This window comes from Spea bombifrons, chromosome 2 (assembly GCF_027358695.1).
Source record: "Spea bombifrons isolate aSpeBom1 chromosome 2, aSpeBom1.2.pri, whole genome shotgun sequence".
Classification (NCBI taxonomy): domain Eukaryota; kingdom Metazoa; phylum Chordata; class Amphibia; order Anura; family Pelobatidae; genus Spea; species Spea bombifrons.
The window spans coordinates 9,782,716-9,854,804 of NC_071088.1; the positions used below are offsets into that span (position 1 = coordinate 9,782,716).

Genomic DNA, 72,089 nt, shown 5'->3' on the forward strand with positions numbered 1-72,089 from the left:
ATTACTGCTGGATACAGAACAGGATCGTGTGTGGAGCCCTTCTGTGGGATTATGTAATACGACCTATTATTAACCTCATTGAAATATTAATATCTAAAATTTTAACAGGTGATGGGCCACAATTCACGTTAGTATCGCTACGTCATATATGTCATATTTACAAAGGTTTCATTATTACATAAGTCCTTAATAGCTCTGCAGAACTTGTTAACCCTTAATATAGGAACCTAAAATATTATGGCCAGTTAGAACAATCTGTCTTATATTCATTATAGCCTTCTACCACTTCTGCTGGTAGGCGGTCCCACTTATCCACCATCTCCTTGGGGGAATAAAAATGTCTCATGTGACATCTAATCCATTGATTCTTTAATCTTAACCCTCGACATCCTCCACTTTCAAATAAAATTACTTCCTGTAGCCTTTAAAGATCTTTATGTATTTCATTGTTTGATATTATTTAACCTCCGCTACATGCTATCCACATTAGATATTTTAGTTTTCCCTGATAAAAAAGATTAGCTAGCTGGGCATCATGGGCTTTGTGTTAAATGATGCACCTCTAGACATTAAGGACGGGATTCTCTATCCACCAACTATCCTTTCCATGGTAAATAATACAATACCTAATCCTTAGTGTCCTTAGAGGACTACTTTTCAAATGACGATCCAGTGGGAGAGAATGCTTGAATATTCATCAACTAGTGAAGCTGGATAGATGCCTCCAGCAGGTATTCTACAATCCAACCGGCTAACAATGAAATAGTAGTGGCATTAATTATATATACTACTACTAATATGTTAATCCAAATTATAACATTAAAATCTGCCAATAATCTGCCAATACATGGCTGATACCTTGTATCAGTGTTAACGTATGTTAAATCTCATGAAATGTCAACCCATGCTTGTTACAGCACGCGCCAAAAAAACCAAAACAATCCCTGATGCCCTGGACGTTCATGGTTTGGACTCCATGTCATACGGTTATGCTCTTCTGGTATTTGTGAAATATTTTGACATTTAAATTGTCTTGAATATTCAATATATTCTTTTGCTTAGCCTTTGGAGCGGCCAGCAGCCTCCTATGTTTGCTTACCACCATGGTGACATATTGAGTTTGAGACACAAGTTAGTGACACTTCATCCTGACAGCTACTCTGCTGTGAAGCCAACTGGATTACATGCTGGAAAAAATGCTGATCCCTGGTAAGATCCCTAAACAGGGAGCAGTGATTGTGATGACACTGGTGTATTCCAGTTCCAAAACCTCCTTCTCCAGTAAAAATAAAAATAAAGAAAATACATCTATTTGATGAGGTTTTGTGGACTACAACTCCCATCGCTCTCAGTGAGAATGATGATATAGGTAATGGGAGTTGTAGTCCTCAAAAGATGGGAAAAAATGATTATTTAGCTGATTTGTGGAAATGTGTATTTTCTACATACATTTTGTTCCTGGCATGATTATGGAACTTAACCACTTTTTAAGTGCCTACATTGCAATATATTGTGTACAAAAGATCCCTGGAGCTGCTTCATGAAATGGGTTAGCATGATAGAGCAGAAAAACCCAGAAACGCTCCAAAATCTTGTGGAAAGCCTTCCCTGAAGAAGAATATTAATGTCTATGTATTTAGAATGAGATGTCATTAAAGTCCATGTTGGTGTAATGGTCAGGTGTCCCAATACTTTTGTCCATATAGTGCATGTAGTGTGTGTATGTGTACATACGAGTGTGTGGCAGGGTGATAGGATTGTAGGCCAGTTGCCAAAGGCCAGCCATGCGTAAAGTGCTGCTATAGTTAAGCGTATAAAGAATGATCTGTGCTACTCTATCCTTCACCATCGTGGTCTGTAAGTCTGGCGGTCTGTGCTCAATCCAAACATTAAATCTAGAGACGTTTTATAGAGCTTTCACATTTACTAAGGTAGAGCATTACTTTGTGGACATCATCCAGCCCCTGATGACGCCGGAATAATCCACACATAAATAATTATAATTAATTATTGTGGCAAATATCATCAGAAAAGATAAGCACTCACAAAATTGGCCATTACTTTAGGAAGAAAGCGAAATTATATTAATCATCTTTTTACAAGACCAATTTATTTCCCCACAAACTTTCCAAAGCCATCCTCTCTGCCAGGTTTGGCACGACTAGCTTATTTACCGAGATTTCAACACATTCTTCAAATATTTCAGAGCTGCTGGCGCACAAACAGCTTGTCTGAAAGCGCATTGCCAACCCAAATAAATAACGCTATCACTAATTATTTCAATTCAGTTTTTTTTTTTAATAGATTCAACTACACAAAAAAAAGCCTCTTCACTTAACCTTGGAACACGAATGGGCGAGTACAGCTTGCACTCAACGTCTCATATTTATCCAATTCAGTTGGTTGTCATAGAGAACTGGAGAGTCCTATGTCTCCGATGGGCTCTCGCCCTACAGTAGCACGTTCTTGCCGTCGCTACGGGGGTCAATTTCGGTGGAAAGAAATGCTTGCGGAAATCCACCTGCCAAGTATAATTGGCTGTTCGCAAAACAGGAGAACATCTTATCACTAAGAATGCTTTTGTTATTGCAATTTACACTTAGTTTGGAACGGCAGACGCATAAAAGCAAGCGCTCCGAGTTCCAGTTGACATAATGGGAAATCAGTTTTGTCTGATGAAAGTAGGCGATGCATTTTCTGAACGCTGTTAATGTTTATATTGGCAGACTTTGTATAAAAAGTGGATTCGAAGTTCCTGGCAGTAACTTATTATCCCCATATTATCGGGTAAGTGCTTCACAGTCTTTGTTGAGAAAATAGATGATGGTGATGCACGACCGATCCATTTACAAATTTACAAGGAACCATAAAGCACAACTTTAATGGCGAGGAGGAGTACCTTGTAAAAAGTAAAATATAACACATGGACTGTAGATTTTAATGGAACGATAGTTAAATTGTATCACGTTCACACGTCATTTAAGCAAAAGTAGGGAAAAATCCAATTGCGAAGGTTTCGAAATGGTAGACAAATTAAGACTTTGTAAGAATAAAAGTAAGGAATCAGAGATTTTACAGCATAAGTTTGCTTAATGTGTCAAAACTGATCAAACATAAACCTGAAGGCTCATAAATATGCACAACTCAGGTTTTTTTATAGTGCTTAAGGCTGCTGAAATAACAAAATGTAGCCAAACATATGTTGAATAACTCCACCCCCCCCACTTAAAACTGTCCGATTTTCGAAACTTTGACTGTCATAGCCCCGAGCATCAAAGGATTTTTACAAACCCATGGTCATAAAAAAGCCCTAATTAACTGATATGGACAACCAGATTGAGGTGAAGTGGCTAAGTTCAAAACGACAACTCACCAGCACAAACATAACCAAACATGCACACAAGGTGCCGGCCGACGGCTTGTGACGTAGGCTCTGATGTGTATCCAGCTTCACTAAAGCCTCAGGTAGCCCATCAGGCGTATCCTGGCTCTCCGTGAGCTGATGGGACCATGGAGCAAGTAAGTCATGTGCCCACTGGTGCTAATGTTGCATCGCTGGACCTTCCAGTAAAAGATTCTTAGTGCTGCTGAGATCTCCAGCAAGGGAACTTATGAGGGCCCACTTTAAAACACATCCTCCACTGCCTTGGGGTACCCACAGAGAGAAAGTCTGGGTGCTTCTTCTCATTTCCCAATATTTGATGTTTTTCTTCTGCGTTTGTTGTTCCAGTTGGTACTTCCTCATATACACAGAGATCTGCCAAAATTCTACTGCCAGTGCAAACATTTGCAATCTCTCCAAAGTGCTTCCACATTTCTAAGCTTAAACGCTGAGGATGGTACGCAAAGCTTGGATTGGCCTTTATTCCAGCAGAAAACAAGAAAGGAATAAGGTATTGATGCTGTTCTATACACACTGTATCTTCATCTTCCTGGCTGCCCACAGTTTTGTCCCAGTAACATTATTACTTTTGTCATAATAGGAAGGTAAATGCTGAATAATTGTTTATTCATTTTAGTGCAAAGATCTTGAGGCCATATTTCTAAAGACAAAGCCCGGATGCAATTTGGGGTAAAGTGCTAAATAAGGAGCAATCCGGGGGATCACTCTATTGGTTTATTTGCTGATTGCTCTAACTGTATCTCTTTGCTCCAGATTTGCCTCCAGAAATCCATCATGTTACTCTTTGTTATTTTCATAATGTAGAAATATAATTTGGTGATTGGTTGGTAAATACATTCAGTATATGACCAAGAGTATGTGGACAACTGACTTTCACACCAAGCTTGTTGGACATCCCATTCCAAAACCATGGCCATTAATATGGAGTTGTCACCCCCTCCTTGTGGCTATAAAACTTCCACTCTTCTGGAACAGCTTTCCACAAGATTTGGAGAGTTTCTAATCAGGCACTGATGTTGGATGAGAAGGCCTGGCTCGCAACCTCTGTTCCAAGTCATCCCAAAGGTGTTCGATGAAGTTGAGGTCAGTGCTCTGTGCGGCCGGTAAAGTTCTTCCACCCTAAACTCATCCAACCATGTCTTGCTTTGTGCGTTGGGGCACAGTCATGCTGGAATAGAAAAATGTCTTCCCCAAACTGTTCCCACATTCTGCACCCTGTTCTATATTACCCTTCTCTGGAACTAAGTGGCACAAACCCTGAAAAAGAGCCCCAGACCATTATCCCTTCCCCACCAAGCTTGAATAAATTAGCATCCAGATTCCCCTCCCCCTGCTAAATAACACAAGAGACAATCTTTATTTTAAAACTTTATTAAATGTCAGCTATGGATTTTATTTGTCCGCGGTGCAGACCACATATTACCATAGCACCGCGACACTCAACCTTTATTAATGTTTTAACAACATTTATAAGCTTAACCATTTATTAGCCAAACACATTTTGACACAGTATATAAACAGTTTACCGTCAAAACGGTACAGTACTGTCAAAAAATTATAACCAATTAAGTAACCTGCTGGTATGGGCGTATCCACCTGTATCCCTGCTGGAACTGCCGGCGTCCCCTAGCACGGCAGCCACACGACTATGCGATTCACAGGGGCAGATGCCCCTGGGGCATCCTGCACTTACAAGTAACCATACCTATAAATAGTTAACTCCTGCATCGTACCAGCCTCAAACTTGAGCACCTGGCTGATGCTGAAACATAGGGAAGGGATGGGCGTGAAAATATTCTTTTAAAATTAATTGCCCCTATACCATATGCCCCCTTTATATATATATATATATACCGTATTTGCTCGATTATAAGACGAGGTTTTTTTCAGAGCAAATGCTCTGAAAAATACCCCCCGTCTTATAATCGGGGTCGTCTTCTAATCAGACCTCAAACAGAGGTCTGATTAGGAGACTAAGATCCAGATCCCCCGCACCGCTGCAGGGGACCTGGATCCTCCTGTCGTCGCCCCCCCCCCAATTTAACGCCCCCCCCACACACACACACTTACCGGTGCTTCCGGAGGTGAAGTTGGCAGCGGGGGTTTGTATGCGTCCGTCGCAAATACCTTCCCCGACTGTCAGAGATAAGAGTTCCCCGCACCGGTGCGGGGAACTCTGATCTCTGACAGCCGGGGAAGGTATTTGCGACGGACGCATACAAACCCCCGCTGCCAACTCCACCTCCTTCCGGCTGCCGCGGAATGAGACGTCAACCCGCTGCCCCGGCAATACAGCAGGAAATTGGAAGCACCGGTAAGTAAGTAAGTGTGTGTGTGTGTGTGTGTGTGTGTGTGTAGGGCATTTCTGGAATGCCTTATACCCCTATATGCCACTCTGGCACTTAGGGGGTTAAAAGGCATATTATGGGGCAGAGTGGCATATAGGGAGGTATAAGGCATTTCAGGAGGCAGAGTGGCGTTAAGGGGGCATTTAATAGTGCACTCTGCCTCCTGAAATGCCTTATACCTCCCTATATGCCACTCTGCCCCATAATATGCCTTTTAACCCCCTAAATGCCAGAGTGGCATATAGGGGTATAAGGCATTTCTGGAGGCAGAGTGCTCTATATAATGCCTTTTAACTCCCTTAATGCCACTCTGCCTCCTGGAATGCCTTATACCTCCCTATATGCCACTCTGCCCCATAATATGCATTTTAACCCCCTAAATGCCAGAATGGGATATAGGGGTATAAGGCATTTCTGGAGGCAGAGTGGCACATAGGGGGTCAAAAGGCATACCATGGGGCACAGTGGCATATAGAGGGTTAAAAGGCATATCATGGGCCACAGTGCCATATTGGAGTGGCAAGCCTGGGGGCAGATGTGCGTAACTGGGGGACAGGTTGGAAAATACAAGAAATAAAAACAAAAAAAAATATTTTTCTCAATCATAGCTTTTATTAAAAAAAATAGTTTACATGAATTAACATTTACTGGTAAAACTTTTTTCCTTTAGGGTCGTCTTATATTCAGGCTTTTTCTTTTTTTCCTAAGTTAATATTCAGATTTTGGGGGGTCGTCTTATAATCAGGGTCGTCTTATAATCGAGCAAATACGGTATATATACCCCTCAGTGAGGCACAATTACCCCCTCCCATCTGGCCTTGCACGTGCCACAAAATGTATTAACCCTTTAACTGCCCAAAATTTAGCTTACTCATCCCTTAACCCTTTAACCTGGCATTCAAGGGGGGTAACCTTGTCCTGCACTTCATTCATAGGGCCCCTCTGTCCCATTCTTACCCCCCGGGGCTGTATTGTGCACACATAATATATATATAGATATTGTGATGAAAATCCCCTGCATTTAAAATTAATCAACAATAAATAAGAAAACACTAACTGACATCAGCCAGGCAAGCCTGAAGGCTTGTTTTTCCCACAGAAACCCTTTAGTGCCAATGATTCTGGGTAGGTATATGCAAATCAGGTAAACAATGATCATCTCTTTATACATGGATCCCTTAGCTTTTCAACAAAACCCAGGTCAAAGGTGCAGAAGCCAGATCACCACTTATGTTTTATTTAATGATAAATATATACATACACTGACTGACCCACATCATATACACTGATCATCATACACATACGTACTGCCATCGCTGTCACAGGAACCACTGCCCTAAGGCACCACAGGTCACACATTCCTACAGTAATATGTAAGGTATATATATATATATGTGTCCTGAAAAAAAATCATACCTAGGAACTTTCCAGTGTAGGCTACCAGGAGTTATCCCACTTCCAGGGAATGGTCTCATGATGGGGTGGGGCTAGTTGTATGTAGGGGTGGGGCTGGCCAGAGACAGCATTCAGTGGCTATGAAGTAGGCGGGGTGAAGCTGAGGAATGGGCACGGTCAAGCACCACCCCCTCCAAAAACAAATGCACTGACCCAGGGAGGCAGGGCTTCACTCAGAGACACCATAGTGACCAAAGTGAGTCCACTGGTATGCACATGTGGCATCCCTAGTAAAAAGTAATTGTTAAATAAGTCTTAATTTGGTGTTCTGCACCTCTGCTGTCTCCTCACAAATAAAGTCATCATCAGAAAGAAGGCTGGAGAGGAGAACATTGTCATAACCATAACAACCATACCAGATTAATTAACGGATTTATAATCACAGTCTTAATATTAACAACATTTACGTACGTGTATAATTATACAGGATTACATTTTAAGAAGATTAAAAAACATCTAGTTCTGAGCGTTGCGGTGTGCTGTGACATTCCATCAATACAGCCATCTCATATCAGCTTTGTTCACTTTACAGCAAGTAGCAGCAATTAAGCCGTTAATAGTACTGTTTCAGAAATAGCTTTATATTATCAGAGAAAGCAGTTTAAAAATGTGACTTTTTGTTAGATGAATGGGCCATACAATTTCAGAAGTTTATGAAATGTTATACAAAAAGTACTACAGTCCTAATTAAGCTGAATTCAAAATAATTATGAGATCGGTGCTTTCTTTGCATGTAGGTCGTAAAGTGGAGCAAACAAGACACATATCAAATAGTACAGTAAATTATATTTAGCTGAAAATTGGACCATAATGTTTGGGGCAGGAAAAACGCCTTTGGCGAGGTTGGGCCAGTGGAGCGTAGGGCAGAGATTACAAAAAGAAGAGCCACCAACTTTCCTAGGGTTCAAAGCAAGCAGTGGTTTTAATGAAGCAAATAACACCAAGGTAGGGTAGTTAAAGAAGAAAGCAGAGTCCAGGTATTTAGCCAGGGTAACCGAGTAACACAAAGTCCAGGGACAAGCAAGGTCAGAAGGCAGGAGGTCAAAAAGGTAAAGATGGATCCAACAGGTACTATAGGTTTAAGGGAATGTTAGGACTACACAAGATAAACACACAGCATGTAACAAGCAAGCACTGAAGGTATGGGGTTTGGGGCTTTTATAGGGGAAGCAGTAACTCCTCCTACTTCCCTAGACTCCTCCCCTACTGTTGAATTGTATTGAAGTGGGGATGACTCCCCCCACTCTCCTCCATCTCCGTGGTGACCGATAGCACCATTTCAGCAAGACATGCCCACTTACTGGTAGCCAGACGCACACTTGTTATTCAGGAGGTGTACCTAACTCCAGGCCGGGGATGCGGCCTGCAACAAATCAATGTAGCCCCAGGCCATGACGGAGGGGATGGTGCAGTGCGAGCGGTACATGGAGGACTCCCCTGAAAGGTAGGAGTCAGGCCAGGAGCTTGACAGTCTTTTTTTGTATTTTGGATTGTTTTCTGTTGAGATGATGCTTTGCCATTTTGAATTTTAAAGTGTTGGATCTGCAAAAGCCTACACAATTAAACAAAAAAAACCAACACAAAGCCAGCTATCCACCATGACTCAGCATAAGCTTGGTAGGGTAAGGTTCCTCCCATACGGACTCTGTGTCCATAGTTACCGTATTGGCCCGATTATAGGCCGCACCCGATTATAGGCCGCACCCGATTATAGGCCACACCCTAATAGTTTGATGATATTTTAAAGAAAAATTCATTTTAAAAAAATTACACACGAGTGGAATGGTAAAACAGTATTTTATCTAATGACCAGGAATACATGTATTTTTACGATCTATTATGCAGTTAGTCATACAAACAGTCATACAAAATCCTCTGCCCCCTGGATATGCCACTCTGCCCCCCTGAAATGCCACTCTGCCCCCCCAGACTTACCAATGCATGCCCAGACTCCCTGGTGTCTAGCGGGTGCTGCGAGGGACCTGGATCCTAACCCTGCTGCTTGCCCACAGCAGGGCTAAATGAAAAAGAAAGGAAAAAAAACACCTGCCCGTCGCCCCCCGGAACTGCATGCCCTGGGCGCCAGGCTGTACGAATTGCGCATCCCTGTGCTAAACCCCCGATTATAGGCCTATAATCGGGCAAAAACGGTATGTACACATAGTAATCGTGTCATTTGGATAGAGCTAATATCTGAAGACTTGGCCAGTAAAATACTCCCCAAGCTCATGTGTGAGGTCATCAAAGCAACTGCACTCTGAAATCACCCAGTAGCGCACCCTTGAATAATCCCCACGAGTATTGGATTGTCAGTAAATGTGAAATGGGAAACTGAAACAACTATTACTCATACTCAGCATTCAGTCCATGTGATTTCATTTGGATTACTTATGTATAACAGCGGTAGTTCATCTCTTGTGTTGTGGTCCTGTTTTTTTTCTGTATAGACTTACAAGTATTTTTTACGTTACTAAGTGATTAATAAACGTCACTGTTGAAAGGTTTAGCTCTGAACGTAATTGGAAATAATCGTAGAATATTTGATGACATTTCTCTGACTTGTTTCTTGGAAGTTAAACTAGGGTCAGTCCAAAGAACTGTGTTCAGTGAAGTGTACACTGTGACATTTGTTAGCAGGATCTAAATGGTGTCATTATTGTGCTAAAAATAAATGTAATGGCATGGAACACTGCTATTTAGTTCAGCGATAAATCAAGGATAACTTAAGTGCAGTGAACTGGATAATTCCACAGCTCTTTCCATATTAAACTCCAACAGTGAGCTTGACAACTGAGTTGTTAAAGAACACAATTTTAATTAGAAATCCAAAATAAAATTGTCAAAGGCAGAGTCGGTCCCGAGCCCACCTTAGATTATTCTCTGGTTGTTATGTGAAAATAATAATGCCGAATAAAAGGCTGTCCTAAAACGCACAATGGTTACTCCACTTAGATATTGCCACTAAAAAAAGTTCAAACCTACTTGGATGTCACGGTTCGTAACAGAGCCGTAACTAGGGCATTCGAAAGCTAAAAGAAGTGGAGGGGGCGCAGGGTATTGCTTCTGGATGGTGTTAAGGTGAAGCTAAAAATCATTCACCGTCTCGAGTACTCTATAACACAAGGCGCATTTTCGTACGCAGACAAGTTGACTCTGGAATGGGCCTAAACCGACTTCTTATACAGGTTCATTTGTAGCATAATACAGATAATGTCACACACGTGATATATGATTTTCTGTGGCCTTTCGGGAAAAGCGGTAGAATTGCGAACATATAAAAATAGCTGACATGAGTTTCTGCTTAAGTTTTTTTTGGTTGACAAAAATCTGAAATATTTAGACTTATTTTCTTAAACATTCTTCCCCAATCCCCATTGTCTGAATTTCATGTCTACTTCCTTCTTTAAAATTGAATTTTTAAATCTGCTGATTTATCTAAACTTTTAACGTGCTATCTGATTTTCTGTGGCCAAATGGCTAAACTTGTTTTTTTTCTAGACACCTCGCCCTTTCTGGAAAGGGGTAGAATTGGGAACATGATATAAAAATAGCTGACATGAGTTTCTGCTTGTCTGAATTTTATGTCTACTTCCTTCTTTAAAACTGAATGTTTATATCTGCTGATTTATCTAAACTTAACTGTTTTCTTATCTAATGCTCATACCTGGGAACTTCTGGGCTCTGGCTACCCGGAGCCTTCCCTTGCGGGACATGGCCGGGACTGCCCACTGACGTCGGTCCGATGATCTAGATGGGAGTTCCCCCTAACGTTAGTGGGCAGTCCTGCTGACGTCAGTGGGAGGTCCAGCTGACATCGGGGGCATTCCCGCTGATGTCAGCGGGAAACACCCCCATTTAAATGGAAAATGGATGGGGAGCAGGGTGTGTAAAGACCCTGCTCCCACGACCTGAAGGATTCGGGTCTTGACCCGGAGAAGCGGTGCTTCAACCGGCAATCTCCCGGCAAACCCGGAGAGTGCCCAGGTATGCTAATGCTATTCCTAAAAAACAGGATGTAAGCATACATTATAAATCCAAAATGCTCTTACATATACTTCCTTTATATTCCTAGGATGGGAAGATCCCTAATATAACAGGATTCCTTACTCCTAAAAGTAATCCAAAATTATAAAGCTAAAAGTGAGATAATCTAATAAATCAAAGTTAAATTGATATTTTTAGCAACGCCCCATGAAAGTTATGGTTCTGGATTGTAAAGGAATAGTGAAAGGTAGCCTAACTGTGCCCATATTTCCCAAAGAGGATCAGCCCTTGCTTTGTCCATAATTGATATTTACTCAACATTGCCAGTAGGGTACCAGTAAAATTTCATTTGGGTACCAGATTTCGCACAGGTACTTAATGTTGTGTACAGGACCAGACAGGCAATGTGAGGAGGCCACGGCATTTTAAGTCCATGACTGCCTGATGACGTCAGTGTGGCTGACAGCTGGATATGCGCGTGAGTGCGTGTTGCTGTTGGCCAGCAGTTTACCAGGTTTTGTGTCAGATGGCCAGTCTGGGCCAGGTTGTGTACGTTTTATACACTAAGGTCTAATGCATGTAATAGATCTCATGTCTATCACTAGCTGGGCTGTGGGGACAGACATTAATATCCAGTGACTGCAACCTTTGCTAGGTTGTCCCTAAAAGAAACCAGACGGCAGAAGTGGTTTTTTCAGTATAATCCAACTGGAAGTGATTAAAAAAAAATTAGTATTCCTTTCAAGTCCACCAGGTTTTCCATAGAAACTAAATCTAAGGTTAAAATACATTTTGTATTTACAACTCACGCTGCGTACTGTTCTTACATTATCAAGGAGATATTTCATGAGAAAAATGACTAATAAAAGGCACTAGAAATGTCTGGCTTTATTTACAAAGGATTAAATATCTAATCACAGAAAACCTTTTAAAACTATGTATATTTAAGTGTGTACTTCATCATTGCAAATTTAATCTGCACCAATATTCAGAATTCACAGCTCGATGTGAGAACTTCATATCTAAACCCAATGATGGATATTTCCACCGTCATCACAGTATGTATCATATTCAGCTAAAACGCTTTCTGGAAACAAAGGTTGTAATGTTCTTCTTTATAACAAATAATCATTCTACCTTAGTTACAAAATAATTTGTAATTAAAATTTATAAGAACACTTCATACCCAATGAAGGCAATGAATTTAAGCTGCAGTATTGTCTATAGTATGAATAGCATTCACTTGAAACCGGCATTAATGGGATTAAAATCAAGACTCTCTGTGAGCGTAGAAGTCACTATAGGTCAAGTATACCATGACCATACCTGGGACCGTGCCAGGTTAGGCTACCCAAAGCTCTCCCTATTTGAAAGATCAATTCCCTGTCCGCCTAATCATTGATCCTGAAGCAAGGCTTGGTCAGCAGCTACGAGTCAGACATCTAGGTCATTTAGAAGAAGGCTTTTGACCAGGACCGTATATTTGGGTCTCTCACCTTGGAACAGACCCAGAGCAGGCCAATGTGCCCTCTTCTTTCTGTAGTCAGAACTGTGGAAAGTTACTCCCATGGGGTCCAGTGTGGCTTGATAACAGTGCTTCTATCTCCATGGCCATATGGGCTTTGGTTGGCTGATGGCACTCCAGGACAGCAGCTAATGTTGTGGGTTAACTTCTCTCCTGTTTAGCCGCTGACAGATTGTCAATGGTTGGAAACAGTTACATGTTGGTTAGTGAGTATGTTAACAAAGTGATGTCCGTATCCCAAGTTGGTAGTTTTCAGTATTTATTTCTTGATTTGGGTTGTTGGGCAATGATATGGGTCCAAGCAACATCCCCATCTAATATTTTATGATCAACCACGAATTCAGGGCCGGCTCCTCTCTCCCTTTACAAACGCAGTATATGAGTATTTCAGTCCTTTAGAAAAATAAAATATGAATGCCTCAAAGGAACTTGTCATTCCATCTATGTGGGATCTTTAACAGGTCCACATTAATACTGAAAAGTGCTTTATTCAATCTTTCTTGAACTTAAAAAAATGGATCTGTGCAAGCTTTATACATTTAAAAACCATAGGGAATCATGTTCTTTATATACAATTTAGTCACAAATGTTTACAATCAGCAGGGTTGGTATAAAAGCACCATTGATATTATTTCATTAGCATATTTTTTTTCAATGATGGTTTTTGTTAATATTCAGAAATGCAGAATTTGATGCCATTTGGCTGCCTTTTTTTTTCCTAATGTAAAGACTCAAAACCTTAATCAGTCCTTGATCTCGTTTTAGATTCAGGAGCGGTATGACAACCCCATGCATGTTTAAATCCCCTCATTAGCCTCTACCACTTCTTCTGGGAGGCTGATTGACTTATCTACTACACTCACACTTAGTTATACTTCTTAACATTACATATAAACCTCTGAAACTCTAGCTTTCGAATAGGAACTCTCGTTCCAACATAAGTGGTTGCTTTATATTAATTCATACAGTTTTTCTTTATAAAAATCTTCTAACATAAAAAAAACCCTGTAGCATCTCATCACTTCCACTTGGCAGGTAATGTAACATGCTGCATAATTGTATTATTCATAGATATTACCGGGGGAGCGCCGAGGTATGTGTAAGTGCCATGCCTAGCAGGATGCCGGCACGAAAATAATCACGCACAGTGGGTGATTACTTTCAAATCAGAGCAGGCAGACAGGGTTACAAACGGTACATCTTTTCCAGGTGACACTTTTTGTTTCATGTCAAGGTAACACATTATACTATACAATTAAACATTAATAACCGGTTGTATTTGGTGTAATTTTATATATATGTGCTTTTGTTTGATTGCATCACCTTGTTTGATCACCTTACTATTAAACTGCTAAAAAATGAGCCATTACATCCTGAATTTAAAACGCCCCATGTACAGCTGGAATTAAACAAAATGATGTGATCACAAATTTAGTTTATATTAGAAAAATATAAAAGTCAAACATTATTTACTGGTAAAAATGAAAGGGCAATGATAAGGATGAATGATAATTATGGTATGTAAGAACTCTTAAGGGTTTGCCCCAGGGGCTTAGGCAGAGATGGTTTTGAGCAAGGCATGCAACGTTGAGTGCAGGGCTAGCCCCACACTATCTGAGGCAAAACCCGGAGCGTTCACATGCGTGAATGTAAGCGAAGTGCATTGCCCATTTGGCTTACTGTACCTGTCTGTGTTTAGCCCAATCAGCACCTCTAACTATAAGATTCCAGCGTTCCATGGATATGGTTTTAAAAACTTGTTGTTAATTGTAGACCAGCAAAAGAGCTAGATGTTCTGCCATGGTTTTTAACAAGAGCAAAAGTTAAATGACTGACCATGTGTCAGCGCATGCTTCCAAAAAAACCAATAGAGGTCTTCGGCCATGATTTTGTTGAGGTTGCAGAAACCCAACTAATTCTAGGTGCATCAAACACTATCCTAAATAATAATTAACTATGTTTTCAGTTAAATTCCCTCATGTGAGTTTCAATATATAGTAGATTTTTACTGTTCATTTAAGAAATGATATAGCTGGCAGCTCTTTATTTTGTTGGTTTTGGGGAACCTGGATTCTGTGTTCTATTTGTTCTCTTTTTGTACATATGTCATTTCAAACAGAGGACATAATAGGGTTGTCAGATAAATGCTAAAATTTACACAGCACCTGGAAATATGTATAAATGTTGCTATAATTTACTGTGTGTTGGACTCAAGTTGATTTATATCACCATGCGTATAATGTGCACCAGCAATACCTGGGAACTACAGAGAGCAGGCTGCCAGGAGCTCTCCATCATGAAGCTTCACGAAGGAGCAGGGCTATCCATGCACAAGGGCAGGCATAGCTGCTCGAGGGGTATGGCTAGTCGTGGGTGTAGGAGAGATAGTTGTGAACAAGGGCGGGGTTAACCCTAAGTACCATTAAATGGGTTGGTAGTAGGAGGAGAATTGGGCAGGGAGTGGGCGTAACTTAACACTTCGCTGTCCTGGAGAAAGAGAAGCGAGACCCTGAGACCCAGGGAATACGCACTTCATCCAGAGACTCCAAGTCAAACCCAGAGATTTCCCAGGTGTGATTTAAATCTGTGTTAGTGGACTGAACTGTAAAAAGTAGGGTTTGGTGAAGGCAACAGATCTGCTTAAAGGAAAGAATTGTCAAACAGGTCACACAACCAGCGGCATATTCTAGAAATTCCACTGCACAATATCAGGAGCGCCGCTCCATGGACTGGTTGAGGAGATCCATATATATTCTTTTTGTAGAGACAGGATATAACTTTGTAAATACTTTGTAACTATATTTCCTTTACAATGAGCGCATTTCACTTCACATGTTTCATGCTTGGCCATAATGTAATAGCGTGACCTAAACACTATAGGTGTGATCATTACTTTATGTTTACAGGTTGGCGTACGTCAAGAGCTATCGCCCAATAAATCTAAACCTTTATACTCTTCATAGCAGCTGATTTGCCTCTCCCCCTATAAACCTGAGGAAGTCTTGGAAAAGTGTTTGAGCAGAACACAGATGTGAGAAAGACGAGATTTGTTAACTGTTGCAATCAGATCCATTTTTCTACACACAGTGAGTTGGAACAGTTAAGGAAACCAAAGTGACAGAATTGATATTTTATCGTATATTCTTTGGGAAGAGAATGATGTTTTGATTATAGACACATTTCATTTAATGATAGATAAAACAGGTCAGCCCGTCTATCCTGCTGTAAACATATTAAAGTGGCAGAACCACCACATTTTGTTCTGCTGCTAATACCTCTGGCTATAAAATCCAGCAGCCTGCTTGTCCTTTCTACCTCTTTCTTGCATTACCCTCCTGCCTGCCTCAATTCCCTCTCCCAAGTCTCTTTCTCCCGTTGTCGCTGACAGCACAACGCGCTAATACTATATTTTACCTTTTCATCCAAATTGCAATTTTTTTTATCAACATTGAACTCCAACTGCCCGCACTCTCCACTATTCTTCTAATTTACCTAAATCATTAGCTATTTGAATTTTTTTCACTGATGCATACCCTCTGGTATCTTCTGCAAAAAGTCAGGTGTTATTGGGGGCTTGTCTCCACCAAACACTTGCTTTTCCTTGGACCAGAGAAATATAAAACGAACAACTCTACAACACTATAGCCTAAAATCTATTTATTAACTTATCTATTACCTACTAATGCTTATACTAACACTTATACTAATACTTATACTAACACTAATACTAAAGACCATAAATAGTTCATATGGTTCAATGTCAATGATGGACTCAAGGTCCATATCGTGCCCCGTGACGGGGGGAGCGAAGTTTTGGAAGCTGGAATCCAACGCGAGCCGGGATGGTAAATGGCAGGCGTCCGGTTGCTTCGCTGGGTGCTGGCTGTGAGGTTTTGTGATGGAGCTGCACTTTCTTTTTCTTTCGCATGGCGCTAAGCTCCATCTGGGTGTTATTGAGGGCTTCCTGTGACCTCTGAATTTCATGCATGGTCTTCTGAGCCCTGTAGTTTGAGGCCTCTAATTCCCTCTTCAATTTCAGTGTCATCTCTGCTGATTTTGTTTGTGCATCCATCAAATGGTTACACTCTTTAGCTACAGACACATAGTAGATGGCCAATTGTTCCAAGGCATCTGGCGCTGACGCCATTCCTCTTATTGCCGTCTCCATGTCCGGTCTCTGAGTCTGCAGCATCTCCACATTCTCCAAAGTTGTTAATCTCTTTTTTAACGTCCCAGCTTCCTCTATGGCCACTTTGTTCTCCAACAGCTGCTGTTCTAGAATCTTCAGCTGCTCCTCTTGTCTTGAGTACAAAGTTTTCAGCTCCCTAAGATGTTTCTGTAAATCCTCCATCCTGCTGTTCTTCTTCTGCCGCAGGTCATGCGCTGCACATGCCTTGTCGTAGGATTGTTTCTGCCGTTCCTCTTTTAAGAGGATAAGAGCGTTCAATCTCTCCACCTCCTTCTTTAGCAGCTCTTCATTAAGAGTGGGACCCTCCTGCTCTCTGATATCAAAGAAAAGTTTTTCAATGACATCTTGGCTGCTGTCCAACTGAGTTCTGCACTGTGGACATGTCGGCCTTGGAGAGGAGCGGAACCACTGCAGCAAGCACTCTTGGTGGAATGTGTGCCCGCAGCATATGGCTGCCACGTTGGAAGTATCATCGAGAGGGCTTATACAAATACCGCAGTATGCCCAGATGGGCATGGCTGCAGGTCAACAAAACAAGCCACTATCACCTCGAATCGATCAAGCAGAATGTGCACACAGCTCATCTATTCCTGCTGTGAGTGTTCATGTGTTTGTGATGTCATAGAGCAACCAGTGTATTTCTCATGGCTGAGGATGCTTAGGTTTGTAACACAAAGAACACCCAGAGTATGTTACATGACTTTACTTTATTTTTTTTTAAATAAAGCTGCGAGTATTATTGCACTAATATGATCCAAAAAAGAGATTCTGTCTGTTTCTTACCCTTTCTTGTGTGAAAAAAAAATGTTAAGGAAATAAACAGATAAAGAAATAAATGTATGAAGGGCTACAGTTTACTCACCACAGAAATCTACAATTGAAGGGCAGGTTAGGCCCATTTGACCCCTCTAATCCTTGGTCTCGTCTTAGATTTAGGATAGGTTTATGCCTAACCCAGGAATGTTAAAATTCCCTCACTTTAGATGCTTGTACCATTTCTGTTGGGAAACTGTTCCACCTATCTACTTCCCTCTCAGTAAAGCAGAACTATCTGCCGGGGTTTGAACTTTCAGCCGGGGTTTGACATTTTTTAATGGACAGTACATCCCACATTTTTCAGTCATCAGTGAGGCAAACACCTTCTTTCTTACAGGAAAAGATTCACGTAGAGACACTGGCCATTCCCTGTGCTAGTGGCTGCTGCGCACCTCTTGGCAGGGTCACGTACCGCAATAGGTAGTTGTGTAGCAAAAGGGACACTAGACCTTATTCCTGATAAAGTTGATTTTCAGCAAAACGACACACTCTTTTGTGCTGTTTCTATATATATATCTATCTGGCTCTGCATTGTTTCCTGTTTGATCGATATATTTCTATTTTATGGAAGATGGTGAGCATATCCATTCCTTTTGTAGCTATTATCCCATCAACCGTGACCTCTCACACTCTGCCTTGTCAGATCACGAGCGCGGGCTATCTGGTATATTTGGCTCATACATCCGCACAGAGGGGTGAAAAAACACGCAGAAGAAATAATCACATTCTGTACTATGCATGGATGAAAACCCACTTTCAACAATAACCCACCAGCTGATTAAAAGTGCCATTTGCTCCATAGAAATAGTTGAGGACCATTTTATAAAATGCTTATATAAACAAGCTTATAAAGTGATCTACAATCACTTTCTTTGCTTAAATGGTGTTGCTGTAATGCCTCCATGTTGAGGCATTCAGCAACACAGAGATCGGCATCAGGGGCCATGTCTGTCCCCTCCCCGGGGTGTTAACGTCCGCCCGTTTTAAAAGAGTTTTTAAACTTGAATGGTGTAGCTGAAATGCCTCAATAATAAGACATTCAGCAACACCGAACACCCACCCCAGGACATACAACAATCATTCAAAATAGATCAGTACAAATGCTGCATAATCAGATGAAGACAGGCCTGGCAATGTAACCGTGTATCTAAATGGGCATGGGAACTGATCAGGAACTTACCAAGTAAAACAAATCTCAACATTTCAGGGAGGGAGATCTCCAGGGGTAATAAAGCTGTGGTGTTTGCAGGACTGTCAGTTAAATAAAATAACACCACTAGTTAGCGAATGTACAGGTTAAACGCATGGGTCTAGAAGTCATGGGTCCCAAATTTTGTGGAATTATGTCTAGGAGTCATACAACAGGGCTGACAATCGATCAATTCCAACCACGTCTCCTATTCTGCTCTTGACTAGTAATAATGAGAGAACCTGGGTTCCAGAATAAGGCTATGGGCCCGTCTGGTGGCAAATTTTACCTTAGCTATGAGTTTGTTTTCACGTCTGGTGAGAAAAAATGCCCATGGATCTAGAGGTATTTGTTTGTGTGATGTACCTGGGATCCCACTGGAACCAGCATGAGGCATATCCAATAGACACAGAGATAGGAACCTTGTTGTGCACAGTGTTTCCAGTACATGTGCATTTTAAATCGTTGCACCGGTATCTTATTCCAGCGTAAAGGTGTTTTTACTGCTTGTTCTTTATGATTACACAGATAGAGACAAACCGCCTCACAGATTTTACCCTAACCTGACTCGTCCAGCACCGAGCCCAGGCCATCTTCCCATCTTTTCACATATTGTAACGTATCTTGTGTCCCTGGCTGGACACCTGTGAATAGTGAATCGATATCTGGGCTTTATCTGCTCGATTATGTAAACATCGATTCTCAAATAAATGGTATCATTTTAACTATACTTTTCTCCAAATAAAGTCAGTGAAGTTTGTGGGACATCAGCGAAATGGGGGGAAGTTACAAGGCTCCGTAGCGTAGATGAGGTCAGTAAAGTACCTTGTTTGTTTTTCATTTGTATGATCATGTCCTAGTCTTGGCCAATTTGACTTTGTGTGTGAGGATGGAGTCTGCTTTATTGCCCTTCTCATAGAAAAGTTGTTTTGTCCATTGCATCGCTCTTGTGGTCTCCCCAGCATGAGTGAGCGAATTTCAGATCTCAATGTTTGCAACTGGGTTAGGGGCGTTCGACTGGGTTAAACCTTATTTTTTGTTTAGTTTTGCTTTTTGTATTAAGGGTTTGGGAGAGTTGTGTTTGTAAGGAAATTCATTTGAAACCCAATTTTCCCCATGAGGGAAAGAAAACTTTAGGGTCAGTGTATACCCTTTCCACAGTTAAGGGGCAGGCTTTGCGTATCAAGATGGCGACAAAGCAGTCTATATGGAGTAAGCACGCTAGTGCGAAAAGTGCCAGGCGCGAGGTCTGACCCTGCAGAAGCCTTTCTTACTGTTGCTCTACAAGGATGTTAATAAAGTTTTTTCATTTAGATTTTACTACGTTGATGGTTGCTTTCATTTCCGCTTCGGCTCGATTTTATGTTTGAATTCTGGCATCGGACTGGAAGGGAGTCCTACCGCGTTGTGGCACCTGGAGGAACGCTATTCTGCTGTTTGTGGCGGCTGGAGCACGGCCAGGATTAGTGTGTCGCCCATCTAAGAACCTGAAGTACTCTTTACAGCAGTGTCTTTAGTATGCATTGTATACGATATGTACAACATAGCATAAGAATCCACATTACATTAACTAGGTGTTCACTGACCATCAGGGAAGATTTACCTCTAAGGGGATTCAATTAGCCATTTAAACTTAAACTTAGCAAACACCACATGCCACTGGAACACACTGATGGGAGTGATAAATGGGTTCTGTACACCTATGAAGATATGTATAGATACAGAAACATTTCCTCGAAGTCTATTTAACATACATGGTTAGTTTAATTTATTAACACCCTGGCAAAAGCGGGAGCTGCTCGCACTCCGTCATTCCTGGGGGCCCATTCCTGGGGACCCTTTGAGTCCGCAGCCACCACAGTTGCAGGTCCTGAACAACGAATGCCAACCCTGGTTACGACTCGCATGCCCGTTTCTCGGGGGGGGAGAAGTTTTTTGTGGTTTTTGTATTTTCATGATTTTGAATAAACAAGAAACAAGCTATAATAATCTCCTGTATAGAAGTCACCATCCATGCAAAAGCAGCACCATGGAGGGGTAGAAACTGATCAAGAACAAGAGGAGACAACATAATGAGGAAATCAAATTTTGCACATTTTGGGAGCAGGCAGTTAAGAAAGCTGCTTATGGCACACACCACACCATCATTAAATTAAATGAGGGAAGCTTAAAATGATGTTGTGTCACTGTAATATTAGCGGAACCCTTTATTATTATTATTTATTGTTTTGTATAGCGCCATCATATTCTGTTGCGCTGTACAATGAATGATAGTTTTTAAGTGTTCCAGGTTAAAGGAGCCACCTGATCACCTTCTTATATGTGGCTTATTTGAATCATACTTGGGAACTTCAGAGAGCAGGCTAACCGGAGCTTTCCACTATTCTTCTAAATCTTTAACTAAATATTTAGCCATTTGGCTTTTTTTTTCACTGGGGACGCCTACCCTCTGACAGACCTTTGTATCTCCTGCAAAAAGTCATAACACAGACCAAACACTGATTTTCTTTGCACCAGAAAAATATAAAATGGACAACTTTACAACACTATAGCCTACAATCTATTTATTAACTTATCTATTAACTACTAACACTTATACTAACACTTATACTAACACTTATACTAAAGACCATAAATAGTTCATATGGTTAAATTTCAATGATGGACTCAAGGTCCATATCGTGCCCCGTGACGGGGGGAGCGAAGTTTTGGAAGCTGGAATCCAACGCGAGCCGGGATGGTAAATGGCAGGCGTCCGGTTGCTTCGCTGGGTGCTGGCTGTGAGGTTTTGTGATGGAGCTGCACTTTCTTTTTCTTTCGGATGGCGCTAAGCTCCATCTGGGTGTTATTGAGGGCTTCCTGTGACCTCTGCATTTCAAGCATGGTCTTCTGAGCCCTGAAGTTTGAGGCCTCTAATTCCCTCTTCAAGTTCATTGTCATCTCTGCTGATTTTGTTTGTGCATCCATCAAATGGTTACACTCTTTAGCTACAGACACATAGTAGATGGCCAATTGTTCCAAGGCATCTGGCGCTGACGCCATTCCTCTTATTGCCGTCTCCATGTCTGGTTTCTGAGTCTGCAGCATCTCCACATTCTCCAAAGTGTTTAACCTCTTTTTTAACGTCCCAGCTTCCTCTATGGCCACTTTGTTCTCCAACAGCTGCTGTTCTAGAATCTTCAGCTGCTCCTCCTGTCTTGAGTACAAAGTTTTCAGCTCCCTAAGATGTTTCTGTAAATCCTCCATCCTGGCGTTTTTCTTCTGCCGCAGGTCATGCGCTGCACATGCCTTGTCATAGAATTGTTTCTGCCTCTCCTCTTTTAAGAGGATAAGAGCGTTCAATCTCTCCACCTCCTTCTTTAGCAGCTCTTCATTAAGAGTGGGACCCTCCTGCTCTCTGATATCAAAGAAAAGTTTTTCAATGACATCTTGGCTGCTGCCCAACTGAGTTCTGCACTGTGGACATGTCGGCCTTGGAGAGGAGCGGAACCACTGCAGCAAGCACTCTTGGTGGAATGTGTGCCCGCAACATATGGCTGCCACGTTGGAAGTATCATCGAGAGGGCTTATACAAATACCGCAGTATGCCCAGATGGGCATGGCTGCAGGTCAACAAAACAAGCCACTATCACCTCGAATCGATCAAGCAGAATGTGCACACAGCTCATCTATTCCTGCTGTGAGTGTTCATGTGTTTGTGATGTCATAGAGCAACCAGTGTATGTGTCATGGCTGAGGATGAGGGTCCTTAGGTTTGTGATTTGATATTATCCAAAAAAAAGAGATTCTGTCTGTTTCTTACCCTTTCTTGTGTGAAAAAACTGAAATAAATGCATAAATAAATAAAGAAAAAAATGCATGATGAAGGGCTACAGTTTATTCACCATAGAAACCTACAATTTAAGGGCAGGTTAGGCCCATTTGGCCCCTCTAATCCTTGGTCTCATTTTAGATTTAGGATAGATTTATGCCTAATCCAGGAATGTTAAAATTCCCTCACTATAGATGCTTGTACCATTTCTGTTGGGAAACTGTTCCACCTATCTACCTCCCTCTCAGTAAAGCAGAACTTTCTTAAATTTCAGCCAGGGTTTGAACTTTTTTAAAGGACAGAACGTCCGCCCATTTTAAAAGAGTTTTTAAGCTTCAATGGTGTAGCTGAAATGCCTCAATAGTGAGGAATTCAGTAACAGCGAACACCCACCCCAGGACATACAACAATCATTCTAAATAGATCAGTACAAATGCTGCATAATCAGATGAAGACAGGCCTGGCAATGTAACCGTGTATCTAAATGGGCATGGGAACTGATCAGGAACTTACCAAGTAAAATAAATCGATCAAAACTCTCAACATTTCCGGGAGGGAGATCTCCAGGGGTAATAAAGCTGTGGTGTTTGCAGGACTGTCAGTTAAATAAAATAACACCACTAGTTAGCGAATGTACAGGTTAAACGCATGGGTCTAGAAGTCATGGGTCCCAAATTTTGTGGAATTATGTCTAGGAGTCATACAACAGGGCTGACAATCGATCAATTTCAACCACGTCTCCTATTCTGCTCTTGACTAGTAATAATGAGGGAACCTGGGTTCCAGAATAAGGCTATGGGCCCGTCTGGTGGCAAATTTTACCTTAGCTATGAGTTTGTTTTCACGTCTGGTGAGAAAAAATGCCCATGGATCTAGAGGTATTTGTTTGTGTGATGTACCTGGGATCCCACTGAAACCAGCATGGGGCATATCCAATAGACACAGAGATAGGAACCTTGTTGTGCACAGTGTTTCCAGTACATGTGCATTTTAAATAGTTGCACCGGGATCTTATTCCAGCGTAAAGGTGTTTTTACTGCTTGTTCTTTATGATTACACAGATAGAGACAAACCGCCTCACAGATTTTACCCCAACCTGACTCGTCCAGCACCGAGCCCAGGCCATCTTCCCATCTTTTCACATATTGTAACGTATCTTGTGTCCCTGGCTGGACACCTGTGAATAGTGAATCGATATCTGGGCTTTATCTGTTCGATTATGTAAACATCGATTCTCAAATAAAGTCAGTGAAGTTTGTGGGACATCAGCGAAATGGGGGGAAGTTACAAGGTTCGTAGCGTAGATGAGGTCAGTAAAGTACCTTGTTTGTTTTTCGTTTGTATGATCATGTCCTAGTCTTGGCCAATTTGACTTTGTGTGTGAGGATGAAGTTTGTTTTATTGCCCTTCTCATAGAAAAGTTGTTTTGTCCACTGCATCGCTCTTGTGGTCTCCCCAGCATGAGTGAGCTTATTTCAGATCTCAATGTTTGCAACTGGGTTAGGGGCGTTCGACTGGGTTAAACCTTATTTTTTGTTTAGTTTTGCGTTTTGTATTAAGGGTTTGGGAGAGTTTTTGTGTTTGTAAGGAAATTCATTTGAAACCCAATTTTCCCCATGAGGGAAAGAAAACTTTAGGGTCAGTGTATACCCTTTCCACAGTTAAGGGGCAGGCTTTGCCTATCAAGATTGCGACAAACCAGTCTATATGGAGTAAGCACGCTAGTGCGAAAAGTGCCAGGCTCGATTGTATGTTTGAATTCTGGCATCGGACTGGAAGGGAGTCCTACCGCGTTGTGGCACCTGGAGGAACGCTATTCTGTTGTTTGTGGCGGCTGGAGCACGGCCAGGATTAGTGTGTCGCCCATCTAAGAACCTGAAGTACTCTTTACAGCAGTGTCTTTAGTATGCATTGTATACGATATGTACAACATAGCATAAGAATCCACAGTACATTAACTAGGTGTTCACTGACCATCAGGGAAGAGTTACCTCTAAGGGGATTCAATTAGCCATTTAATCTTAAACTTAGCAAACACCACATGCCACTGGAACACAGTGATGGGAGTGATAAATGGGTTCTGTACACCTATGAAGATATGTATAGATACAGAAACATTTCCTCGAAGTCTATTTAAAATACATGGTTAGTTTAATTAATTAACACCCTGGCAAAAGCGGGAGCTGCTCGCACCCCATCATTCCTGGGGGCCCATAGCAGCTGCCCTTTGAGTCCGCAGCCACCACAGTTGCAGGTCCTGAACAACGAATGCCAACCCTGGTTACGACTCGCATGCCCGTTTCTCGGGGGGGAGAAGTTTTTTGTGGTTTTTGTATTTTCATGATTTTGAATAAACAAGAAACAAGCTATAATAATCTCCTGTATAGAAGTCACCATCCATGCAAAAGCAGCACCATGGAGGGGTAGAAACCGATCAAGAACAAGAGGAGACAACATAATGAGGAAATCAAATTTTGCACATTTTGGGAGCAGGCAGTTAAGAAAGCTGCTTATGGCACACACCTCACCATCATTAAATTAAATGAGGGAAGCTTAAAATGATGTTGTGTCACTGTAATATTAGCGGAACCCTTTATTATTATTATTTATTGTTTTGTATAGCGCCATCATATTCTGTTGCGCTGTACAATTAATGATAGTTTTTAAGTGTTCCAGGTTAAAGGAGCCACCTGATCACCTTCTTATATGTGGCTTATTTGAATCATACTTGGGAACTTCAGAGAGCAGGCTAACCGGAACTTTCCACTATTCTTCTAAATCTTTAACTAAATATCTAGCCATTTGGCTTTTTTTTTCACTGGGGACGCCTACCCTCTGACAGACCTTTGTATCTCCTGCAAAAAGTCATAACACAGACCAAACACTGATTTTCTTTGCACCAGAAAAATATAAAATGGACAACTTTACAACACTATAGCCTACAATCTATTTATTAACTTATCTATTAACTACTAACACTTATACTAACACTTATACTAACACTTATACTAACACTTATACTAAAGACCATAAATAGTTCATATGGTTCAATGTCAATGATGGACTCAAGGTCCATATCGTGCCCCGTGACGGGGGGAGCGAAGTTTTGGAAGCTGGAATCCAACGCGAGCCGGGATGGTAAATGGCAGGCGTCCGGTTGCTTCGCTGGGTGCTGGCTGTGAGGTTTTGTGATGGAGCTGCACTTTCTTTTTCTTTCGCATGGCGCTAAGCTCCATCTGGGTGTTATTGAGGGCTTCCTGTGACCTCTGCATTTCAAGCATGGTCTTCTGAGCCCTGTAGTTTGAGGCCTCTAATTCCCTCTTCAAGTTCATTGTCATCTCTGCTGATTTCGTTTGTGCATCCATCAAATGGTTACACTCTTTAGCTACAGACACATAGTAGATGGCCAATTGTTCCAAGGCATCTGGCGCTGACGCCATTCCTCTTATTGCCGTCTCCATGTCCGGTCTCGGAGTCTGCAGCATCTCCACATTCTCCAAAGTGTTTAACCTCTTTTTTAACGTCCCAGCTTCCTCTATGGCCACTTTGTTCTCCAACAGCTGCTGTTCTAGAATCTTCAGCTGCTCCTCTTGTCTTGAGTACAAAGTTTTCAGCTCCCTAAGATGTTTCTGTAAATCCTCCATCCTGGTGTTCTTCTTCTGCCGCAGGTCATGCGCTGCACATGCCTTGTCATAGGATTGTTTCTGCTTCTCCTCTTTTAAGAGGATAAGAGCGTTCAATCTCTCCACCTCCTTCTTTAGCAGCTCTTCATTAAGAGTGGGACCCTCCTGCTCTCTGATATCAAAGAAAAGTTTTTCAATGACATCTTGGCTGCTGCCCAACTGAGTTCTGCACTGTGGACATGTCGGCCTTGGAGAGGAGCGGAACCACTGCAGCAAGCACTCTTGGTGGAATGTGTGCCCGCAGCATATGGCTGCCACGTTGGAAGTATCATCGAGACGGCTTATACAAATACCGCAGTATGCCCAGATGGGCATGGCTGCAGGTCAACAAAACAAGCCACTATCACCTCGAATCGATCAAGCAGAATGTGCACACAGCTCATCTATTCCTGCTGTGAGTGTTCATGTGTTTGTGGTGTCATAGAGCAACCAGTGTATGTGTCATGGCTGAGGATGATGGTTGAGGGTTCTAAAAAAAATAAATAAAGCTGCTAGTATTGCTGCACTAATATTATCACAGAAAAGAGATTCCATTTCTAAAAACACTTGTGTGGAACTGTTAAGGAAATAAATCGAGAAAGAAATAAAGAAATAAATGTATGAGGGGCTACATTTTACTTACCACAGAAACCTACAATTTAAGGGCAGATTAGGCCCATTTGGCCCCTCTAGTCCTTGGTCTCATTTTAGATTCAAGATAGGTTTATGCCTAACCCTGGAATGTTTAATTTCCCTCAGTGTATTAGCATGTACCATTTATGTTGGGAAACTGTTCCATGTATCTACTTCTGTCTCAGTAAAGCAGAAATTTCTTACATATCAGCCGGGGTTTTAACTTTTTTAAAGGGCATTACTTCACACATTGTCCAGTCATCAGTGAGGCAAACACTTTCTTTCTTCCGGTAAAGACTTCCTTTACAGACGCTGGTCATTACACATTCTGCACTATGCATGGATGAAAACATTAACCCACCAGCTGATTAAGTGTCATTTGGTCCATAGAAATAGTTGAGGGCCAATTTAATCCTTCACAATCTATATAATGTAACAAGAGAATGGCACACAATGTAGCAGAGAAATAGGCGACTGGCAAGCAATATGCGACTAACTACTTCTGGTCTGATATTTTGCACTAATTGTATTATTTTTATAATTGTCATAATTTTATTTTTTATTACTTTAAACTAATATGTATTACTGATCAGTAATGTAGTTATAATGTATATTAATTATATGCTATTAAAGGGTTAATTTGAAGACTACACAAACTCTGGAGCAAACGATGTAATCAAAGATCCGTGACTGACCATCCCTTAAATGTTAAGAAATAAATCAGTTTTGCAGAAGCCGCATTCAGTGCTGTGTAAATCACGTGCCTGTTGGAGAAAGAGGAGTTTTGCATCGGGGTTGGTTTTTGGTCGCTGCCCAAAGGAGGAAAAGGTGAAATTTATCTACTTATTAACTGGGCTTTACAACTAACATGACAGCTAACATGAGAGAGGATAGCAGGACTTGTTCGGTAATTCCTGTTCACGCCGCCTTCCGTATCCTATAGTGAAGATTTAATCGGGGCCATTAATAAATTGTCCGTTCTGTTTAATAACCGGGAAACCCCCCAGGTACGTAACGTCAGAGACCTCTCATTGGCGTTTGTAATAAACGATGAAGCAGAATTTATGCAAACTTCTGATTTTTTTGTGGATGGGACTGAGACCAAGTCAGCGATAATCAACCCTGAGACCCAGCATGGCTATCACATGTAGAATATTATATGTTGTATGTATAGAACATACAACATGGATGTTACCTCTTCATTAGGGCAGGGAGGTTATGAAGTTTAATGAAGCAGCCCTTGAAATCGACGTCTGGGTAACGCGCCAAGGCAAGGAAGGAAACAGGACAATCGAAGAATGGTTTGAAGATTTTACAGAAAAGATCAGATTTCCATATATTATTATTTACATTCCTTTATATACAAGTTTAACGCCAACTTCTGTAGGAGGAATTCTGGGAATTCTTATTAGCAGTATCTGGCTACCAGATCCGATACTAATCTAGCTGCCTCTTCACCATTTTGCTATCCATTCTGTCTAGACTCAGACCTTAATCAGTTGTTGGTCTCTTCTCTGATTCTGGAGGCACATGTCTACCTCATGCATGTTTAAATTCCTTCACTGTATTAGCATCTACCACTTCTGCTGGGAGGCTTTTCCACTTATCTATCACCATTTCAGTAAAGTAAAATGTCCTTACGTTACATCCAAGCCTCTGAACCTCAGGTTTTAGACTATTAATTACCACTTGTTCTAACGTTTCTCCTCCTTTGAAATACTGTACTAATAAGTCACTTTGTTAAGTATTTAAGTGTTTCTATTAAATCTCCTCGTTCTCTTCTTTCCTCCAAGCCGTACATACAAAGATCCCTTAGTCTTTCCTGAATGTAGCCGGCAAACCAACCCTTTTTTAGAAACTTAACAAAGTTGCTATTCTTCAGAATTCTGTATAATCCCCCCATGCATTTGAAAGGGGCACAACGTAAATTTAAAGGGACCCTCCATGAGCTACCATATGCATCAAAGTGCGTAGGGTAGTGTGAGTGTCCCTTTAAGCCGAATTGTTTTTCTGTACTAAAAGGTGCAGCAGAGACTCAAGGACTGCATTTTTCTCTATATTCTTTTTTTATATTGGATTGTGAAACTCTAATTATTAACTGAAACCAGTTCCGCGTTTACCAGTATCATCATGGAATGTTTTACTGGAAATGTGCCATTTGCCATAGAATATATCTTTTTTTTTTTTTTTCTTTTCTTGTTTTTGCAGCGATAGTTTTATTTATTTATTACTATATAATATCCGACAGTGCAGATAAATAAGCTGTGTGTTCAACCATTAACTGCACGCTGCCGTCGATCAGGATCATAAAATTGTGTCTATTTCACTTCCTACTTGCTTTAGGCTGGACAAGCTGAACTTGTTTATGTTAGAATAGGATGTATAATGTATTTTATGATAAATAATTAAAACAAAGAAATGGAAGAAGAATATCAGATCATTAATCTGGATAAAAAGGGTAATAATAAATAGAGGCGTTAATGGTGATCCAACCTCTGTTGATTTTCACATTGTTGTTGACTATTCTTTATGGTGGTGTGGACATGCGCGCATAGACCTTCTGGCACACCGCGCAAATGCCAGATGGGCTGCTGGTCCATAGAGCCACACACACGCCATTCCGTGAGCAAAAAAACATAGCTTACGGCCAAGCATATCCAGCCGTTGGCTGCAATTAGGTCATCAGACGGCAGTTGGCTTTAAAGTGCCAGGGCCTCCTCGCCATCGTTACTTCGGCCCTAGGTGTGGACAGGGTGAGGCTTTACAGAGACTTTTAATGCGTCTTTGGAATCTACTAATTGCTATTTATGTAACTTGGAAACATATTTATTAAACAATCTATTCTAGTCACACAAATGAATGCATACAACTATTTTCAGCTGTTTCTATGCACACAGTGACCTTTTGGGCTGTAGAACATTATGGTACACTCATACCCAGAAAACATTCAGAGAGACGCCAGGGGAGGAAAAAAGGGGGCAGAGAGACGCCAAGGGAGGAAAAAAGGGACAGAGGGACTTGGGTCCTAACAAGGGACACTTAAGAGATATGTGCTGGGGTTCAAACATTTTTGGATTTTTTTTACAACTATAAGTGATTCCTGTGTCAAAAATGAATAATAATAATAATATTACTTTTTTTTTTTTTGGTTAAAGTTTTTGAAATACTTCTAACAAAAGTTTTGTTACCCCAAATTCATAGGAATACCATTATTTGGGCAACGAGACCTACATTTATGTGACTGCTGATCGATTTTAATATTTGGGCAAAGAGACCTGTGTTTCTGCGGCCGCTTATCAATGCCGTTCATTTTTCTCGTGTAATCTGGCTACGGACTGCAGCTCTTGGATGTCATCCACAGACTTGAAATACCTTCTGCTTACTGAAGCTCTGCAAGGATTGTGTGTTTAGCCAGTTCTACTAGAACATGTCAACTCATCTGATGTAGTGCAAGGAAATCATAATCAGACTAGCAGAGGTATCGGCAGAGCTGTGCACGGTTACAGTTATTGAGATGAAGAATTCTTTGTTGGTTTAAGCACACCCCTTTCTGCGATCATATTATTGGTTGGTGAAGTTGTTGAACCTGATAAACAAGCACTTGTTCCACTCCATTCTGTTTGAATTTTACAAACAGTGAAGCAACATAAAATTGCATCCAGGCTATGCTGGATATCCGATGGTTCCAGTCGATGAAGAACTTCTCTGTGGCGCAGAATTGCTTCGGTGCCGTGGAAAGTTTCCAAAAAGCATAACCCATTAACTTTTTGATAAGTCTTGGGTCCTGCTCCTGTTGTCCAAGGAGACAAGATGGAGAGTGGAGCTTTGCAAATTGCTGGACTTGTACTCGGAGGCATTGGCATCATTGGGACATGTGCGGTGACGGGGATGCCGCAGTGGAGAGTGACCGCTTTCATCGAAAGCAACATTGTGGTGTTTGAAACCCTCTGGGAAGGTCTGTGGATGAACTGCTTCAGACAGGTCAACATCCGGATGCAGTGCAAGGTATATGACTCCCTGCTGGCCTTGACACCCGACCTGCAAGCCGGCCGCGCTTTAATGTGTGCTGCAGTTGTACTCTCCTTTATAGCTTTTATGATCGCCGTTGTTGGTATGAAGTGCACTCGATGCGGCGGAGACAATGAGAGAACCAAAGGAATTATACTGTTGGTGGCTGGAATCCTTTTTATTCTATCTGGGGTCGTCGTGTTGATTCCAGTATCGTGGACAGCTAATCAGATAATCCGGGACTTTTACAATCCCCTTGTTAATGTGGCCCAGAAGCGAGAGCTTGGAGAAGCTCTTTATCTAGGCTGGGTAACTGCGCTGCTGCTTATGGCTGGAGGACTTATATTATGTTGCTTTTGCAAGAGCAGCGAGAGAAAATATATATACACCCCTCATCAAACCAAATCTATGTCCAGCGCCCCACGCCAAGTTATAACAAGGAAAACACCAAGTTTGTACTCGAAAAGCCAATATGTGTAACAAGCACAACTTTTTGGACGCACGACTGCGGTGCTTTTGGAAGATGTGTGCTCTCTTAGACCTCCCTTGTGTAATTTTGGTTGACTGGACAACTGACTCGTGGACTTGATGTATCTAAAAAGGTTTGATGTGATGATCTCTGCACGCGGCAGAATACATATGCATGTTATCTCCAGAGTATCTCTAATAATATGAAGTCGCATGAAGGGTAATGAACACGTTGGTGGAATATTGAATGCCTGTGAGAACTTGGTTCTTGCATCTCTTAGAATGTTTTTCATTGTATACACGCTTTTTAATTCCTAAACAACCAGAGATGATACATTGTATCTAAGTGATGGAGGGGAAGACAGAATCTTTTTTGGAGCGGAACCAATCACTGCTGATAGTGATCTTCTAGGATCTCGGAGATGTATGTGCTATTCTCGCTTTGGGCTGTAACGTTTCTCAAGCAGTAACTCCTTCAGTACTAAGAGTTGTGCAACTCTGCATACATATACGTAACTGATATTGATTTATTTATACTTCTACGCTATATATAATCTTATAGTGGGGAAACGTTACTATTACTAATTCTGTGATAACTATTACTACTTTTTTTTTGTTGTAATAAGTTATTATCTGCAAAAGATCTTCTCTGTATAATAGAGCTCCTGTCTGTTGCTTGTTTCTAATTCATCTGGGAGCTTAAACTGTTATTTCGTAAATATGAAGGACTTGGTGAAAGACACTGAGATAAAAAAAGATGTCAACAACTCAGTTGGTACATCCTGTAATTGGGTTACCGTTGATTTGCTCAGAAGGGCAGGGCTGGTATATAATAAGTAATGATAAAAGTGTAAAAATAATAATAATAATCCCTCCCTTTATTATACTTTACCATGTGGAAAAGTCCAGCAGTTATTATGAACACGCCTATCAATAAACCTCAGCAAGCACGTGGAAGGCCGAGAGTGATGGGTGTAACAGTATTGAAAAGAGGGTTGAGGGATTTTCTGTTCGGTTGGCTTTGTGTATTTTTTTTTAACTGTAAAAAGTTATATTTTAAAAGTTTATACGGATATACCGACAACCAGGCTGTCTGCATTTTATATTGGATGCCTGCTATTTCCCATGGGATGGGTTAGCATGGTGGGTCAAAGATCAAGGGCTAAAAATATGTTAAAAATCTACTGTAAATATACATTATAGGAGTTTATGGATCGTGTTATTAAATCGACTATAGTTTTCTAATAAATCTATATTTTATTAAGGAATGATAAGAATAATTTCATTCTATAGTCATCTATGTTTAAATTTTACTTTTGTACAGAAGTTTGCTATCTTGTTCATCTTTAGAAAAATAAATTTGATTTAAAGCTTACTCCCCAAAAATTTATTTCAATGCATGTCGGAGTGCAAATGTGAGCACGGGTTCTACTGAAACCCGGAAGCATTAATATATAGTATACCCAGTGCTCAGTATCACCCCCGTGGAAGCTGAGATCCCACCAAAGTCAATGCCAGTAGCAGCAGCCAATCGCATATATCATATGCTATTAAAGCAGCAATGTACAGATAGCATGCATATCCTTCGCTGCTGCTCCTTCCGGTGATTTCATTGGAAGCTGAGCGTTTATTGGCTAGGGTTTGTGTTCTACTGAGCATGTGCAAGAGGTGTACTGACAAATGCCCCATGCCTTCCGTAGAGACAAATGAGGGAGGAGTTAAACAAGAACAAAATCTCATTCGCTAACTTTATTAACAAAACAATTTCTGATTGGTTGCTTGAGTTTAAATTTAGCTGACTTTAAGCTAGCGTTTTATATAAACACAAACTCAAGTATTTTCTGGGAGCCGGGAAACGGATTGCTTCTTACAAAAAACTAAATGCCGTAAACACCGGTGGAAACTAACACCTATTCAGTGCAAAAAAATATCACAAAGTATTATTTTTTTAATTGCAAAAAAGATTTATGCATAATAATAGTCCCTATATAAAATTTAAAAAATGTGAATAGAAGAACCCATCAATGTGAAGAATTTAAATGACAAAGAAATATAATGTGAGAAAATGACAAATATACCCTAAGAATTACACCTGCACAAATCACACAAAATACGATACTATATCTAATACTTAAAAACCCGTTATTTACCAAACCATTGTCTGTAATGATTAATTATTAGGTGAATGCAGCTTTACGGCAAAATTGTGAACAATTTTTTTTTTATTATTAACAGATATGAAATGTAACATTTTGGTGTTAAATTGTTGACATTAAATGTGAATTAGTGATGATTACTGGTTAATCTGTGACAAATAATTGTATTATTGGATGAAATTGGAATAAATTTGCTGAAATATTTATGTATTACTTGTTTGAAATAATTTCCCATAGGAGAGAAAAACATTATTGTAAGAATGTGTGTATTTTAAGATATTCAGAATAAAGGATTACCATGGGTACGGGTTTCGGCTGGAAGCTACTTGTTGGATTCCCCTGCCGATGACGGGCCGGATGTGGCACTTTAAGGCCACTAGCCACTTGATGACAATAAGTGCAGCTAACGCTGGATACGAATGGTCTACGTTTTCATGCTCACGCAGCATGCGGCTGGGCATATCCAGCCACTAGCCGCACACTACAGCGCCGCCAGTCCACTTTGCACCCTTTAGTATATTAAGAATTGTATTCTTAAGGTTTAATCTCGTTAAAAAAGAGAGAATTCTTACCTGGGAATTCCTTTTCCTTGTCCATTTCCAGGTGGCACATGAGAAGTAGGCTCCGCCTACCAGGTAGGGCAGGAAACACTATAAAAAAAGGACACCTCCCCCTTCCTCCCCAGTGTGGTTAAAAAGAAAGACTCAGACAAATAATAGCAAAAACCAATAAATTTTAATGGGCGGGGAAAAAGTGTGCCACCTGGAAATGGACAAGGAAAAGGAATTCCCAGGTAAGAATTCTCTCTTTCCCTTGCCATTCCAGGTGGCACATGAGAAGAATTAGCAAGATAGGGAGGGAAGGATTCCAGTCTGAAGGACACGACGACCAAATTGAGACTCGTCTGAGAGATGAAGGTTCAGCCTGTAGTGCCTTACGAACGTATGAATCGACCTCCAGGTCGCTGCCTTGCAAATGAGAGACGGAGACACCCCGGAGAGTTCGGCCCAGGAAGTTGAGACGGATCTGGTCGAGTGAGCCTTCAGGCCGGAGGGAGGTACTCTTCCCGCGGAGACGTAACATAAAGCGATAGCGTCCTTAAGCCAGCGGCTCACGGAAGCCCTGGATACTGATCTGCCCTTGCGGGGCCCCGCAAAGGACAGAAAGAGAGAATCGGATTTCTTCCAGGCCGACGTACGTGAGAGATATGACAGGATACATCTCCGCAGGTCTAGCGAATGGAGTTCCAGTTCTTTGGGATTCTTGGGATCCGGACAGAGTGTAGGTAGGACGATCTCCTGATCCGCATGGAAAGGGGAGACCACTTTAGGGAGAAACTCTGGAGGCAAACGAAGGATAATGCAGTCCGGCAGAATCCTGAGAAAAGGTTCAACTCTGGAGAGAGCCTGGATTTCGCTCACCCTCCTAGCGGAAGTGAGGGCTACGAGGAGGACAACCTTGTAGGTGAGCAGCTTAAGAGAGGTATCTACTAGAGGCTCAAATGGAGACAAGGTGAGTTGATGCAATACGAGATTAAGGTCCCAAGGAGGGACCGACGGCCGGATCCTAGGGCGAAGTCTACACATTCCCTTAGAAAATCTGGAGATCCACGGATGAGAAGCCAGATTGAAATCCAAGAAGTTACTCAGTGCTGAGATCTGGACCTTGATAGTAGCAGGTTGAAATCCTTTATCAAAGCCATCTTGAAAAAAGTGCAGCACCTCGCGGATAGATGGAGTGGATACTTCATGCACATTGCACCAGGCGATGAATGTCTCCCAAACCTTTTGGTACTTGGTGGCCGTAGAAATTTTGCGGCTGGAGAGAATGGTGTTCACCACAGATGCAGCTAATCCTTTGGAGGACAAGATCTCCCTTTCAGAAGCCATGCAGAGAGGTTGAATCGGAATGGATCTGGGTGGAGAACAGGACCTTGAATGAGAAGATCCTTCACCTGAGGAAGAAGCAAAGGTTCGTCTATGGACAAGGTGGTAAGGTCCGAGAACCAGATCCTGCGAGGCCAGAAAGGAACAACCAGGATGACTTTTTGAGGGTTTCCCCGAATTTTCCGGAGTACTCTGGAGATAAGGGGAAGCGGAGGAAAAACGTATGCGAGGTCGAAATCCCAGGTCTGCGAGAGTGCTTCCAGTGCTCGGGGATGACCGACTGGTGAAAGAGAAAAAAACTCCTTTACCTGAGCGTTCAGGTGCGTGGCCATCAGGTCTATCTGAGGAGTGCCCCATTTCCTTGTTATGAGGGCGAAGACTTTTTTGTTTAAGGACCATTCTCCTGGAGGTACTGATTTCCTGCTGAGGTAATCCGCCTCCTGATTCAGAGACCCCTTGATATGAACCGCAGAGAGTGTGCAGAGATTGAACTCCGCCCATCTGCAGATCTGAGCAGTCAGGGTCTGCAGGCGTCTGCTTCTGGTGCCACCTTGTTTGGAAAGGTAGGCCACCACGGTGATGTTGTCTGAAAGGATCCTGATGGACTTGTGCCGCAGGATTGGAGACCAGAACCTGAGAGCCCTCCAGACCGCCAGTAGTTCTAGAAAATTGATGTGTAGGCTTGATTCTTGGGGAGACCAGGATCCCTGGGCAAAATGGCTTCCCATGACAGCACCCCAGCCTGTCAAACTGGCGTCGGTGGAGATTACCACCCAATCTCTCGTCTGCCAAGGGAGACCCTGCGAAAGATTCTTGGTTGACAGCCACCAACGGAGTGACTCCCGAACGAGGGGAGAAAGCCGGACCTTCTTGTATAGGGATGTCTGGGAGCGATCCCAGTGATCCAGTAAAAATTGTTGAAGGGGTCTTGCGTGAGCCAGTGCCCAGGGAACCGCCGGGATGGAGGAAGTCATGAGACCGAGCAAGGACATGACGGATCTGAGGGACACTGACTTGTACTGCAGGACTGTATGTGTGAATTCCCGTAACCTTAGGATCTTGTCCTGCGGGAGAAACGTCTTCTGTACTTCTGAATCGAGGATCATTCCCAGAAAAGACCGACGTCTGTTTGGCAGAAACTTTGACTTTAGGGGGTTCACTAACCATCCCAGTTTGTGGAGCGTCCTGAGGGAAAATTCTAGATGAGATTGGAGCAATGATGCCGAAGCTGCTATCAGGAGCCAATCGTCCAGGTATGGGACCACCTTTATGCCTCTTTGCCTCAGGAAGGCCACGACGACTGACATGAGTTTTGTGAAGATTCGTGGTGCTGAAGCAATCCCAAAGGGAAGCGCCCGAAACTGAAGATGCCGAATCCCTTGAGGTAGTGGAACGGCCAGACGGAGGAATCTTTGGTGGTCTTCTCTGATGAGGACATGTAGATAGGCGTCTCGCAGGTCTATAGTGACCATGAAGTCCCCCGATGAAACAACCTCCGTGGCGGACTTCAGGGATTCCATCCGGAACCTGTTGTATCTGATGCAGGCATTTACCAACTGTAGATTGATTATTAGTCTGAATTTCCCGGATGGTTTTGGTACGACAAAGACGTGGGAATAAGTTCCCTCTCCTATTTCTTGAAGAGGCACCGGGACCAGAGCCCTTTCGTGAATAAGGTTGTTGAGTGTGGAGAAGAATCCCGCTCTTTTCCAAGGATCTGTGGGAGGCATGGACAGCAGGAATCGCTGGGCAGGTAGGTGAGTAAACTCCGGAGCATAGCCTTGATTGATGATGCGAAGAACCCAGGGGTCTGAGGTGATCTCTTCCCAGGCATGCAGGAAACCGGATAGCCTGCCCCCTACCTGAAACCTGCTGGCGTCAAAACTTCCCTGATTTGCCGTCCCTGCCTCTGCCTCTTCCTCTCTGGAATCTGCCTCTCGCGTAGGGTTTACCCCGAAAGGACTGGTACTCTTGATAGGATGTTGAGGGCCTGTAGGACTCCCTGTCTCTTGGAGCTCTGAAATAATTGGACCTGAAACGCGGTGGTCCCTTCCTCTGAGGTAACCAGTGCTTATCACCCGTGGTGGATTCTAGAATCGTGTCAAGGTCGCTGCCGAAGAGGTGGTTCCCCTGGAACGGAATGCTGCACAGCTTGTGTTTGGAGGCGTTATCTGCAGACCACGACTTGAGCCAGAGCGCTCGTCTAGAAACCGCAGAAAGTGCCGTAGCTTTAGCAGATGTACGGACAGATTCAATGGAAGCATCGGAGATGAAGTCAATAGCTAGGCAGGTGTCGGACAAGTTTCTTGCGACCTGCTCAGACCCTGGGATAGCTGCAAGATCTTCCACCGCTTGTTGGAGCCAGATCTTAATGGCTCTAGAAGTTGACGCTATTGCAATGGCTGGACGAAAGTTCGCCGCTGCTGCCTCAAAAGCCCTCTTGGCGGCATTCTCAGCCCGCCGGTCCATGGGGTCTTTGAAGTGGGACGCGTCCTCCATCGGAATGGCTGTTTTCTTCGTAGCCTTGGCTACTGCGGTGTCTACTTTCGGGACTTCCCAGGCCTCAGAATTCTTGCCATCAAAGGGAAACAGCTTTTTGGTTCTGGAAGACGTGAAGAATCTCCGGTCCGGATATTTCCACTGCTCCGTGATTATGGCCGAAAGCGAGTCGTGAACTGGAAAGGTCTGCGGCTTCCTAGAGTGACCCTGAAAAGGATCCGGTTTTGAAACTGGTATATCATCCTGTAGATTTAGAGTAGATCTGACTGCAGAGATTAGCTTCCCTGTTTCTTCGACTGGGAAGAAAAAGGTTTCTTCTTTAACTTCCCCCTCCTCATCCGAAGACTGGGGGTCATTAGACTTGTAGTCGTATTCAGAAAAGGGTGCCGAATAATCTTCCAGGGTATCTGGTAGAACATTTGGAGGACCCTGCTGGAAAAGATGATGCTGAGACACCGGCCCCTGAGCGGAGCTTGCCATGGCACGAAAACAGTCAAAGGTGGACTGCAGCTCCCCCTTCAACCAGGAGGTAAATTCTGAATTGGAAACATCTTTAGGCCGAGAGCAGGAGCTGCACATTTTGGCCGTAGGATCGTGTAGGGTCTTTTTACAGGATGAGCAGGCTTTATGTTTCGTTTTCCCCACAGACTTCCTATGTGGGGAGGCCTCAGAAGGAATGTCTGGATTTTTGTCTGACATAACTGAGGAGAAAACACAAAAATTATAACATCAGAAAGCAATGGAATAGGCCATAGAAATCTCTCTCTAAACTAGGAGAGAAAACACCTACTTGAAAAGGCAATATACAGTCCTCAGGCACAGGCAGGCAAAAAAAGAGGAGTAAAAAATCCAATAATACAGTACAGGTCGAAGAGCATGGAAAGATCTTACCCATTCTGGCGTTTTTATAGAGGCATTTAGGCGCCAAGGCCCGGAAACCGTCACATCCGGAAATTCCTCGTCAATTGACCTCTCGTGACCCCGGACGGAAGCCGGAGTAATTGCAGAGAGGAGATAATAAAACCGGGTGCCGAGAGATCGGCACTGCCGGCTTAAAGAAAACTGCTCGCGCCGGAGCGCTCTCCTGCCGCCGCACGCTGAGGATTCCCCCTCCCCGGGACGGAGAGAACCGGAGCCCGGGGATGTACGTCCCAGTGAGCCCCCTGGGCTGTGGGCAGCGTATAACGAGGACTGAGCCTCGTGTTACCGCGATTACCGCGGAGTTTACAGCCTCCGAGGCTGCCGCATCACCCTGGATCCACCGGGACCACTACCGGGTGTCGGGAGAGAGGACGCCCCCCCGGGGCTCCAAGAAAACAAAAAAAGAGGTAAGCTTCAGCCTAACCGCTACCTGAGTAGGGCAGGAAACAACACTGGGGAGGAAGGGGGAGGTGTCCTTTTTTTATAGTGTTTCCTGCCCTACCTGGTAGGCGGAGCCTACTTCTCATGTGCCACCTGGAATGGCAAGGGAAAAAACACATACATTTTTGAGAAGCATACTTCAATTTATGTGGCAACAGCCTATGAGAGCCTGCTTCAGAGTCTCATCACAAGCATTCTAGGCACAGATTATGAGTTATGAGACATCTCACATGATTAAAAAAAGGGTTTGGGCAGAGCCACGCCAAACCAGATGGCAACCCAGGCAAGGATACTCCATGATGTCTTTATACTCCATGATGTTTTTATACTAGTTTGTGCTTCCAAAATGTAATTAATAAACCCATTTCCCGCTTTACTTTTTTTATCTATACTTTTTACTTTTTTATTGGGACTTTTGGTGCTGTAGAACATTGTGAGACCCTCAAATACAACCTTCTGCACTCTTAGATAGGAGGAACATGAGGGGAGGAAAGAGGGTCACACAGATTTCAGGTCCCAATAGGTGATCTGTTCCTAGTAAAGCAGCCGAGGAGCTGCCACCATGTCACATCTGTGTCCCTAAAAGAAAAAAATCTGTCCATGATTCGGGTGTCTGGGATGCCGGGCGCTGAGACCTGCCTGGGTTTGAGCATTGAACAGTAATGGTAATTATGTTGCTAATGTAGTAACAATTTGGAACACCACCTTTAAGTGATGCAGCAAGTTTTTAGCATATACATGGGACACTTATATCACAATCCAGGAAAAAAAAAAAGTAATTAAGGGAGAGGGTAGAGGGTTATGGGGTATATTTCAGTCCTTGTGGAACAAAGACAGACTGTATTTTTTAGGTTAACAATTAGATCACAGGGTTTGGTGATACACAATGGGTTAACTACTTCCAAATTTGAGTTACTATAATTGCCAGAAGCATTAATGTCATGAAGCCCCTTGAGTTATTTTAGATACAGTAGAGCAGTAGATAGTCAAAGTTGTCAGCCTCGTGTGCAATTATGGCTCAGCTGCCTTTTTTAAGCAGACATAAGTTTTCTTATCTGCTGTCACGGTGTGTTCTAAAAGATTCAAACTATTTCTTATGGTCCATTATAGTACATGTTCATATCCATAAACCGTGGATTTACTGTTAGAATAATAATGTCTTAGTCGATGCTGAGAATCTCTTGTAAAAAGAATGTAAGGTGCTATACTAGCACAGGTGTATAAGAAGACAAACTGGAAACACAACTTTTTGGTGCGGTTGGTCAAGCTTTACTGGAAAAAGAAGAAACGTCTTATTGGAACCATTGAATAAAATAACTGAGCTCGGTTTCAAACCCTTTTATACATATATATACATTATTAAAACCCGAAACAAGATAAAATGAATTATCATTACTGAGAATATATAAATGTGGTGGGTTATCCAAACCATGTGTATTCCTGTAATGCCATATGGAGGTGGGCTTCCTCGCTGTCTAATGATGGGTAAAAGGGACAGCTGCTTTGGCATAGGCTACCCACTGCAGAGCTTGCCCTGGACCCCTTTACATTTAAACACGGCCCTGGCAAATTTTACATTCCTAATACATGTAATCCTTTCATTATGGAGTTCAGAAACAAGAAAAGAAATGAATGGTTTTCAAGAATTTTTGGAACGTGGATACAAAGCTCGGTGTCCGTTATGTGACTCTGGAGCTCAATGTCCATATGGGCTCAGTTTTTAATTGGCATTTGCATACTGTCAAGTTCCTTGTTTATAAAACCTGGCCTATTCCCCTTGTGTCTGCCCAGTAGCGTTATCATTCAGCACTAACATACTCTTTTCCCTATTCATTAATTAATGAATCCATTGGTTGTAAATTCTACTATAACATCTTCTGGTCATCTTTGCCCAAATACCCTCTTCTGATCATATTTTTGGGATCTTTTTAAATACATTCTGCGCATGGATTTTGGATCCTCACGTGCACGGAGGTTGGTCACCAATAAATCTATTTGGGCTAATAAAAGAGGAGGACATTTAATAGAAACCTGTGCTGTGAGAGGTATGCGACCGAAACAAATGATAGCGTTGTGTCATTCTTACATCATTGCTTAATCTGTTGGGTAATGTAAGCTTTTACATTTGCTTAACAGAGCGGGTGATTTAATAAACATATTGAGCAATGCGTGGGGAAAGCAGAAAATAAATGTGGAAGGCGCGCAAACAAAACAAAATTAGGTCAAATTATCGGTAGAAAGGTCTGCGTTGAGAACTCAGTTCAGCTAGAAATGTAACATAAAGGTGCGTAGAACAATAAACCTCTCAGGCTGCTGTCAGCGCAGATCTCTGTCGCTGCTCCTTTGAGCTTCTGTTTTGTGCACCGAGATATGACATTATATGATAATGGCCACTTGGCAATGGCACAATGTCATTAACCCTTTCTATAATAAAGACACAGAGGCATGCTGGATTATGATGGTAACACTGTAACTATTTTATTATATATTTAAAAGACTAACAATTACAGCCATATTATAGTTATCACTGGATTGGTAGCCTGGACTGGCTAACTGGATATATTCCTTATATATTACGATATGCAGTCCTTGAGATAACTGAAATAGACGTATTAGCGATCTTGCCAGGTGGCTCCCGCCATAATCTCCCCTGCACGGTAGCCACGATACTACCTTCCATGGTCCCGACCCTTGGAGAGTCCTGCATTTAGTTACCACGGACAGCAAATGCCTGCGCCGGTATCAGACCTCAAGGACAAGTGTCACGGCCACTCAGTTTAACCTGAAAGAGAAAAAAAGTGTGTGGGGTGGACAAGTACTGCCATGGCTGTTATTGAATATACATCTCCCCCCCCCATAATAATGAGGATTCTTCTCTAGTCTTACATAACTTAAACCCCGTGCTCTGTATGTCATTACTGTTTATTACTCCATAAAAAAGACATTTTATGACTGTTTACCACCAAGGCTTTTCAAGAATGTGCAATATGTAACTACCACTCCTATCACGGAGGCCCCTTACCCAGTGTTAAAATATAATTCCTGCACTCTGTATAGATTAATGGCTCAGTCATGTTGCCCTTTCATCAATGCTTAATTCCAGGGCTTTTCTGTTCTGAGAGAGGTCTCTGCGATGGGTTGTAGGGTCGGTTTTGGAATGCCTCTTAATCGGCCTGAACAGCCCATAGTTGGGACGTTTTTATGTTTCATACGTATTGGGGGTTATGGGTAAAACTGCTGCAAGGGCCAAATTGGGACAACTGCACCAAAAAAGTAAACGTGTGAATGAAAGGGCGCTAATTCATTCCAATGCATCCTTTGTCTGAATATTTCTATTTAATACACTAGCCCTATTGTTTGCACCAAATTCCAAAATACCTTCCAACAGTCCCTGTTTTCGTAGGACAGTCCTGATTTTTGGAACTGACTTTTACAATTGGTGTATTCTGGAATCACCTCTTTAAAAAATATGAGCTATTTTAACAATGGATCTGGTCCCAGTTAGCAGATGGAGGGAAACTTGCCTAACCAATTACTCCCTTGCCTTGAACATATGTTTCTTTTTCCTTTAACCCCATTTTGAAGGCTATCAGAACCAATCAACTTTGGTAAATTGTAGGGGGGCAATAATAATAAAGAGCAGAGAGCAGGAAGGTAATATCACTGCTCCTAGTAGGTTTCTGGGTGAAGTAGGAGAACCTCTTCAAAGCTAAACTGCCTTCCCTGATAACTGTCTACTTGTTTTATCCATTGGGATGCCTGATCGCTGTTACAAAGAGGTCTCATAAGGACCATGTTCACCATCTTACACTCACATTGTGTCCCATCACGGTCTTACATAATATTTTGCTTAAAAAACGATTTTTCAAAGCCCTGCTCCGTCATGTTAAAAACACAAATGAAATTTAAAACTGGATTACAAGAAAAAAAAATGGCCTGACCTTTATGTAACCACAAGTACTTTATAAACCACTTGAGAAGAGACTTAAAGCTAATTGGTATGTTAATGCCTGATATCTCATTACAGACGAGAACTTGGTTCTATAGCCGGCCCTCAGTCAATTGCTAACAAAAGGATTAAGCATTGTTACCTTTTCTAAATAATGACTATTGTAAACCTCCTTTATTATCGAGATGTTTTCATTTTTTTATACAATTACATCCTAAACTTTTTGATCACTTTTGTAAGTGGTGGTTCAAAGTATTTAATCAGTTCTAACTAATTAAAAGTTACCGTTCTCTCTACATATCCTATATACCTAGGAACTAGACCACTTCCTTCTATCAGATATAACGTTTAGGGCACTGGGGTCAAAAGGGTAAAATGTCACTAGAGCTACCCTGGCATCTGATGAATGCCGATACTTGTGATGCCACGATACGCTCTTACACTCTACACCAGGGGCGTCCAACCTGTGGCCCTCCAGCTGCTGCAGGACTACATCTCCCATAATGCGCTTTCAGCTAAGGGGCTGGCTGAGGTGGATGGGAGATGTAGTCCTGCAGCAGCTGGAGGGCCGCAGGTTGGATGCCCCTGCTCTACACTGTATCGGCAGCAATACACCAGCAGTAAGGGTGGGTGACCCATGCCAACTGGCTCTTGCCCACCGGGTAATATCAGAGTTTTTTGAGATTTTAACAATGGATTGTATTACCCTTTTCATTGGGTTGCCAACAAAGATGATGACCCAATAAAAATCAGCCTTGTAACGGCGTTGCCTTTTGTGCCTTAACCTTGGCTTTAACTGTTTGTGGCCCAATGCTGCACCCTGCTCCGTGACTCCACTCCATCTGGACTCCAGTGAAGCCACTTGACCCCGGGGGTGAAATAAGAAAAGCCTGGAGCTGGGCATGAAAGCTCACTGGCTCGGCATGTTTTATCTGTCGGTTCTTACTTTACAAGGTGGCAAGAACATATATAGAAAAGAGACAAATGTTTCATAATCATTGACAACACCTAGTTTACGACCCATATAATGTATCACCTTATGCTTATAAAGTACAACAAAAATAGTTTTTAAAGGGTACAAACAGGGAGAAGGACCCCATGTAAAACCCATTTGCTTTTTTATTATATGTGTGCTTGGATCTTTACAAGCAAAATGTATAGGCTGGCCATTAAACACCGATACGTTACGTGACAAAGTACTGTGGCATAGTATTTACTTTAATTACAACTTACTGAGAAACTAATATCTGTAATTAGAAGACATTAGCAGCCTCTTGTGGCTAATGTAAAAAAAAAAATTCTGTCTTACGACATTTTTTTCCTACGGAAATCCATACATCATGTGACTTTGGACAGTATGGTATCCTGTATTCTTGATCTTTCATATCTTACCATTCCATTTGATGACCAATAAAATACTGATGTAGGTTAATTTCATTTTTTTTTACCTAAATATTTTACCTCATTAGGTTTACTTTAAATTATTAACCCCGTGTAAGACATATTTTAGGGTTTTCTTGCTTTACTTCTTTCCATTGCAGGTTTTCGAGATCTGTACTTTTAATGGTATGTTTCACCCTACACAGAAGCATGTGGTCTGTATAGTCTTTATATCATCATTTTTAAAGAAGCCGAAAGTATTAAGAATAAAGAGGTAGGTCCCAGGTCTCCTGTTTATCACTTTATGTACTGGGAAGTGCTAGGGAAGGTCGTCACATGGGGGGCACTGGGTATCCTTTGGACGAGAGAATGTGGGTGGCTGCCATATTTTATATGCCTTTGGAACACACATGGGATGTATGTAGAAGGAGGGACAAGTAAGGCATGGGTGAGAGAGACAATTGATGTGCCATACGGGGGAAAGGGTGAGTTGTGGTACCAAGGTGTGTGTGGAGTGTGGAGATGACCTACAGTCCTGTCAGTGCCAATTCCGTGGAAGATCCTGACACTGTCTACAGAACTACAACCGTGAGCAGGTTTTTCAGGTTTCTTAAAAATGTAATAGTTGTGTTTTGTTTTTTTTCTAATCTAGCAATTTGTGGGGGGGGGGGAAATATCATTTTTACAGTTACTGTTACTTTAGTCATCTCTCTCATTTTCTCCTTTCCCTCTTTTCTCTTTTTCCCTTTTCTCTCTCTGTTTACTCACCCCTCTAATTATTCTTTTTCTCTCACTTTCTCTAATGTACTTCTATCTTATGTTTACATTTTCTCTGCTTTCATTTCTCTTCTGTCTCATCTCCCTCTCATTAATCTCTTTATTTAATTGTATTTGGGGCTTGAATATCGTGAGCTTTATTGGCACAGAATGACTTATGTATACATGGCATGCCCCACTTTTTATGTTGTTATGACTTACCATGGATTTTCTTTGTTTGTTTCCTGCTTTTGCTCCATTGACATAGTTAGAATTCAGCTCCATTGCAGAGATCTTATATATCATAACTAATTTGTAATTATGGGATTTTATATGATTTAAATATATATATATATATATAAATATACACACATATACTGTATATTGTTCATGTATACATATAGAAAATACAGTTAAAACTTGGTGCACATTTATTGCATTTATTATTATTATTATTTACTTTCTATGCATTTATTGAAATGTGGGGATTATTTGATCCTTCTGTTCTCATTTTTATCTTAAAGAAGAAAACCGGTTTTATGGACTGAATTCGCAGCTGTTTGAAACAATTTCCCGCCGGGTTTTTACTAAAGGTGAATTTGGCTGCAGATTTGGGGAATTTGGCAATGGAAACGATTTGGAGAGTTTGTGTGACCCTGCTGAGTTCCGTGTTAGGTCTATGGGAATACTCAGAGTTCAGCTGAACTAATTAGAAACTAGCTGCTGGGGATCTTGGTGCCAAGTTCCAACTGGGTTCAGCTGGAAAAAGGCTATGTTTAAATCATAAATTCTGCTTCTAGAATTCTGTGTAACTTGGTGAACAATAACTTTAAACTGGATCTGTCGCTAAAAATGTGGAATTTATTTGATTAAAATAAGCGATGTATATCAATTGAAAACCCACCTATACCTCCTATTCTCAGGATCTATATTATTCTCATTCTTGCTCCTTATCAAAGATAAAGGAGTGGGGCCATGTAACAGAGCCAGGGGTACTTTCTAAAACTCTTGAAAGAAGTATGGAGTGGGTAGGATCGTGGCGGGATTATATGACATTCCCCACACCCAGAGATTAAACACTGACCCGAGGTCTAGTAACCATCTTTGGTTTCCAGAGCCTGTGGAGTCCCCAGGTATGATGATTATCACTCTCCCCTATTGTTACATTTCTCATTGTTGTTCTGACAGCTACACCTGTGTTAGTCTGGGAATAACCTGGGTGTTGAACAAATCTTGAAGACCCGCACTGGGGATCTTTAAGAGCCAGGGGTCCATGGCTGCAAGCTTCACAGTGGACATTAAACCTCCAGGCGGACATCCATGACCTTCACAAACAGATGCAATGTCGTATAGACACTTTTCTTGCTGCTGGTTCAGGGCCACTGACTTGTAGTGTCTTTATATGAGAAGTAGTCTGAGATAGATTATTTGCCCTCGGTTCCACAAAAACTGCATTACATAGGGGGTACAATTAGCCTTTTTTTTAACTCGATCTGCTGCAGAGAGCATCCAAAATACTAGAACTTTGTCTCAGGAATTCACAGTAACTTCAATGTCTGTCTGTACCCAGATCCTCTGCTAGGGTAACTTATTTTCCCCCTATGTTGAAAATATATGCTAAATTATTCAAGCACGATTAGACGATTAGACATGATATGATGCATGTCTAACAAATTTTAGTTATTGTGTTCTAGCATTCTTTCTTGCAGTCTTCCCAGGGTAATTACTTATTAATGCCTAAAGGATTAATTATATCCTTAAAACAGCATGTAAGCGGCTCACTCAGCTCATGTCCATGAATATGAATGCTGCAGAAATTTCCACAGTAACGGGACATTCACTAGTTGTCTAATTCATGGAGTGTTACATACCGGGCCAATAAAACACACAACAGAGAAGTCTATACCTAGCGACATACTGCGATACATCACGTGTTGGAGCTGGTAAAACTTTTCTAATGGACATGTTTCTAAGACATGTTCACGTAGAAGTAGTTACATGTATACTTCCCAACCATCCCGTTTTCCAGGGGACAGTCCTGATTTTGAACCTCTGATCTCCCCTGACCACCCAGGGGGCTATAAAATCAATGGAGGTCTGTGCTGCTGCTGCACGGACCCCCCCATTACTGCTCCCACGTGGCCCACCTCGTGACACTAAGTACAAGGTGGCTCTTCAAGAAAAGTAGGAAGGTACTCACCTTTTAACAAAGGCGTCCCACTTTGGACAACTGAATCATTTACTTAAAATACATCAATAAATGGACAATTTTTCTTTTACTAAATCTACCTACAGAAACAGAACACCCAGTGTTTGTTTTTCTAACCGTGCAGGAGTGCTGAAGGTATAACATATAGTAAATATTTACGTTTGCAGAGCTCCACCTGGTGCCTAATAGCATAATAACTAAATCACCTGCCTGGGCTTACCTGTCAGGGCTGGAACTTACTGAGAATGGGCTACTTGCAGAATGAAATTTAACGTATGGGGTTCAGCTGCAAACGACAAGCACATTATGGGGTCTGTTCACTAAGTTTGTAATTTTTTTCCATCAATTCCCCTTAACAATCTTTAAAGTGCAACAAATGTCACGTATGAGCTCTCCATCAATCCTCTTCAATAGATATCTAGTAAAAGAAGCACATTTTATTAAAAGAAATCCTGTATTTTTTATGTGTGAATTGTGCAAACCTCTGAATTACAAAGCATCCTTTTTACTACGTGTCACACACCCCACCGGTGTATAAAAGGTTAACACTCTGGCCTAACAGAAGGCCACGAAAACCATTAAGAAGGGCACCGTATCACAATCTAAATGTAAAGTAGATTGGAAGAATTCCACTTTTTCTCAAGAAGTAATAAAATGTTAGATTATGCATTAAAGAGGTCATGGTGTAGTAATAGAGGTCACGTAGCTCTGTTTGTTTGGGCACAAAGTGACTGCTAAAAGCCACCGTTACATTTATTAAAGCGTAACCAGACCGCACTAGGAGTGCAGAGTGTTATTAACCCTGTTGTATGTATATCTTACTTATGAACACAGGGATAAGGGAGTTGGCTTTAAGTCAGTTCTACTGATATACTTGAGTTGCTACCTTCTATTGGGTCAACATAGAAAAACTTCTATGTATACATTTAAAAACTTTAGATGGTAGTCTAGCTACAGAAGTATCTGCTATATCTTCTATAGCTTCTGTAGCTAGACTTCCATCTAAAAAGGAGGCCGCTAAGATCCAGAGGTTCATTCTGAAGCCTTAAACTGCATATCATTTAGAACCTCCCTGACGAGCGGCACTCGGGGAGAATCACCACCCACGCTCCCCCTCAGGTAAGCTACTGGCCAGAGAGAAAAGCGACTCAGGCAGTTTACGGCCAGTGGCCACTAAATGATGTACTCCATTCCACTCTTACAGAGAGTGGCCAAACATATCCAACCGGTGACTCCCCAATGCAGCACACTAAAGGATCCGATCTGTTGGTGGAGGCGCAGGTAAAGTGGGGGGTTGGGCACCAGCCCACCATGCATTTGCCCAATTTGCCAAATGGCTGGCCCAGGCCTCAGCAGCATACGTGCCAATGACTGATTACGGGAAAGTAAAATGAGCTCTACTGTAGTTTTTAATTCTGGGGGGGAAATCCAACTTGCCCACCATTAACCTTGAATAACCTTTTCCATATACTAGGAATTTATCATGTGTGATTCTTAACACACTGGACAGATTTCGCCTCCTTTATAAAGATTAGCAACAATAATTCCCTTTCTGTATAAATTTCTGAGACCAGAATAGAACATTGGGAAGTGTTTGCCTTTGGCTAGTTACATCCACCGATATAATCTTTACAATTTACAAAGAGATTGTATCAACATGACAGCCGTCTACATGTTTATTGACCTTGGCTTATTATATCATCATATTTTTGACAGTGTGTTTATCAGCTGTTGAACATTTAATTATCCGTTTAATTAAATGGGGGTGGCAAGCACGCACAAAATATGTCTTGTAGAAATGTTGTGAATCATCTCATTGCGGATGACATCTAGCTTTAAGCTATCGGTTAGAAAAAGCAGCGAACTATAGGACATTTCATGTAACTGTCTGGTTTGCTGAGTCGGATGATGCTCGCGCAGTGACACGGGCTAAAAAGCCAAGGTCACGATGAAGATTTTCACTTTTATGACATGGAAACTCAATGCAGTAATTGCTGAGCTTTCATCTCCAGCCAAAGAGATCTATCCCCTCCATTGTCCTTGAAGGTTCCCATGACATCTCATAAAGTTTTGCTGAAAAACCTTCGACTGGATCTCAAAAACTAACAAATGATATACCGAGCTTTCAACATATTCATATCAATGATGGAATATATCTTTTAAGATGGAGTGAGTCTTATCCCTCGCATGTGGGATGGACACCTGAGTATTATTATTATCTTTTATTTATATAGCGCCAACAATTTGCGCAGCCCTTTATGCAATACATATATTCAAGGGGTATGAAAGGACTAGAATTGAAAGACAAAGCGATACATTAGGAGAAAGATGATAATCAAGAATGTATATAATATCACCTTTGACTTATTATATTGTTACAGTTACGTGGCTTTTCCATATTGTTTATGCGTACTATCATTTATGTTTTTTTTTTGTCTGTTCACAAGCATTTACTATGATAAGTAAATATCCTACTCGCTGCTGATGTTAAAGCCTAATTATGCCTTCTGTTTGCATAAATAAAAGTAAGAAAAATATATATAAAAAACCATGATACATATACACACACACACACACACATATATATATATATATATATATACCGGTATATAATCTTGGGGTACGATTTGCATTACCTAAGTATTGTCACTTTTAAATAGAGAGAAATTCCCCAGTAAATTGTTGTAGAAAAATAAGAAATTGGCATTTGCTTTAAGTTTCTGTAACAGATTCTTATATGAAGTTCTGGTAAAGTTACGGGAATCCTATATTCATGTTTAATCCAGTGTTCTTAGTCTTCAAATGGTTAATCATTTTTCATCAGTGGCGTGGTCCCTCTGGGTGAAGTGGTGGCCGACGGGGGTGCAGTTATTATTTTTGCATTTCATGTCTGTTAATGGAGTGTCCATGTAGGTTCATCCTTAGTTGACTTTCTGGCCGGTTTCTCGCATTTATTGCGCTGGATCTTTTACACGACACTTGCAGATGTATCGGTGTAGGATCCCTTGATGTTGTGTGTTTTGTAATTGTGACGGGCAGTGTTTTTTCGTTTTAGGTTGGGTGGTTGTCTGAAAGCCAGGATAGGAGGTTCGGGGAATATTTCTTTTAGTGTTGAATGCTGTGCTAGTAGTGGTTGTAAGTTTCTTATAATTATAACCCTTCATTATAGGGTTATATGCAGCCACATTGGATTGTAATTAGGGAGGCCACATCTGCCATGTTTTCCATGACACATATCATTTTTACATATTGCTGACCAGCCCAGATAAAATGCTGCCCGATGTATGACTAATTGGTTCCCTTCCCTAAGTCTATATATCCCACATACTGCAGGGCAGCATTTTATCTGGGCTGGTCAGCAATATTTAAAAATTGTGTGTGTCCTGGAAAACATGGTCGGCGTGGTCACCCTAATTATTCCTGGGGTGATCTTAATGCAGATTTGATTTTTTTATAATTATCCTGGATTTGTAGCCCTTTCATTTGTGTTTTCAGCTGCTCGTTGCGGTCCTCGGTGTCAGAGCATTTGCCGTGGTATCTGATGGCTTGGCTGGGATTAATCCCTCGCTTAGAGTGGGATGGGTGGAAGCTGGAGCGGTGGAGCGCGGTATCCCTCTGTGGGTTTTCTGTATACAGGTGAGTGGCGCTTCCCACTGGTGTCCAAGAAGTCAGTCAGTAGAAAACTTGAGGTTTAATTTAGTTGGTGGATGGAATGAGTTACATGAGTTATGAAAAGCGTTGGGTTTTTCTTCTTATTCTGTCTGTATAATGAATGTCATCTATGAAGCGATAATATTTGAAAGGTTTGTGGCAGTATAAGTATAGAGATTAGCGTGTTGTAGTGCTTTCTTTGTTCCCATCGCGGTTCCCATTAACTGAATGTACGAATCCTTGTTAAAAGTGAAACGGTTATGTGTGAGGATGAATTCCATTCATTTCGTTATTGTTTCAGGGCTATAATTATTATTTTTGGAATCCATAGCAGGTATAGCATAGCATAGCAGGCATCAATTCCATCCTGATGTGCTGTGTTGCTCTTTAGTGATTCTACATTCATGTTGCTAAAATTGTATTGGCAGATCGTTTTTAGATCTGACTTGGTTTGTTGAGAAGGTCAGTGATGTCCAGACTTAGTTGTTTTATGGACAAGGGGTTTTAAGATTTTTTTTTTATCATTCCAGAGATCTGTTTTGCTAGTGTATCCTTACCTGTTATTACTGTTCTGTCTGGGTTCGCTAGTTTTTTGAAGCATATAGAACAGGGCTCGACAAATCCCAGGCGCCAGGTCGCCATGGCGACAGAGAATTTTGTCCTGGCGCCTAGGTTTTGTCAGCCTCTTACATCCAGAAAAAATTGTGGATGTAAGAGGCTGAGTCACCACACGGGGGCGCTGCTGCTGTCTGCCCACGAGTCTGGGCAGACAGCACAGCCACTCCGAGCCCGCCCCCGAGCCTGAGATCACTCCCACGGAGTGAGCCTGTAGGCTGAAAACGCGGTTGCTGCAAAACCAGCAATCGTGTTTTCAGCTGCCACAGGCAGCTTCAGGGAAGGGGGTTGTGTGTTGATTGGGTCCCCACACAAGTGTGGGGACCGGACCCAAAACCCCCCAGCTGCCTGATCGCTCCATGAGAGCGACAGTGCAGCGTTAACCCCTTCAGTGCCGTGATCGCGGCATTTAGGGGTTAATTTCCGTTTTGTACGGGGCTCTGCTGCAAAAACGAGCCCCCACAAGCCCTTTGATGATTCCTGTAGGCATGGAAGCCTACAGCAGTCATCAAAGACTCCCCTCCCTGCAATGGCTGGTCTATAGACCAGCAATTGAGTCCCAGCTGCCAGAGGCAGCTTCAGGGACAGGGGAGAGGGTTCTTTGGTCTCCACATGAGTGTGGAGAGCAGCCCCAACACCCCCCTGCTGCCTGATCGCTCCATGAGAGCGACAGTGCAGCGTTAACCCCTTCAATGCCACAATTGTGTATGACACATTCGTGGCATTGCAGGGGTTAACATTTGTCCCCACAAGCTTGTGGGGACTAAATATCAATCAATGCTGTGCTCCAATGGAACATCAGCATCGAAAGAGTTAAAAAAAAAAATTATAAAATTAATTTAAAAAAAAACAGCACTGACCTGAAAGTCCAGGGTGCTTCCAGGTCAAACGCTGTGAGTTTAGTAAGTAGGCTGATAATGATCAGATCACTCCTGACCAAGTGTTAGTTTAAAAAAATCCTGGCTCCTAACTTTTTTACCTGGCGCCTAGATTCACAACAAATTTGTCAAGCCCTGATATAGAAGATCCTCACAGCAGGGTTGGATGGTCTAAGCATTTGCATATCTGGTTGGATGGTCTTTGCAGAGTTTTTGATAAGGTTCTGCAGCTATGGGATATATTCCTTGGTGGGATCTGGGTTCAGTTTTTTTTTTGTAATAAGTACTTGTCGCTTTCCTTCTTTTATCTAGTCCTAGGTGTTCATTATCACTACTGCTTCGTCTTGTCTGCTGGTTTGATTGTGATTTTGGGGTTTATGCTCAGACAATGGCACATCTTTCCAGTTGTGTCTTTGTTGTAGATGGTCTATTTCTGCTCTGCTGTTATAAAAGATAGTTCTCATACAAAAACTTTCTATACAGCTATCGAGGTTAGGTTCCTTACTGTTTTGGAGAGCAATGTGTATTCTTTTTGCTTGTTGTATAATCAATTTTTGTTGCGGTCCAGTTTAGTGCTGGGACAGAAGGACAATCCTTTGGGTAAAACAGATATCCCTGATTCTAACGGTTCATAGTCTGGCACACTGGACAGATCCCTGGTTGGCCACTGACCATCACCGCCACACATCCACGAGCATGGTCCGGCACGAGCATATCCAGCTGTTGGCCGCAGTAAAGTCATCAGACGGACTCTGGCTGTAAAGTGCAAGTGCTGTCTCGTCATCACCAGTCTGGTCCTGGTTGTACAGATCTTTGTTTTTTTTAATTGAGAATTTTAATAAAATCTTAGTGTTTTAGAGCATATATTTGAGTTTATTAAAGCTATAATCTGTCATTCTTGGACAAAGGAAATAGCACATTATGTTTCAAAGTGCAATGCATGAATGGTGGAAGTATTGCATTGTGAGACAGATATGTTAATGAGATACAAGTTGATATTGAAAAGTATGAAAAAACATTTTTAACATAAAGATAACATTTTAAAGTATAAGGCGGATATGGGAACATTTTGCAAAATGTCAGAGTTTCTTACTACACAAACACACCACTAGGGGGAGCCTAAGCTTACAGTTCAATCCAAATGCGATCCTAACTCCTTGACCATAACAAAGGCTGAAGTTGGATTCCCCCCAGCTTTTGGGTTTTTTTGTGACATTAAACATTGCTAAACTAATGGGTGGACAATATAATATCTTGTAATGTTTTAAATGTACGTGATTGAAGTGTACCTCAGGGAAAATGGGTAATTTAAGAAACGTCCATCATTGCCAGCCGATGCTTTTAAGTTTGATACGGACACATAAATAAAAAAGGCTTTCCTGAAAGAAAAACCAACGATTTAAATAGAACTGCAGTAACTATACATAAATCTCATCAGTGAAAGCTTACAACTGTAGGGACTTCGGTCTAAGTATAAGACAAGGCGAAAAAATGAGACATTTGTGGTATGTTTTATCGGGGATAAATTGACTCCTTCCTTTTTGTGGTATGAATATATTGGTCATTTCAGCAGCACCCCAAACATGTTTACTTAATGTAGAGAGTGGGGGTGCTGGAGGGCCTCATCTAGCAACCCTATGGGAAAGCGAAGGGAAGTTTACAAAACTCGCAGGTTTCAACTAGCAAAAATATACTTTAATTTAATTTACATCCAGTCCATATGCTCTTTCGTGCTGGAAAGGGACCCACTAAAAGGGAGGGGGGTATGACTGCTGGCCTATGCTGAGCCAGTCAATAACAAGCTGGGCTATCAGTTCTGGGGTGTAACAATTTTGCAATGAGGGGGTAGATAAATCAGCACGTGTCTGGGGCCTAAATCTTTCCTGTTCCAGCACGGGTTCTTTTGTTTTACTCACAACTAGCCATGTTCTCTGGCCAGCACTCCAAGGTGGTGAGAAACTGAGAACATTGAGGTCTGTCAAGAAGACTGGGGAGCTGAGTCTTAGGAGGCGGCTGATGGCATCTTAGGACGAGAGCTCATGACGTTTTATGTGATCACCTACCTGATGGGAGCAAACTTAGCAGCTGGCCGCAATATGGTGGAGTCCATGTTTGGTTGTAATTGGTTAAAATAAAACTGGCCAACACCCTTACCCTCATTCTATTGTTGGGTGGTTCTTGGGTATTTGGGTTAAACGGTATTCAGCTATAGGCCTATGTAGTCAAAAAAATGTTGAAGCATCAAGACAAAGGGGGTCAAAATATCACGGTATCAAAGTTACACCGTGTGTCATTCGGATTAGCTGCTAGCCCTTTGAAGATAGCCGGGCTACATAAGATGGGGTGACACACGACACGTGAACTGCAACCACAAAACCATAATCATCTGTTATATTAAGCCTCCTGGACAGGGCCGGACTGGGACTGAAAAGCAGCCCTGGAAAAATTTGGAGACCAGCCCCATATAGTTTATCTCACGGTGAAGCTCTTATACCCACACGCACCCCTTATACACACCCGCGTCACACTATGTGCCATTCTTTTTATCTCATTATTTGTATTAAAATGCCAGAAAGCAAAAGTGTTAAAAGGCCCTAATAAATGAAATACATTACACAGAATGGGATCAAAACATTTACTACTGCAAACATTTTTAGATGAAAGAGTTCCATTTTATTCAGTGGAACAAAACACTGATCACATTATTCTTCACGATATTCTGGTAAGAAACTTTTATTTCTTTATTAATTCATGTAGACTATTTTTTTCCATATTTAATAAAAGCTATGATTGAGACATGTTTGGTTTTTATTTCCTTTCATTTGACAACCTACCCCCGAGTTATGCACATCTGCCCCCAGGCTTGCCACTCTGCCCCCCTGATATGCCTTTTAACCCCCTATATGCCACTCCGCCTCCAGAAATGCCTTATACCCCCTATATGCCACTCTGTCCCATGATATGCCTTCTAACCTCCTATATGCCACTCTGCCATATAGGGGGTTAAAAGGCATATCATGGGACAGAGTGGCATATAGTGGGTATAAGGCATTCCTGGAGGCAGGGTGGCATGAAGGGGGTTAAACGGCATATCATGGGACAGAGTGGCATATAGTGGGTATAAGGCATTCCTGGAGGCAGAGTGGCATGAAGGGGGTTAAAAGGCATATCATGGGGCACTCTGCCTCCAGAAAAACCTTATGCCCCCCTATATGCCACTCTGCCTCCCTGATATGCTTTATACCCTCCTATATGCCACTCTGCCCCATAATATGCCTTTTAATCCCCTATATGCAACTCTGCCTCCAGAAATGCCTTTTACTCCCTATGTCACTCTGCCTCCAGAAATGCCTTATACCCCCCATATGCCACTCTGCCTCCCTGATATGCCTCAACCCTCCTATATGACCCTCTGCCCCGTGATATGCCTTTTAACCCCCCTTTTGCCACTCCACCTCCAGATATGCCTTTTGACCCCCTATATGTCACTCTGCATCCAGAAATACCTTATACCCCTATATGCCACTCTGTCCCATGATATGCCTTCTAACCCCCTATATGCCACTCTGCCATATAGGGGGTTAAAAGGCATATCATGGGACAGAGTGGCATATAGGGGGGTATAAGGCATTTCTGGAGGCAGAGTGGCATAAAGGGGGTTAAAAGGCATATCATGGGGCACTCTGCCTACAGAAAAGGCTTATGCCCCCTATATGCCACTCTGCCTCCCCAATATGCTTTATACCCTCCTATATGCCCCTCTGCCCCATGACATCCCTTTTAACTCCCTTTATGCCACTCTGCCTCCAGATATGCCGTTGACCCCTTATATGTCACTCTGCATCCAGAAATGCCTTTTACCCCTATATGCCACTCTGGCATATAGGGGGTTAAAAGGCATATCATGGGACAGAGTGGCATATAGGGGGTATTAGGCATTTCTGGAGGCAGAGTAGCATAAAGGGGGGTAAAAGGCATATCATGGGGCACTCTGCCTCCAGAAAAGCCTTATACCTCCCTATATGCCACTCTGCCTCCCTGATATGCCTCAACCCTCCTATATGCCACTCTGTCCCATGATATGCCTTCTAACCCCTATATGCCACTCTGCCATATAGGAGGTTAAAAGGCATATCATGGGACATTTTTGTTTACTTTATATGGCAAGCCGATCCAGCTTGCCATATTAAATAAAAAATAATATATGCCACTCTGTCCCATGATATGCCTTCTAACCCCCTATATGCCACTCTGCCATATAGGGGGTTAAAAGGCATATCATGGGACAGAGTGGCATATAGGGGGTATAAGGCATTTCTGGAGGCAGAGTGGCATGAAGGGGGTTAAAAGGCAAATCATGGGGCACTCTGCCTCCAGAAAAGCCTTATGCCCCCTATATGCCACTCTGCCTCCCCGATATGCTTTATACCCTCCTATATGCTTCTCTGCCCCATGATATACCTTTTAACCCCCTTTATGCCACTCTGCCTCCAGATATGCCTTTTGACCCCCTATATGTCACTCTGCATCCAGAAATGCCTTATACCCCTATATGCAACTCTGGCATATAGGGGGTTAAAAGGCATATCATGGGACAGAGTGGCATATAGGGGGTATAAGGCATTTCTGGAGGCAGAGTGGCATATAGGGGGACACACTTACATACACACACACACACACACATGCCGTTTTTTTTTGTTTTTAACAAATACAAAACACATAATACAGTACAAAAAATACATTATTTTACTCACCTTCTACTTCTCTTGACTTCCTGGTAGCTGCACACCGTTCTCCTCTATGCTGACAGCCAGGATGCCACTGACCCGACATCCGGTGCTGCAGCAGTCTGAGCGCGAGGGGGCGGAGCTTCCACCTCACGCTGCTCCCATCACTATGCAGCCATCAGACTGCTGGGAATGTAATCTAAACGGCCGGTGCGTGCTGATGCCGCCGGCCGGAGCTACTTTAACACTTTTTTTTAAATTATTTATATGGTAAGCTGGATCGGCTTGCCATATAAAGTAAAAAAAAAGTATTAAAGCAGAGGCGGCCGGCGGCATCAGCACGCACCGGCCGTTTAGATTACATTCCCAGCAATCTGATGGCCGCATAGTGATGGAAGCAGCGTGAGGGGTGAAAGGTCAGTGCGAGGGGGCGGAGCTTTCACCCCTCACACTACTCCCATCACTAGGCGGCCATCGCACACGGCTGCTGGGTGCTGATGCCGGCCGGCTGGCCGGCCGCATCAGCACCCAGCGGCCGCTTTGATTAGATTTCGGGCAGCCTGGGGAGCAATTGCCCCTGGCACCGAGGGAGGCGTTGAATGCCATTTGCAGCCGCTCAGCGGCTGTCTTCAGGGTAAGTCTGCTGGCCGCCCAGCCCACGGACCTTCCGGCCCACCGGGAAATTTCCCGGTATCCCGGTGGGCCAGTCCGGCCCTGCTCCTGGATATGCCAAGTAATGGCCAGACGCTTGCCATTTCTGTAAGGTAGCATCCCCTATGAAATGTTAGCTGAATGTTTTAAAAGGTGGGTTAAGAAGGTCACGAGTAAATGTTTAACGTCATGCAGTAGATGGGCTTTGGGGAAAATGAGAATGATACGTTCAGGAGAAGGAAAATGATATCTAAGCAGCTACATGGAACTCGGCTGAAGTGACATTTTTCTTCTTTTTCTGCAGTAAGGACAGAGACCGCGGAGATGTGTTGTTAAAATTCTGAAATCAAAAACCATTTTATTAAAATATTTATTTTCATGTGAAAGTAAAAAAAAATGTTTACCATCTCTGTAAATACCCCCAAAAAAACAAAACAAAATTTGTTCTAAGCCTGCACATTATTTAAATAGCATCCGTGGGTGGCTAACTGGGTGAGATGCCCACTTTAGTTATTTCTGGATTTATCCCACCCACTTCACTCCCTGCCTCTTGCCCCCCAACACAAGTGTCTCGGTGTGGACACCTGAAATGTCGGGGGTACTGATAGTGATAGAAGACATGACTGGGAGAAAATTTACACCAGCCAAGTACAGACGCATTAACCTGGATGGGATGTTAAATTAATTGTCATTCCTTTTATAATTATTATTTTTTTTTATTGTAAAGTTCCATTTTCTGCCTCACATATAAATAACTATTTATCGTAAAATAAACCCAATAAACAGTCTTGTTTCTGGAGCAGAGAAGTTGTTGTTGGTCTAAGCAAGAGGAATGAAAACAAAGAGGTCAAAACACAGCATTACGTTCGAGATTTTGGACTCCACAGATTCTCTGCTTTTGATGAACACAGATTGTAGCTGCGACACGTGTACTGCCTGCCATCCAGTCATCAGGTATCTCGGCAGACAGCTCACAGAGACCTAATCAAGGAAAAGAGTCTTAAGACTTGGACTTATACAGCATGTTTGAAACAGAAAGCATCTACGCTGTGTGCCAGAACGACTCGAAACTACACATTAATGTCTCTGCACGTGTGCATTTATTCCTAGTATCTTCAGGGGTCACCAGGTAGCCCCCTGCCCCGTTTATCTCACTATATATATATTGACATGCGGGGAACTGGGTTAAGAAACCTTCAGCTTAATGATTTGCTGCTAAATATCAAATCTTTGTAAGCTACTCGCTAACTGAAAGCAGCCAAAGGTCTGGTTTACTTTTCAACGCAGTTGGCGTGTTGTGTTTCCATAGTACTTATTTAACTTAGTATGCTGGGACATCATATAATCCAAAATACTGGCTATTACGATGTTCCAAATGGGCTCATATACAGACTTCATGGCAGTCATGGTTATTCTTGTTCCTATAGATCCATTCAAAATAAATTAATTTCACCACTAGAAACCAACCAAAGCAGGTACCATAGGCAGCTGCGTGGAGCTAAGATCGTCCCTGTTTATAACGGATTCCACACATTTATTATCCTTTGCTGAAGGTGAAATACCCTCCTCTGTGAGATTATTCACTCTTAGTAAAAGTACAAATGATAGACTGGTTCTAATTTAAAATTGTTGTCCTGTAATATGTGCATGTAATTACACATTGTATATAGACTCACCTATGTGTACCGAATGGATGCCTATGTGTTAACCGGACAGGTATTTTGCTGATCGGCCCCCCAGACACCGTTGATTGATAGAGGTCACTTAAAAAATCAGGACCATAGTTTGCAGGAATAGCCTTTTAGCTGGGATTATGTTCTCTCTTAAAACTTAAAGGATTTTTCCTTCGAGAAAACAAATTTTTGTTATTGCAAAAATCTAAAAAAAAAATCTCCTCCGGAATACTTTTTCTCCCCTCTGGCAAACAATTTTCTCCTACACATACACAGCTACACGTAAATGACATATATACTCCAACATCGAGTTTTGCCATGATTCTTAGAAATAGACATCTATTACTTTTCAGTTTAATGTTAGGGTGAAAGGCTTTCCTCTGTCTTATGATTTAAAAGTGTTTTGCACACAAATTTAACAACAACAGAGAAGATAAATCTGATGACGGCCTTCCCGCGGACATCCTCGTCTTCGGCACACGGGGTATGGAGGAGCAACACTCGGTCCCTGCTGCGTGAGACTGCCATATGCTCCCAATGCCCCTCATGAATATTTATAAAGCGGACCGCATCCTCGTCACCAACCCGGTTATCTAACGACACGATACCTGTTTGCCGGTGCTCAGTTGTAGTGTGGCTCCCTAGGGGGTTTTTCTGCTTCTCAGCATTCTCCGGAGCATATTTTGTGTATGTTACTGACCTTGGCCGTTTCATGCATTTCTCTGCAATCTCTGATAATCTGACCCTGACTGTGGAATACGTTATTTGTGACTTCTGGTATCCTGATTTTTGTTAATATTTGCATTAGTATGTTCCAACCAATCAGATAGCAGTATTCAGACTGTGTGATGATATAAATACCCTATCTTGTTTCAGCTCAGGCAGTTGGAATTTGTGTCTCTCTGTGAACACTAGTTTACCCACAGATAGCACTTGATTTGTATTGGTACATACGCCTCATTAGCATAACAACTAAATATTACCCTGACTACCCGTGACCTCTGGCACCCTGACCCTGGCAGTGAAATACGTTATTTTTTTAGTTGTGTTAAACCGACTACCCGTGTCCTCTAGTATCCTGCCCCTGGCTGTGTATTCACGTTTCTGTGTCTTCTGGTGTATTGCTCTAGGAGCTTTGACCCCGGCTACATTCCATCACACCTGTTCCGTGGTTCCGGTTACCCTTGAGAGGGCCCTGTTATCACTCCATGCCACTCATAGTGTTCTGTGTTAGCAAGAGTGCATTGGGCTTCCTTATGGTGAAACGTGAGTAGACTCCTACTCAATGTTCACCTACAACCTGTTCACTTATTTTTCTAGTGGTTGCTGCTGCTACTCATATCTAGGAGTCTACGAGTAAAGCACAGCGTTTCTGAGTCAGTTTTCTCTTTCGCTTGGCAGGGTAGAAGACTTTGACCGTGCCCACTCTCTACCCTCTTCCCCTTCTCTTCTTTTACCCATTTAGGACAATGAGCAGCCAACCGTGTCTCTACAAATGGGTATCCCTGTCCCCAGAAGAGGGAGAGCTCTGGGTAGCCTATCCTGGGAAGCTCCCTACTATACTGTTATGGTGGGCAACACTGCAGACGCAGTGAACCTAATGGGACAGGTCTAGTGGGCCCTAGGCACTTACCTAGTGTGCCTAAGGGTTATACCGTCCCTCTAAATAATGTAGCACGAACAATATGAAATGTAAAACCTTCCATTAACTTTGTTTGTTTCATAAACACGGAACCGATCCGTTATATAGTTTTCACAAAGTGATATTTGTACTAAAAACGTGCTGAGTACTTGTATGAATCATGGATTTAGATCATCAATTTGGATCATAAGTATTTACTTTACTGAGACTGTAGTAGGTAAATGGAGCAGCCCCCCATCAGAAGTGGTAGAAGGAATTTAAACATGCATGGGATAGGCATATGGTTCCTAAATCTAAGACAAGACCAATCATTGATTAAGGTCAAAGCCTTTTACATCAGGAAAATGGGCAGACTAGATGGCCGAGTGGGTCTTATCCACTATCAGATTTTTTATGTTTGGATTGTGCCTTAAGAGGTAAAGATTATGGGCTCCAATATGTGAAGATAATTCTTTTTATAACATGAAAATAATAACAGATATCAGTTTATCTGATCAGATTTGCTATAACTGGTGCATTAATAATATATTTTGGCTTAAGTTCAATGTTTAACATTGAGGCGATAAAATACCATCTACTTGGCAGCTCTAATTATAGTAAATGTCTGTGTGCCGCTGAAGCTTTTATAATAAATTGCTTGTAAGCAATTATTGTAGATGCTGTGATAATTATTTCACTGCACGGCTGAAAGCGTTTTTTTATTTTTTATTTCACATGGAAAAAGATGCCATTGCATATAAGACTATTGTCCAGGGAAGACATTTATTATTGCTCTTGGAAGTGTCAGTAAATAAAAAATTTAGAAATATATACCTACAAAATATTCATGGGAAATTATGTAATTTTTTAAATATGTGGAATTAGATCTTTGTTTGTATATGGCTCTATATATTCATACTTGGGAACTCTCCTGGTTTGACCTCGGAATCTCCTAATTAAGTGTAATTTTCCTCTTTCTCCAGGTAGTGGAGCGGCGGTTGGCTATGTCCACTCCCTCTGCTATGCATGACCACTTAACCCCTTCATAACCAATGACGTATCAGGTACGTCATAAAAAGACGTTCCTAGAGAACCAATGACGTACCAGGTATGTCATGAGTTAAAAACGGTGCAATGACACTGTTGAGGGGTAACTGCAGTTGTTGACTTTATGCGAATCGTGTAGTTAATGTGGAATAATTAAAGGAATAATGCATGGCAAGTTAACAAATACATTTTAGGCATTCTTTCCTATTTATAGTTGCTTTGTTATAATGTATATACCAGTGAATCTGAGAAATACCATTGCATAATTTATGGTGGGTAAAGGTGATGGAAAACCCTTCCACTTAAGACAAGCCAGAAGGCTTGTTTTTCCCTCAGAAATATCATGGTGTTGCCACAACCACAAGGGATTCTGGGTAGGTGCATGCAAAATAAGGTCAACAATAATCACCTTTTGCCTCTATATCCACTTTATACATGGATCCCTTGAAAGTTATTGCCCGCTGTACAGGACAACCTTTAGACAAAACTCGGGTAAGAGGTGTTGACCTTGTTTGCATGCGCCTACCCAGAACAAAACAAGCCTTCTGTCTTGCCTGGTGTTTGTAGATGAGTGTTTAATAATTCTTCTACTACCTCCTTAATCTTAAATGGAAGGGTTTTCCATCACCGTTACCCACCATAACTTATGTAATGGTATATATATATTTGTAAATAATCATGTTTGCTGCAGTGCATGTTTGAGTCAGTATTTGGTATAGATTACATGAATATATGCTAGGTATTAAACCTAAAAATTAGCAAAAATATTTTCAATGTGTTAATTAACTTCTAATAATCATACCCAGGTAATCTCTGAGTCTCTGGGTGAAGCTCTGCTTCCTGGGGTCTCCAGATCAGTTCCTTTTTTTCTGTGAGCAGGGAAGCAGTGTTTGGACATGCCTACTCTTCACCCATTAAATCTGTCTGGGGTTAAACCAACCCGTATATGTATCTATATGCCCCGCTCCTTCATGAAGCCACTGCCCCATGTAGCTTTACCTTGGGAAGTTCCAGGGTATAATAATAATAATAATAATAATATATTGATTTCAGAAACTCATCTCTATTAGCTAAAATATAAAAAAACACAAAAAGCTTAGTTAGTTTACATTAAGTTGCGTGTTTTACCAATGCGTCTTCCTAAGGCATATTATATTAGTCAGTATAGAAATGCACGTGCCATGTGCCACGTGTCTTGATTAATCAACAAAATATTTGGCCTTGTTTAGACTACTAATTGCCTTTTTTTATAGCAAATTATTCAGCTGAGAGATGCACGAATTTTAAAGCTATACAGTTTCGGCCAGGTAAGTTTCATTCCTTCACTCCGATGGTATGAGGTTCATTATGTTTGATATCAGTGGTATTAGTGTCTCTTCTATCCAAAACTTTATACAAGTAACGATGGGAAACACAGTCTGTTTATACTCCTTCAGTGCCTGGACTTGCCTATTTTTTCTTGGGAGACATTCAAGTGCAATTAGTGCCATGCCTATTTTTTGTCCCACTTTGAAGCCCAAAGGAACTTCTCTGTCATCGATGAAGATAGGGGCCCGTGCTCCAAAATGCAGGGCCACAGTGGATATTACGTAGATCTGCAATGTTCTCCTTTTGGGGCTTCACTCCTGACGGGGGAATATTTTAATATTATTTTAAATAAAACAATATTTTAATTATACTATACACAGAAGGACTATCTCTGTGATCTGTCATCCCGCATAATAAGCGCAGTAAGTTGACAGGCGGTTCCCTTTGAAATACATTAGATTTGGCATTCAAATTCCACGCTTTGAAGTGTGCCTCAAGCATTTGAGATTAATTTCTTTTAGCCAAATGTGTAAGGTAGGAAGATATAAATGAAGATTTACATTTCCTTGGGATATAAGCCTTCAATAACACTTGGATAAGCATTTCAGCCACAATTAATATAAGCACTATTTTCCTACAGTAAAAGTAAGTTATTGTAACGGGCGCATTCCCACCGTATACAGGTATAACGCAAATACAATATATCAGTTATACAATATACAGTTACTGAAATGTAGTATCTTACATCTCAATTTGTAGTCAGCAGAGTGTCCATAAGAAATTCTGTATCCAATCAAATCACCAGTCCATGTTTGTGACGCGTTTTGCCTAAAAAAATAAGTCTGTACGGCTTCTTCAAAGTGGGATGGCAATTGTTGTTTCTTAGCATTTTATATCCTCCACCATTAGTGTTGAGTTTTGTGAGAATATGCATTGCTTCCAGTTGCCAGTCACCAGTGAATATGGGCACTTGGCAACACATTTCATTCCCGAATCAAAAATACCCTTGAATGTTCCGCCGAAACGAATGGACAGGGAACAATATTTGTTGCCTGAAAATGAATGGGCCAAAAACAAACCAATACATTTGTCTGCATTCTTTGTGCCCCATTTATACATATTTAATATCTAACATATGGTACAAGGTTTGCCAACGCCAACCAGCCATGGTCATTCCAAATATATTTGTTCTCCCAATCGTACATGAAGAGATTGGCAAACCTGGTCCCCATAGCTGTACCCTTTAACTGCCAAAAAAATCTCATCCTGAAACCAGAAATAGTTGTGGGCATGCATTACCATATTTGCTCGATTATAAGACGAAGTTTTTTCCAGAGCAAATGCTCTGAAAAATACCCCTCGTCTTATGACCGCTGCCCGGACTAAGCACCGGGGACACAGAAGCACCGGTAAGTTTGGAGGAGGGAGGGAGTGTTAAACAGGGGGGCATAAGGCATTTCTGGAGGCAGAGTGCTCTGTGAAATGCCTTTTAACCCCCTTAATGCCACTCTGCCTCCAGAAATGCCTTTTAACCCTCTATACATCACTCTGCCTCCTGAAATGCCCTATACCTCCCTATATGTCACTCTGAACCATAATATGCCTTTTAACCCAATATATAGAAGGCAATTCTGGGGTTAAAAGGCATATCATGGGGCACAGTGGCATATAGGGGGTATAAGGCATTTCTGGGGCAGATGTGCATAACTGGGGGAGCAGGTTGTAAAAAAGGAAATACAAAGAAAATATTTTTCTCAATCATAGCTTTTATTAACAAACAATTGTTCACATAGTTTACATGAATTAACATTTACTGGTAAAACTTTTTTTCCTTTAGGGTCGTCTTATATTCAGGCTTTTTTTTTTTCTTCCTAAATTAATATTCAGATTTTGGGGGGTCGTCTTATAATCGAGCAAATATGGTAATTCTATCCCTTCCATTACAAATTCTACATCACTGGTTCCTAAATAAAAATCAGGTTCCCATATCACATTTTCTAAAGCCTATAATATATTGATGGTACCTTTTAAGTCTATGCCCTATGGTGCCCTCTTCCACAAATGCTCTCCATAACATGTTAGATGCTGCAGAGTATATATATAAGTCAGTCTTACTAGAACCATATATTATGAATAGAATTGAATGAACAAAATATATTACTGATTAATGCCCCCACAATAACAAATATTAAATCCTAAATCCCCACTTTAAGAAGGGCTGAACTCTTTGGAAGAAACATCAAATGTAGAGTATTGACCTGAAGGGGACTTACACGCAGGGCCAGCATGACTGGGCTGGCCGTAAATTGCCCAAGGTATCTTTTTTTTATTATGTGAATGTTATCTGTTACCCCTCCCAAGGGTTATTTACTTTTACACTGGGGGGATTTCCTTTCAGTTTTAATAAATTATAAAGAAGTGAAGTTCCCACCCTCCCTTGTTCTGTTGTGTTCTGGGTATGGCAGGGGGTCCCTCGGGGTCTGGCATCAGTGCGGGAGTTGGCCATCTGAGATATGGCAACTCGGGTGGCATTAGCTGGACGGCTACATGCAGGGCTCCCACGGGATGGCCCTGGGGAGTTCATATCAGTTTCTCTACCGTGCAGGGAGGATGCCGGTAAGCACTTTTAACATTGTTTACGCCTGCGCCAGCATTCCCGGGGGATCCTGTCCTAGTAAGCTAGGACCTAGTAAGCTGAGATTATTAGCTGGGGCTAATTGTGGGATATTAATATATGTTTACATGTTTGAAGTTTACGTTTATGTTTTTGCAGGTGTATATTTAATAAAATCTGTGACCGTTTTAAAATCCAGCAGATCTCTTGTCTTTATTGGGTAATTGATGATCGGCCATGCCCATGTCATGTGCTTATGTTACAATTAAAGGGGATTTAATATTAACTCCATAAGCACTAAAGGGTTTTTCCCTCTCTCTCTGATTTGTTTTAAACACACAAATTATATATACCTTTTGTATAAAGATAAACCATCACATGCATGAGGTGCAGTGAGCAGCGTTCTTGCTGCTGATCGACGCTGCTGTGATTGGTGACAGTTGCGCAGGACATCATATTACGTCCTAGGCCTTAAAGGCCGCTTTTTCTAAGGGGTGTTTAAACTATATGTTGTTTTTACAAGGTTGTAATGAGGAGCTACGTGATGGAAATGATTGTGGCATTGCTGAAATAATTATAACCTAGGACATGTCAGGTCTAGCCTCAAAGTACTAATGATTTTAGATTAACCCTTAGAAAGCCTCATATCCTGACCTTCATGGGTGCATATTAAAAAAGGAGTTATAGTCCATGTTTGCGTATAACGAATGAGGTCCTAGAGTTAAACCTTCTTAAACTACAATATTTGGAAATGCTACATTACTTACACCATTAACATCACACTATTGAAACACAAAGGCTGAACACACTCCAAACATAAAAAATAAACATATATGTATATATACTATATAAATAATAATAATAAATGACAAACCAGCAAGGGACTACATGAGTGACATAATAATGAGATACCTATATGAAAATTAACTAATAAAATTATATCTAGGTTAAAATATAGGAAACAAGAACAATAAAACATGAATAAATAACAGTTAGGTGCTGCATGGATACATTTGAGTCTAGAGTTGCGATACCACCAGGTAAGACTCGGCAGAGTTTTTGCTCCAAAAATATTTTTAACTAGGATGCGATGCCCAGTGCCAACATCTATACACAGGTATAGTAGGTTGGTTCACATGTTGTATAGGATTTTGGCCTTATGACACCAATAATTGCCCCCACTGTGTCTTTTGGGAGTTTTCACTAAAGGGAGAGTTCAGAGGAGAGTTTGCAGGAGAGTTGTGTTTCACCACCTTGACATCTCTATACCCAATGAAGGTCCAATCCCAGTGAGCTTCTGCTCTGGCCCTAAATAATGTATGTTTAAATCAGATTTCTTTAGTCTCCTCAATGATTCAGTTATGCATTATACAGGGCCAGCAAAGCCCTTTACACTGGAGACACCTGTCGGTGTTGGCTCTTCATAATGAACAGTGAAGCAGGAGAGTCAAAACCAAAACTCTACCTTTACTGAATAGACTCATTTGAAGTGTTTGTAAAGTGTTTACACAATATTTTGTTTGTACCTTGAAAAAAGTAATGACCATACCTAGGAACTCTCAGGTATATGTGCGTAAAGCTGTTAAGCGTAAAGTGGCTTATTATCCCGCTAGTAAACCCTTGGGTAAAGGCTTGTTATGCTGCGTGTGACGTTATATCATGTTGGATCCTGCCGTGCAGGTAGGTGTGTATATTTCTTTATATTGTATGGCACCTGCTCAGACTGCTCACACCGTCCACATTTATTGCGTTGTATATACACCTATAATTTTCCTTCTCTGCTAATTGTTCAGGTTGGTCCGGTAAAAGAATTCAGACTCTTACGTCCATATCCCATTTTAATAGGAATTCATCATTTCCTGCAGCTCACTAATTCACACACAAAGACATTAGACTTAGTCAGATTATACTTGAATGCCCTTTATTGTCCATTTAAGTGTCCATTTATAAATCCCATTAATATAATTGTCATGTTTATATTTTTAGGCATTACCGTATTCTCATCATAGGAATGCAGTATTATTTGGGGTGGAATATAAATCTGGCCAAATAATGCTGCAACTGTGTTAATAGTATATTGTCTTGAAGGGGCAGATTACTTTCCACGACACCCCTCTAAAGAAAATTCTAGGGTAGAAGCTGCAGCCTTTTCCTCTGTGGTCTGACAATTCTTAGAACTGATTGGTTGCTTGAAGAAGCCAATCAATGGCAGGAAAGTGTTCCTATTGAAATCAATAGGAGTGTTTTTCATGCATGCGCACAAAGTCTTAACAGGCACTCACCTGCTGTATTCTCTAAGTCAGAGTTGGAGCTGACTGGAAGTATATCACGCGCATGGAGATGTTTTTGGCCGAACAACGTGGACAACACAAAAAATGTAAAGGGGCACATAGATATCTTTAATGATATGTTAAATATTTTATATTGTCTGGTTTTAAAACTGAGATAACTATACCCGGGAAAGTCACCGGAGTGGACCCCCAAGGAGCTCTGCTGCGTACAAGACGGCAGAGGGGAGTGTTATGGAACACAACTTTCCCCTGGTTGGAACTTGAACATGACAGATGTCCAGTAATCGTCTCTGATTTCCATCCACTCCAGTGGAAATTCTGAGAGTTCCCAGCTTATAGATACAACATGCCATATTTTTTATTTCAAAATGTATGAGCATTACAATCTTTTAATTATTTTGATTATCACCATTAGCAACAGAAATCCAATTTATAAATTACTGGCCACGACAAAAAAACTAAACTGCAAACGTCAAAGGAGAACATAAATTCGTACTAGTAAGGCAAGCAGTATTTGGGATGCTATGGCTCTACTAATTCTACTACATTATTAGTTCCACACAGAGAATATTATTCATCCTTAATATACTGTATATATATATATATATATATATATATATAAAAAATCATAGATTTAATGGACAGCTAACAGCAAAAAAAGGATCCCAGGAAAAATTAAGGACTCTTGGTAGCTATGAATAACATAGACGTGAATGCTTCAGATTTTAAACATTTATAGACCCTAATTGGGTCGAGCACTGCTTACCACTCTGGAACTTAAATGGTTCATTGTGTTGAATCTAAAACTGCCAAAACATGATTATTTTAATTTGATCTGTAATCCACTTAAAATGCTTCTATTAGCAACCTCAACCGCAATCTTTTATTAACTTCATATATGGCTGTCATTAGCCATAATTGTGTCTGAATTATTAATTGAGGGCAATTGTTAGATATAATTGCTTAGCTGGCTCATAAAGAGGTTTATTTTTGATACATCACTTTGTTCATTTATATTTGAGTGCTCTTAAAGGACCCGGGGGATGCTGAAACAATTTAAACCACTGTAATGGTCTGCACCTGGCACTGAGGCTGCCCAACTCGGACATCACGGCGTTTAACCCCCTGCTTACTTCTGGTACCTTGTAATTACTCTCTCCAGTACTTTTATACACCGGACAAACTTGAATGACTGTCAGATCTAAGCTTACTCACCGCATCAGGAAATAAGTGATGTATTGCCTACCAATGAGGTCAAATGAAATCACCGGTAGATCTCACAGCGTTACCAGTTTTACCATTTAACCTTAACAGGATAATCATGAACTTTTCTATCAGCTTTCTAAGCTTGTGGGAGACATAATTCGTCAGGAAGCCATCTTGCCTTTTGTGCAGATCTCCTATGAAGTTACTTTGCGACAACATTGCTGGGAACGGTAGAAAACAAGAAATAGTTAAATAGATAGTTATTTTAGAGTTAGGCTACGAGTGTATAGAACATATTGTTTGACATATTGTAATAGTGTGATGTACAAGAGAAACACAAGCGTAAAGAAATCCAAAAAGTAAATAGAATGGATGCTTAGCCTGGAGAAATATTATAAAACAGACTTTATAACACATAAAACACATAAACTAAACAAAGCAAAATGTATTAAACGTAGTAAAATGACTATAAAGCTAAAGCCTTAGTTTTGCGAGGAGGACCTGCTTTACCTAATGTAACGGTTTGTCTTAGTCTGTCAGCTCTAGTTTTGTCAGACCCTTTGAATGTAGGGACTGTAAGAAGCGCTGGGTAAATTGTTGATACTTTATTAAAAAAAAAATAGTAATAATAATGAAACAAAATACTTTACCCCTACAACAATTACTCAAGCACAATGCAAATAAAGAAATAAGCCAATTACTTTTTCATTGTTAAAATATAAAAAATCCATACCCTTCCCTATAGGAAATCTAAAACCTTCTACGAGAAATAATATTTTTTATAGATAGTTTACGGTGTACCTGGCTTGAAACCCACAATAACCCCTCTGCTTTAATAAGCTTTTAAGGCATTTTAATTACACTCTGTCATAGATACCTGATATACCTTTCTTCTTACACAGTAAACTTAAAAGTTATTTTTAATTGAAGGTAAGGAACTTAATTGCACTCCGTGCCAATTTAAGAAACAGTCATTATAAGTGGTATGTGCTAACACGTATTATCAACATCCTACTCAAACGACTGCGTGCCCTTCTGTAGGAAATGAATTAACAAGCATTCTGTTTAGGAAATGTGCCGGGGTCATCATCACACATCACTTTATTTATCTTAATCCATTCAGAGCACTCGTCTCCTGTGTGATAATCGGGGCCAGGTTAACCACGGAGCAATTGCTCCAAGGCCCAGGCGCTGTCAGGAGCCCACCTCAGTACAATGCATTACAGGATGTGGTAAGCAACAACAGCTTGTAGCTCCCTCACTGACGCTGTGCACAGGGAAGGCATCTCATTTCCATGCATGCAGCACAGCTAGGAAGCTGCAGTACAGTACAGGAGCTAGTTTGGGGTTTAAGCACGGTACACATTATCAGTCCAGGTAGAAGGCCACAGGTAAAAGCAACATCTTAGTCTGAAACAGTGAGCTTTATCGGCCAATCATAGAAGGCTGTCACTCGTAGCACACACACGGTAAGGCTGTATGTGGGCACTTCCATGGCTCACACTGAGCTCCATCAGCCAATCATAGTGGCCTGGTTCTCACAGCACACGCATTGGCCTTAGGCTGTATGTAAGTACTGCTTTGATTCTCACAGGTTCTCTGTGATCTCCATCATCCTATCACAGTACGTTTTATACAGCCTCACTCTGAGTCTGTCTGTACCGTGCAGAATGGACGCAAGAAGCTGGTAGGCAAACCAGCCCAAGCGGGAGACTGTAAGAACTGCGTAGTAGCATATGCTTATGGAGGGCATAAACCATCATAAACAGAGAACTGACATTTAAGGAACGAGCTAAAGGATATTAGTAGCACAGAAATACATCAGCGCAATGGAATATGATTGAGCTATATAAATAATAAATAATAATAATAATAAATTCTGTAATAATTCTACTGAAGTTGTCACTGTAACACAGACAGAGAACTATAGAACCCATTCCTATAGTAATATTTGTATTCCCATATATGCTCTATTTGCTGCCAAATAGTTTATATGATATTGCGTAGAAATGCTTCATACATTTGCAGGCCTCTTCCCAAAAATATATCTTACGATGCTCACCCTCCATCATATACGCATAATGCATATACTGAAATAAACTAAACAAAACATCAGTTT

General features: G+C 41.5%; 4 protein-coding genes across 4 annotated transcripts; 1 reads left to right on the forward strand and 3 right to left on the reverse strand.

The window, feature by feature from the left end:
• Window positions 1-16,487: 16,487 nt before the first annotated feature.
• On the reverse strand, window positions 16,488-17,420 carry LOC128472630 (E3 ubiquitin-protein ligase TRAIP-like). The gene has a single exon (XM_053454542.1). It carries the CDS (start codon window positions 17,418-17,420, stop codon window positions 16,488-16,490), a length of 933 nt encoding a protein of 310 aa, XP_053310517.1.
• Window positions 17,421-21,576: 4,156 nt separating this feature from the next.
• Window positions 21,577-22,509, reverse strand: LOC128472632 (E3 ubiquitin-protein ligase TRAIP-like). Its single transcript, XM_053454545.1, has one exon. The coding sequence runs from the start codon at window positions 22,507-22,509 to the stop codon at window positions 21,577-21,579; it is 933 nt and encodes a 310-aa protein (XP_053310520.1).
• Window positions 22,510-25,785: 3,276 nt separating this feature from the next.
• Window positions 25,786-26,718, reverse strand: LOC128472633 (E3 ubiquitin-protein ligase TRAIP-like). Its single transcript, XM_053454546.1, has one exon. It carries the CDS (start codon window positions 26,716-26,718, stop codon window positions 25,786-25,788), a length of 933 nt encoding a protein of 310 aa, XP_053310521.1.
• A 3,881-nt stretch (window positions 26,719-30,599) lies between these two features.
• On the forward strand, window positions 30,600-31,914 carry LOC128474222 (claudin-8-like). The gene has a single exon (XM_053456511.1). It carries the CDS (start codon window positions 30,826-30,828, stop codon window positions 31,501-31,503), a length of 678 nt encoding a protein of 225 aa, XP_053312486.1. The 5' UTR covers window positions 30,600-30,825; the 3' UTR covers window positions 31,504-31,914.
• The last annotated feature ends 40,175 nt before the right edge of the window (window positions 31,915-72,089 follow it).

Excerpts from the sequence above, each read along its gene's own strand:
- LOC128472630 (XM_053454542.1), bottom strand. The coding sequence starts at position 17,420 with ATGCCCATCTGGGCATACTGCGGTATTTGTATAAGCCCTCTCGATGAT.
- LOC128472632 (XM_053454545.1), bottom strand. The coding sequence starts at position 22,509 with ATGCCCATCTGGGCATACTGCGGTATTTGTATAAGCCCTCTCGATGAT.
- LOC128472633 (XM_053454546.1), bottom strand. The coding sequence starts at position 26,718 with ATGCCCATCTGGGCATACTGCGGTATTTGTATAAGCCGTCTCGATGAT.
- LOC128474222 (XM_053456511.1), top strand. The coding sequence starts at position 30,826 with ATGGAGAGTGGAGCTTTGCAAATTGCTGGACTTGTACTCGGAGGCATT.